We start from the raw sequence: 60,948 nt of genomic DNA on the forward strand, positions 1-60,948 counted from the left end.
GTTTTTGGGACACTATGTCAGAGGCAGGACTTGAACCTGCAGCCTCCTGATTACCAGGCAGGCTCTGTAACCAGTGAGCCACTGTGCATGCTGTTCTTAAAAGGCCGAATAGATAATGACAGAAGAGCCAGAGACTTGTTTCCATTGTGGTTCATAAACATTCGGGCGTCTAGAGATAAACAACAGCAAAAGAAACAATAGACAAATCTCCTGTTATTTTATTTTTTGTATTTTATTTTTGTATCAATGTTGTACTCAAAGGGAACAGCAGACTGCATTGTGGCAGGTAGCAAGTAGATCAGTGACTTAGCACACTGGCTGCATGATCTGGAGATAGTGGGTTCAAACCCCACTCAAATCTTTACTTGCCAAAATCTGCCATTGACCCCCATTCTGAATTTCTCAAATTTAAAAGCACTATATTTCTAAAACTATGAAACATTTCAAAGATTCCTTTTCAGGCAAACATGTCCACCGTAAGATGAACCTAAGTAGGCTTGAATGGGGTTTCTAGGTGTAAGTATGTAGGACTAGTAGCATGCCAAAGTTTGTGCTATTGCCATTGAGAATGCATTGGGCGTTAAAGTTAAATAACTCAGAAACTACAAAACATTTCAAAGTAAAAAGTTCCAGCATGTGTCTCCACAGTAAGCTGAATTATAAAAAGTGTGAATGGAGTTTCTAGGTGAAAGTGCTTTTTTGACGTGCCAATATCTGCCATTGAGCCCCATTGTAAAATTCTCAAATTTGAAAGCAATATATTTCTAAAACTATGAAACATTTCAAAGATTCCTTTTCAGGCAAACATGTCCACCGTAAGATGAACCTAAGTAGGCTTGAATGGGGTTTCTAGGTGTAAGTATGTAGGACTAGTAGCATGCCAAAGTTTGTGCTATTGCCATTGAGAATGCATTGGGCGTTAAAGTTAAATAACTCAGAAACTACAAAACATTTCAAAGTAAAAAGTTCCAGCATGTGTCTCCACAGTAAGCTGAATTATAAAAAGTGTGAATGGAGTTTCTAGGTGAAAGTGCTTTTTTGACGTGCCAATATCTGCCATTGAGCCCCATTGTAAAATTCTCAAATTTGAAAGCACTATATTTCTAAAACTATGAAACATTTCAAAGATTCCTTTTCAGGCAAACATGTCCACCGTAAGATGAACCTAAGTAGGCTTGAATGGGGTTTCTAGGTGTAAGTATGTAGGACTAGTAGCATGCCAAAGTTTGTGCTATTGCCATTGAGAATGCATTGGGCGTTAAAGTTAAATAACTCAGAAACTACAAAACATTTCAAAGTAAAAAGTTCCAGCATGTGTCTCCACAGTAAGCTGAATTATAAAAAGTGTGAATGGAGTTTCTAGGTGAAAGTGCTTTTTTGACGTGCCAATATCTGCCATTGAGCCCCATTGTAAAATTCTCAAATTTGAAAGCACTATATTTCTAAAACTATGAAACATTTCAAAGATTCCTTTTCAGGCAAACATGTCCACCGTAAGATGAACCTAAGTAGGCTTGAATGGGGTTTCTAGGTGTAAGTATGTAGGACTAGTAGCATGCCAAAGTTTGTGCTATTGCCATTGAGAATGCATTGGGCGTTAAAGTTAAATAACTCAGAAACTACAAAACATTTCAAAGTAAAAAGTTCCAGCATGTGTCTCCACAGTAAGCTGAATTATAAAACGTGTGAATGGAGTTTCTAGGTGAAAGTGATTTTGACGTGCCACTATCTGCCATTATAAATTTCTCACATTTAAAGCACTATATTTCTAAAACTATGAAACATTTCAAAGATTCCTTTTCAGGCAAACATATCCACCGTAAGATGAACCTAAATAGGTTTGAATGGGGATTCTAGGTGTAAGTATGTAGGACTAGTAGCATGCCAAAGTTATAATTTTTTTCGGACGGCATACTATAGCATGTCGTTTTTCATGATTTTGGACAATTTGAAAAAAAGATGAAAATCATGAAAAAACGACATACTATAGTTCATGGCTTCGGACGGCATACTATAGCATGTCGTTTTTCATGATTTTGGAGGATTTGAAAAAAAGATGAAAATCATGAAAAAACGACATACTATAGTCCATGGTTTGGGACGGCATAATATATTATGTCATATTTTCATGTTTTTGGGACACTATGTCAGAGGCAGGACTTGAACCTGCAGCCTCCTGATTACCAGGCAGGCTCTGTAACCAGTGAGCCACTGTGCATGCTGTTCTTAAAAGGCCGAATAGATAATGACAGAAGAGCCAGAGACTTGTTTCCATTGTGGTTCATAAACATTCGAGCGTCTAGAGATAAACAACAGCAAAAGAAACAATAGACAAATCTCCTGTTATTTTATTTTTTGTATTTTATTTTTGTATCAATGTTGTACTCAAAGGGAACAGCAGACTGCATTGTGGCAGGTAGCAAGTAGATCAGTGACTTAGCACACTGGCTGCATGATCTGGAGATAGTGGGTTCAAACCCCACTCAAATCTTTACTTGCCAAAATCTGCCATTGACCCCCATTCTGAATTTCTCAAATTTAAAAGCACTATATTTCTAAAACTATGAAACATTTCAAAGATTCCTTTTCAGGCAAACATGTCCACCGTAAGATGAACCTAAGTAGGCTTGAATGGGGTTTCTAGGTGTAAGTATGTAGGACTAGTAGCATGCCAAAGTTTGTGCTATTGCCATTGAGAATGCATTGGGCGTTAAAGTTAAATAACTCAGAAACTACAAAACATTTCAAAGTAAAAAGTTCCAGCATGTGTCTCCACAGTAAGCTGAATTATAAAAAGTGTGAATGGAGTTTCTAGGTGAAAGTGCTTTTTTGACGTGCCAATATCTGCCATTGAGCCCCATTGTAAAATTCTCAAATTTGAAAGCACTATATTTCTAAAACTATGAAACATTTCAAAGATTCCTTTTCAGGCAAACATGTCCACCGTAAGATGAACCTAAGTAGGCTTGAATGGGGTTTCTAGGTGTAAGTATGTAGGACTAGTAGCATGCCAAAGTTTGTGCTATTGCCATTGAGAATGCATTGGGCGTTAAAGTTAAATAACTCAGAAACTACAAAACATTTCAAAGTAAAAAGTTCCAGCATGTGTCTCCACAGTAAGCTGAATTATAAAAAGTGTGAATGGAGTTTCTAGGTGAAAGTGCTTTTTTGACGTGCCAATATCTGCCATTGAGCCCCATTGTAAAATTCTCAAATTTGAAAGCACTATATTTCTAAAACTATGAAACATTTCAAAGATTCCTTTTCAGGCAAACATGTCCACCGTAAGATGAACCTAAGTAGGCTTGAATGGGGTTTCTAGGTGTAAGTATGTAGGACTAGTAGCATGCCAAAGTTTGTGCTATTGCCATTGAGAATGCATTGGGCGTTAAAGTTAAATAACTCAGAAACTACAAAACATTTCAAAGTAAAAAGTTCCAGCATGTGTCTCCACAGTAAGCTGAATTATAAAAAGTGTGAATGGAGTTTCTAGGTGAAAGTGCTTTTTTGACGTGCCAATATCTGCCATTGAGCCCCATTGTAAAATTCTCAAATTTGAAAGCACTATATTTCTAAAACTATGAAACATTTCAAAGATTCCTTTTCAGGCAAACATGTCCACCGTAAGATGAACCTAAGTAGGCTTGAATGGGGTTTCTAGGTGTAAGTATGTAGGACTAGTAGCATGCCAAAGTTTGTGCTATTGCCATTGAGAATGCATTGGGCGTTAAAGTTAAATAACTCAGAAACTACAAAACATTTCAAAGTAAAAAGTTCCAGCATGTGTCTCCACAGTAAGCTGAATTATAAAAAGTGTGAATGGAGTTTCTAGGTGAAAGTGCTTTTTTGACGTGCCAATATCTGCCATTGAGCCCCATTGTAAAATTCTCAAATTTGAAAGCACTATATTTCTAAAACTATGAAACATTTCAAAGATTCCTTTTCAGGCAAACATGTCCACCGTAAGATGAACCTAAGTAGGCTTGAATGGGGTTTCTAGGTGTAAGTATGTAGGACTAGTAGCATGCCAAAGTTTGTGCTATTGCCATTGAGAATGCATTGGGCGTTAAAGTTAAATAACTCAGAAACTACAAAACATTTCAAAGTAAAAAGTTCCAGCATGTGTCTCCACAGTAAGCTGAATTATAAAAAGTGTGAATGGAGTTTCTAGGTGAAAGTGCTTTTTTGACGTGCCAATATCTGCCATTGAGCCCCATTGTAAAATTCTCAAATTTGAAAGCACTATATTTCTAAAACTATGAAACATTTCAAAGATTCCTTTTCAGGCAAACATGTCCACCGTAAGATGAACCTAAGTAGGCTTGAATGGGGTTTCTAGGTGTAAGTATGTAGGACTAGTAGCATGCCAAAGTTTGTGCTATTGCCATTGAGAATGCATTGGGCGTTAAAGTTAAATAACTCAGAAACTACAAAACATTTCAAAGTAAAAAGTTCCAGCATGTGTCTCCACAGTAAGCTGAATTATAAAAAGTGTGAATGGAGTTTCTAGGTGAAAGTGCTTTTTTGACGTGCCAATATCTGCCATTGAGCCCCATTGTAAAATTCTCAAATTTGAAAGCACTATATTTCTAAAACTATGAAACATTTCAAAGATTCCTTTTCAGGCAAACATGTCCACCGTAAGATGAACCTAAGTAGGCTTGAATGGGGTTTCTAGGTGTAAGTATGTAGGACTAGTAGCATGCCAAAGTTTGTGCTATTGCCATTGAGAATGCATTGGGCGTTAAAGTTAAATAACTCAGAAACTACAAAACATTTCAAAGTAAAAAGTTCCAGCATGTGTCTCCACAGTAAGCTGAATTATAAAAAGTGTGAATGGAGTTTCTAGGTGAAAGTGCTTTTTTGACGTGCCAATATCTGCCATTGAGCCCCATTGTAAAATTCTCAAATTTGAAAGCACTATATTTCTAAAACTATGAAACATTTCAAAGATTCCTTTTCAGGCAAACATGTCCACCGTAAGATGAACCTAAGTAGGCTTGAATGGGGTTTCTAGGTGTAAGTATGTAGGACTAGTAGCATGCCAAAGTTTGTGCTATTGCCATTGAGAATGCATTGGGCGTTAAAGTTAAATAACTCAGAAACTACAAAACATTTCAAAGTAAAAAGTTCCAGCATGTGTCTCCACAGTAAGCTGAATTATAAAAAGTGTGAATGGAGTTTCTAGGTGAAAGTGCTTTTTTGACGTGCCAATATCTGCCATTGAGCCCCATTGTAAAATTCTCAAATTTGAAAGCACTATATTTCTAAAACTATGAAACATTTCAAAGATTCCTTTTCAGGCAAACATGTCCACCGTAAGATGAACCTAAGTAGGCTTGAATGGGGTTTCTAGGTGTAAGTATGTAGGACTAGTAGCATGCCAAAGTTTGTGCTATTGCCATTGAGAATGCATTGGGCGTTAAAGTTAAATAACTCAGAAACTACAAAACATTTCAAAGTAAAAAGTTCCAGCATGTGTCTCCACAGTAAGCTGAATTATAAAAAGTGTGAATGGAGTTTCTAGGTGAAAGTGCTTTTTTGACGTGCCAATATCTGCCATTGAGCCCCATTGTAAAATTCTCAAATTTGAAAGCACTATATTTCTAAAACTATGAAACATTTCAAAGATTCCTTTTCAGGCAAACATGTCCACCGTAAGATGAACCTAAGTAGGCTTGAATGGGGTTTCTAGGTGTAAGTATGTAGGACTAGTAGCATGCCAAAGTTTGTGCTATTGCCATTGAGAATGCATTGGGCGTTAAAGTTAAATAACTCAGAAACTACAAAACATTTCAAAGTAAAAAGTTCCAGCATGTGTCTCCACAGTAAGCTGAATTATAAAACGTGTGAATGGAGTTTCTAGGTGAAAGTGATTTTGACGTGCCACTATCTGCCATTATAAATTTCTCACATTTAAAGCACTATATTTCTAAAACTATGAAACATTTCAAAGATTCCTTTTCAGGCAAACATATCCACCGTAAGATGAACCTAAATAGGTTTGAATGGGGATTCTAGGTGTAAGTATGTAGGACTAGTAGCATGCCAAAGTTATAATTTTTTTCGGACGGCATACTATAGCATGTCGTTTTTCATGATTTTGGACAATTTGAAAAAAAGATGAAAATCATGAAAAAACGACATACTATAGTTCATGGCTTCGGACGGCATACTATAGCATGTCGTTTTTCATGATTTTGGAGGATTTGAAAAAAAGATGAAAATCATGAAAAAACGACATACTATAGTCCATGGTTTGGGACGGCATAATATATTATGTCATATTTTCATGTTTTTGGGACACTATGTCAGAGGCAGGACTTGAACCTGCAGCCTCCTGATTACCAGGCAGGCTCTGTAACCAGTGAGCCACTGTGCATGCTGTTCTTAAAAGGCCGAATAGATAATGACAGAAGAGCCAGAGACTTGTTTCCATTGTGGTTCATAAACATTCGAGCGTCTAGAGATAAACAACAGCAAAAGAAACAATAGACAAATCTCCTGTTATTTTATTTTTTGTATTTTATTTTTGTATCAATGTTGTACTCAAAGGGAACAGCAGACTGCATTGTGGCAGGTAGCAAGTAGATCAGTGACTTAGCACACTGGCTGCATGATCTGGAGATAGTGGGTTCAAACCCCACTCAAATCTTTACTTGCCAAAATCTGCCATTGACCCCCATTCTGAATTTCTCAAATTTAAAAGCACTATATTTCTAAAACTATGAAACATTTCAAAGATTCCTTTTCAGGCAAACATGTCCACCGTAAGATGAACCTAAGTAGGCTTGAATGGGGTTTCTAGGTGTAAGTATGTAGGACTAGTAGCATGCCAAAGTTTGTGCTATTGCCATTGAGAATGCATTGGGCGTTAAAGTTAAATAACTCAGAAACTACAAAACATTTCAAAGTAAAAAGTTCCAGCATGTGTCTCCACAGTAAGCTGAATTATAAAAAGTGTGAATGGAGTTTCTAGGTGAAAGTGCTTTTTTGACGTGCCAATATCTGCCATTGAGCCCCATTGTAAAATTCTCAAATTTGAAAGCAATATATTTCTAAAACTATGAAACATTTCAAAGATTCCTTTTCAGGCAAACATGTCCACCGTAAGATGAACCTAAGTAGGCTTGAATGGGGTTTCTAGGTGTAAGTATGTAGGACTAGTAGCATGCCAAAGTTTGTGCTATTGCCATTGAGAATGCATTGGGCGTTAAAGTTAAATAACTCAGAAACTACAAAACATTTCAAAGTAAAAAGTTCCAGCATGTGTCTCCACAGTAAGCTGAATTATAAAAAGTGTGAATGGAGTTTCTAGGTGAAAGTGCTTTTTTGACGTGCCAATATCTGCCATTGAGCCCCATTGTAAAATTCTCAAATTTGAAAGCACTATATTTCTAAAACTATGAAACATTTCAAAGATTCCTTTTCAGGCAAACATGTCCACCGTAAGATGAACCTAAGTAGGCTTGAATGGGGTTTCTAGGTGTAAGTATGTAGGACTAGTAGCATGCCAAAGTTTGTGCTATTGCCATTGAGAATGCATTGGGCGTTAAAGTTAAATAACTCAGAAACTACAAAACATTTCAAAGTAAAAAGTTCCAGCATGTGTCTCCACAGTAAGCTGAATTATAAAAAGTGTGAATGGAGTTTCTAGGTGAAAGTGCTTTTTTGACGTGCCAATATCTGCCATTGAGCCCCATTGTAAAATTCTCAAATTTGAAAGCACTATATTTCTAAAACTATGAAACATTTCAAAGATTCCTTTTCAGGCAAACATGTCCACCGTAAGATGAACCTAAGTAGGCTTGAATGGGGTTTCTAGGTGTAAGTATGTAGGACTAGTAGCATGCCAAAGTTTGTGCTATTGCCATTGAGAATGCATTGGGCGTTAAAGTTAAATAACTCAGAAACTACAAAACATTTCAAAGTAAAAAGTTCCAGCATGTGTCTCCACAGTAAGCTGAATTATAAAAAGTGTGAATGGAGTTTCTAGGTGAAAGTGCTTTTTTGACGTGCCAATATCTGCCATTGAGCCCCATTGTAAAATTCTCAAATTTGAAAGCACTATATTTCTAAAACTATGAAACATTTCAAAGATTCCTTTTCAGGCAAACATGTCCACCGTAAGATGAACCTAAGTAGGCTTGAATGGGGTTTCTAGGTGTAAGTATGTAGGACTAGTAGCATGCCAAAGTTTGTGCTATTGCCATTGAGAATGCATTGGGCGTTAAAGTTAAATAACTCAGAAACTACAAAACATTTCAAAGTAAAAAGTTCCAGCATGTGTCTCCACAGTAAGCTGAATTATAAAAAGTGTGAATGGAGTTTCTAGGTGAAAGTGCTTTTTTGACGTGCCAATATCTGCCATTGAGCCCCATTGTAAAATTCTCAAATTTGAAAGCACTATATTTCTAAAACTATGAAACATTTCAAAGATTCCTTTTCAGGCAAACATGTCCACCGTAAGATGAACCTAAGTAGGCTTGAATGGGGTTTCTAGGTGTAAGTATGTAGGACTAGTAGCATGCCAAAGTTTGTGCTATTGCCATTGAGAATGCATTGGGCGTTAAAGTTAAATAACTCAGAAACTACAAAACATTTCAAAGTAAAAAGTTCCAGCATGTGTCTCCACAGTAAGCTGAATTATAAAAAGTGTGAATGGAGTTTCTAGGTGAAAGTGCTTTTTTGACGTGCCAATATCTGCCATTGAGCCCCATTGTAAAATTCTCAAATTTGAAAGCAATATATTTCTAAAACTATGAAACATTTCAAAGATTCCTTTTCAGGCAAACATGTCCACCGTAAGATGAACCTAAGTAGGCTTGAATGGGGTTTCTAGGTGTAAGTATGTAGGACTAGTAGCATGCCAAAGTTTGTGCTATTGCCATTGAGAATGCATTGGGCGTTAAAGTTAAATAACTCAGAAACTACAAAACATTTCAAAGTAAAAAGTTCCAGCATGTGTCTCCACAGTAAGCTGAATTATAAAAAGTGTGAATGGAGTTTCTAGGTGAAAGTGCTTTTTTGACGTGCCAATATCTGCCATTGAGCCCCATTGTAAAATTCTCAAATTTGAAAGCACTATATTTCTAAAACTATGAAACATTTCAAAGATTCCTTTTCAGGCAAACATGTCCACCGTAAGATGAACCTAAGTAGGCTTGAATGGGGTTTCTAGGTGTAAGTATGTAGGACTAGTAGCATGCCAAAGTTTGTGCTATTGCCATTGAGAATGCATTGGGCGTTAAAGTTAAATAACTCAGAAACTACAAAACATTTCAAAGTAAAAAGTTCCAGCATGTGTCTCCACAGTAAGCTGAATTATAAAAAGTGTGAATGGAGTTTCTAGGTGAAAGTGCTTTTTTGACGTGCCAATATCTGCCATTGAGCCCCATTGTAAAATTCTCAAATTTGAAAGCACTATATTTCTAAAACTATGAAACATTTCAAAGATTCCTTTTCAGGCAAACATGTCCACCGTAAGATGAACCTAAGTAGGCTTGAATGGGGTTTCTAGGTGTAAGTATGTAGGACTAGTAGCATGCCAAAGTTTGTGCTATTGCCATTGAGAATGCATTGGGCGTTAAAGTTAAATAACTCAGAAACTACAAAACATTTCAAAGTAAAAAGTTCCAGCATGTGTCTCCACAGTAAGCTGAATTATAAAAAGTGTGAATGGAGTTTCTAGGTGAAAGTGACTTTTTGACGTGCCATAGAGCTGCCATTGAGCCCCATTATAAATGTATCAGGCAAACATGTCCACCGTAAGATGAACCTAAATAGGTTGGAATGGGGTTTCTAGGTGAAAAAGTGTGACGGAAAAGCGTGACGAAAAAGCGTGACGAAAAAGTATCCCCCCGAGACCATGGGATATAGTCCATGGTCTCGGAGTGATTTTCGTCTTTTTTTCAAATCCTCAAAAATGATGAAAAACGGCATGCTATAGTATGCCGTCCGAGACCATGGGCTATAGTCCATTGTCTCGAGTGATTTTCGTCTTTTTTTCAAATCCTCAAAAATGATGAAAAACGGCGTGCTATAGTATGCCGTCTGAGATGGGCTATAGCCCATGGTCAAAAATTATGAAAAACAAGGATTTGAGAAAAAGACGAAAATCACTCCGAGACCATGGGCTATAGTCCATGGTCTCGAGTGATTTTCGTCTTTTTTTCAAATCCTCAAAAATGATGAAAAATGGCGTGCTATAGTATGCCGTCTGAGATGGGCTATACGTGACGTGACGCGATGTGACGTGACGTGACGTGACGCGACGCGACACATTATAAATGTATCAAATTTGAAAGCACTATATTTCTAAAACTATGAAACATTTCAAAGATTCCTTTTCAGGCAAACATGTCCACCGTAAGATGAACCTAAATAGGTTTGAATGGGGTTTCTAGGTGTAAGTATGTAGGACTAGTAAAGCATGCCAATGTTTGTGCTATTGCCATTGAGAACATTTCAAAGATTCATTTTCAGGCAAACATTTGAAAATCTATATATTTCTAATAATCATGAATAACTTATAGATTTAACATTTGAAAATCATATTAAAATATTGGTAGGGTAGGGTATACTACTGGCCAATCTGGACTGGAGTGGCACACACACAAAGTCCAATCTGGGTGGGCATTTCCCGGCCCCCAATGCCCCCTGTAGAGTCGCCACTGAGCTCATGTGACAGGAAATGATAAGGATAAGCACAGGATAAGCATGGCAGCCATCATTCCAAGAGGAAGGTCCTTCACCCCTGTGAAGTGGCCACTTGATTGCCTTCCCCCTAAACCAGTTTGCTTCAACGTTTTTCAGGCAAAGGACCCTGTAGCGTTTTTCAGGCAAAGGACCCTGTAGCTGAGAGAGACCCCCACTACATAGTTGTATATAACTGCTTCAGATTAAACGGTTTCATATATTTGATAAATAGCTTCATAGACTTGATGGCAGCACTACCAGCACTGCAGTGTTGTGTACATTAATGTTGTATTATTTCTTTGTTTACACATTAACTTTTCTATTAATATGTTGGATCCATGTTAATGTGCATTTTCCTTTCAGAAACGTAACATAAACCATTCAGTATATCTCTTCGCCAGAAATTGCTGTTCTACAAGCTCACAACGGGTGATGCATTGTGAGCTTGTAGAACTGCTATCTTATAGGCGAATGTTCCCCCCAGAATAGGGAGCTACAGGGTTCAAGTGGTTCAAGTTCTTATCACACAAAGATTTTGGTCCGTCCCCCCGTAAGTACCTCTGAGATTCCCCTGGGGGTCCGGGACTCCCCCTATTGAAAACCTCATACCTAATAATAAAGACAACCTCTCCCGGGACATTTCATCTCACAACGTTTCGTCCGAAATAGACCAGATCAGATGCAAAACCTTTCCGTCATCCTCATTGTTTCTCATTGATATTTATGAACAAATCCAGAGACATAGGCCAAGAAGAATAAGGCTGCAGATTTATTGCCACTACATGGAAAATTCTCCAATCGGTGGAAAATCAGCAGTGACTGGAAAACATAAAGAGCAATAATGGTTGATACAAATACCAGCAGAGTGCATTACAGTACACAGTAATAACCAGGGATCTTCAATGTTTTTCAGGTCAAGGAGCCCTTAGCTGAGAGAGATGAAGCAGGGACCCCCCCCCCCCCCTCATCACACACACACACACTATATATATACTATAAAATTAGGTTGCAGATTAAACTTTTTCAAATCATTAGCTTAATTCATAGACTTGTTTGACAGCAGTGTCATCAGTGTTGTATAAATTAATATTTTGTTTACACCCTATATGTCCTCTAGTATATTGGATTCATATTAATGTGTATTTTAAGCACTTCATACTTAGTAAACTTGACCGTTGGCTCTGTGCTATTGGTTCGTCTCCTTTCTAGCGGTGCAAGCCACTCCACTCCATCCATCCGTTGTCAATGTGTATGTCTGTTGACTGTTAGTATGGTAGCAGCATGGTTACTGTGGTTACCGTGATGTGACATCATGTGGGTCTATACATTGTCATCAAACATCATCATCATGATAAAAGGTCACTTCATACGAGTGGGATTCTTTCCAAACCGTTATGCCAAAACTATCCTATGTACAAGCCCTCAACGCCTCGCAGTGCGAGGCGTTGTGAGCTTAGTTGTAGATCAGCTATTTTCGAATCGGTTGATAATAATAATTAATAATCTATAACACAAAGATTTGGCAGCCCCCCTTTAGTAACTCTGAGTACCCCCTAAGGGTCCCGGACGCTCTGTTGAAGACCCCTGGCCTGCAGTAAATGAAAGGGACCTATACTCTTACACCAGATCAGCTCATATTGTTCTTAGATCTAGTGGAAACAAACACTTTGAACGTGGTTGGAACAAACATGTCAATTCTGTAAATGCTTTATAAAGCCCTAACCACACCAGAGGGTCACCATGCAACTACTTGCATACTTGCAACCATTATTCCTAATGGCAGTTGCATTGGTGTGGTTTGTTTTGTTGCAAGGAGTTGCAACTGGTGTGGTTTGGGCCTCATAATCAGATTTTTGGTGGGTTTGACTTACTTTTTCTGATCAAAACACACACATTTTCTCATGATAAACAGTCTCATCTTCATCTTTAATATGAAGGTTCAAAGTATTCCACATCTATATGTACACATATTTACACACAAGTGGCACATAGAAAATATTGGCACAAAACTGGCATGCAAAGGACTCATTGCCATTGAAGGCTGGACATGCACAAGCACATATTTCACAGGTTTGTATATAATGCTGGGTTAGAAATTCTTAGAATCAGCGAAGGCAACATGTGATGTTATTTTGGCTGTCAGATCATTAAAAATAAGTTTTTGTATTGAAAGCAAATATTGCCTGATGCAAAAGATAAGCTACGGCTCTAGCCCTTGACCGGTTCTAAAACAAAACTAACATTGACTGCACAGACTACACAAGGTAAAATGATTTACCTCTGTGAATCATGATGATTAACATGTTTCTTCCTGTCCACTGGCTTATGGTCTGCATGTGTGTGTGTGTGTGTGTGTGTGTGTGTGTGTGTGTGTGTTAGAGAGATACAGACAGCAGTGGTGGAAAGTAACCAAGTACATTTACTCAATTACTGTATTTATACCTTTTTGAGGTACTTCTACTTTACTGGAGTATTTCCATTTTTCTAATCTAATCTAACATCTTTAACATATTTCTACATTGATTGATACAATTATTTAAGTAAAAAAAATGAATACTTTTACCACCACTGACAGAGAGAAAAAGACAATGAGAGAGAGAGCGAGAGAGAGAGACAGAGAGACAGACAGAGAGAGAGACAGAGAGAGACAGACAGAGGACAGAGAGAGAGACAGAGAGAGAGACGGACAAAGAGAGAGAGACAGACAGACAGAGAGAGAGAGAGAGACGGACAAAGAGAGAGAGACAGAGGGGAAGTGACCAGCCTCCACTGTGTCTCGGGCCGTGAGCCTAAACAAATCATAAAGCCTTGAGAACAATAACACTGTAGTTGCAAACGCTGCACTTTCTCCCCCGGCCCCTCCTGACCGGAGGACCCGAGTCCTGGATGAGAAATGTGTCACCAGACAAATAGACACGTCAGAGAGCCCACCATGGCACGTGAATGGAAAACGTTGAATCGTTTTCTAACAGCGAGAAGAAGTGCTCCGTCTATGGAGCACGTGTCAGTAACATGTACAGTAAGTCTGAGGTCAGCTGACTTTCATGCGTTGTGTGTGTGCAGAGATTCTTCAGGGTAATTATGTTCTGCCCAATAAGGTTTCCGTTAAAGGGCGGTGTTTCCTTTCGCAGGGAACATCATCAGGTGTCTGCTCCATATCACAGCTGTCAGGCTGAAACCTTGTACTGTATGTCCAAAACCGTCCAAAAACCTTTCAGGATATTGTTGTTGTGTCGGGCAGAAACCTCCTCCGATCTTCACATTTTAACTTTTTGTTTCTTCCTAAATTAATGCTCTACTACTTGATACAGCGTCACACAAAAGCATAGAAAGTAGCAGATCCACAAGCTCGAAATGTGGCACGAAGCGACATGTTTTGATCTTGTAGATCTGCTGCTTGTGAATTTGAATCCTGACAAGTGACAGTTTTGGACGCATGCACTTAAACTATGTGAGCAAGGCCTTTGCATGTTTTCACCCCATTCCACAGCACATTTAGCAGACAGCAGGCATTGTTGGAGTGGCCTCTATTTGCATCGCTGGAAAATAATTAAAACTAAAATAGCACTACTTTCTTTTTTTCCCCAGAACATTTTCCTTTTTTTCGAGGAAATCTATTTTTCCCCTAAACAAAATGTTCCACCACCTCATATGAAAAAGCTGAACATTTTGTTTTGATTGTTGCCAAGCATTCTTGTCCGGGTTCATAGAGGTACTTTCCACACTAGTTTGGAAAGGAAGAGAAATCCATTTATGTTGGCCTGCGTTCCAAATGGAACATGTGTGTGCATTAAAGGGGTAGTTCACTCAAAATTACTTTGGGTGAACTACTGTATCAATTACACACCCCATGAATCCTTGAATTCATGGAGATTTATTTGTTTGTGCCTCATTCCTGAGCCAATCATTTGATGACCAGGTCATCGGTCAGTATAGACTCATTGGATGACCGGGTCATCGGTCAGTATAGACTCATTGGATGACCGGTAATCGGTCAGTATAGACTTGCCGGTCATCGAAGTATTGGCTCAGAAATGTGACAAATCTCCTTGGAATTAATGGATTCATGGGGTGTGAAATTGATAGATAGAAATATTTTGGGGTGAACTACTCCTTTAAACGACTTAAGCAGGGTCTTTTGACTGGCCTGAAATCCAAGGCTAGTTATCCACAACATAAAAAAAAATGTTATTGTTAATAACAATGTCACCTTTTAAAGTGGCCTATGTTATGTTTTTAGAAAAAACTGAACCAAAACGAGCTATATATTTCTTAATCAATTCACCCAAAAATATTATATTGACATACAAATAAATTGGCCTAAATCACATTGTCCTTTAATTTTCACTCTTGAGATAGGCCACTATACTACTGAGACGGGGACAGCATGATCCTTTTCAATACAGATATAGGTGATTTTACCAGAGGTTGCTGCAGTGTCATGAAGAGCTGATTTAGGGAAAAAATATCCATAATTTTAAGAAGGTGACGATGTGATGAATTACACTTGCATGAGGCTCTTAAATGGGTGTCATGTTCCAGCGTCAACCAGTAATGTGTCAGGAATGAGAAACACTCCCAAGTTATTTCATGTTGCAGTTATTTCTTCGACGTTGCTTACTATGAGTTATCTATCCAGCTACGGGGAGTAATCTTAGGTTTTCATAATCCCTTCCAGTGCTGCTACTCATCAGATACATGCTGAAATAAAAACAGGTTTTAACATTCCACACATCTTCACGTTTCTAGCATAATAACGACAGTTTATGTATAAAAATAAATACTATATATATTTACACATGTGTTCAATAAACACAAACATGGAATAATAAGGACTCACAAAATGTAACATCAACATTATAAAACTTGAAAGTCAGACAGAAAAAAAAACATTCTGGCTAGGGCAATGTTCTTCAAATCTTTCCTTATCGCCTAAAAATGTATGAAGCCCTTAAACTGACAAGTTCTAACCAGCCAAGACAAATTTCTAGGCTTACAGCTCCCCCCACCCCATCCCACCCGTGACATGGCCTAGAGGCAGCATTGCCATGTCTGCTTATTCTAAGCAAATTTGGGCTCATTTTTCAGTAAAGTCACTTTGTGACTTTGGTGGTAGTTGTGTGTTGCGATTTTTTGGGCTTGTCTCTAATGTGTTGTTGCTTATGGTATTTGGGCTTGTTTCCTAAATGTTGTTTAAATAGGTTCGAAAAACCATGTCATGGCGAAGACCCCCAAATTAATATGCATACAAGCCCCTCACAATATGGGCTTGTAAAATAATGTCAGTCACGATGGGACACATTGTGAGCTTGTAGATAGGCCATTTTCAAATAGCAGTGTGTGTGTGTGTGTGTGTGTGTGTGTGTGTGTGTGTGTGTGTGTGTGTGTGTGTGTGTGTGTGTGTGTGTGTGTGTGTGTGTGTGTGCGCGCTCATGTCACTTCTCCTCTTTCGTAGACCTGGTTGCTTGTTTCTCTCTCTGCAAGATCTGGCAACACTGCCTAGACAGAGGAACCCCAGTGGAGAGCTGTAACATTATACAGTAATGTTTATGATGTTTTATCCTTCAAAAGATCCACAGTGATAATGGCAGCGTTTTCCAAAGTCAAGTAAGTGCTCATTCTCCCGATAATCTACTTAAAAAGTTTTTGAGGGGCTGTCAGTCCATCGCTTGAAATCCCTTTTAAAACATTTTTTTTAAAAGGAAGACAAAACCGTCCAAACTGGTACTGTAGTCAAGTCCTGAAAACCTGGAGAACAGGAGGTGTATAGGAGCCAGCCGGTCCTGCCCGAGAGAGAGAGGGTGACTCCGGCAACATCAGACTTCCAAAGTTTGTCGTTGGTTAAGCGTTAAGTTGAGATGACCGCTGTGAGAGTGAGCAGACTGAATGTCAGTGCGTGGCTTTTGGAAAGCCCCGCGGCGCCACTGAGTGGCGAGGTGGTGGCGAAGATGGCCTCTGTTTGGTTCCAAGGCAGCGGGAGGTTACAGATATTCCCCTCGCAGCAGGCTGTACACACCTGGAGCAAAACACAGGAACAATCAATCAATCAAAATGTTAAGTGCATGTGTCCACTTGTCATTATGTTATGGCACTGCAATGTGACCGAGATCCTGTCCAGTAGTCTAAATCGTTGCTGTCAGCCAGACACCTCTTATCTCCATATGCTTTTTGTGTTTTTTACGTAAATTAACACCCTACTACTGGATCATACTACAGCGTCACACAAAAGTAGTAGATTTATCCCCAACAATATGTTTACAAGCACCAGTTTTGAGTAAAGCATTTGCCAATCAGGATTCATTTGGAATGTTCTTCCCATGACCTTGGACTGAGGGAGCAGGCCTTTAAAATCTAGGTTTAAAATAAACATGTCATAGTTTTACTAGCTGGACTGGACAAACATATATACTTTTCTTTCATTGTCTCCACCAGGCCTAAGGCATGGAGAGAGAGTATGTTTTGCACTCTGTCCGTGTGTGTGGGTGTCCATGTGTCCGTCTGTGAACAGCTAATCTCCGGCACCGTTGTCGATGCCAAATTTTGCACACACACTCCCTGGATGCCAACGATGAACCTCTGTCCCACTATTTCCAGGCCTGTTATAGCGCCACCAGGAGGTCGACTTTTGAAAAACACATTTTTTTATATTGCTCCAGATTCTGTCCAAAATTCCTGCAAATCATTACACAACATCTCTATAGTCATGTGTTCAAGACGGATCTGTTCGATATTTCATATTCCATCTTAATTGGCCAACATTGGCTTTTTGCCGATTGCAGGATTGGCCCGTTTTGAACAACAAGCCTCAAATCATGAACGCAGCATGCAATTTACGTGAAATCTTTCACAGACTTTCCTACTAGGCTGAGGAATATATCCCACCCTTTTCACATTGGCCTGTGAAAAGGGTGGATTTTTGCAAAACATGCCTCAAATCATCCAATTGCCATCCAAGGCATAAGAAGAAATGCCTTTTCAAATTGGCCTATTATATCTAGTTATTAGTTAGACTGTAGTGTGTTGTCTTTGTTGCCGATTATTTTATTACATTTTGAGCCATATCTTTCGCGGCGCCTAACCCCTTATGCCTAAACTTATTAAGCATTTTTTGCCATCTACGCACATCAACGCATTGTGTAAGTTTAGGCATAAGGGATAAGGCTGTTTGCGCACATGCGTGCATATAATTATGTTATCATTTTTATGTGCAGATTCTTCAGCATATAATAATGTTCTGCCCAAGGTTTCTGTGTAGCTTTTCCTTTCCATCACAAAAATGCTTGCTATGGGAACAACATCATGTCTCTGCTACTTTTATTACTTTTGTAACATTTTTGGACATACAGTAGGAGGTTTCCACCCGACATATGATTTGATTTTTTTATGATTTCTTTTTAATGATTTTTTTCACCCATAGGCCTATGCAGATTTAACCACTTTCACTTTAAAAGATAGCCGATCTAAACAAGCTCACAAAGCATTGCGCTGCAGCGCGTTGTGACCTTGTAGATCCGCTATCTTCCCTACTTCTACACATTTACTTGACAACAAAGTAGGGCATTAAATAACAAGACCTTCACACACCCATGAGGGGCACTCTTATCATCGTACATCATCATACTGTACTGTACATCAACTCATTCAATCACAATTTGGGACTAAAATAAATTATGATATATGAACATTTTTCTTCCCGGTGTATCGCCAACTTGTTACTGAGAGTTGTGAATTGAAAGCCTAGTACAGTATTTATACACAACATATCAATGTTTGTGTTAGGGAATTTGTCGTATGTCTATTTGCTCAGACACTATGACGTAAAATTATCCATTCATTGTAATTTAATGTTTGTGTAGGACGAAGTTTGTGGACGGACACTAAAAGCTGGATATAGGAGGCCGTCAAAAAAAAAAGAAAAAAAAGAAAGTTGAATGACAATGACAATAATTATGTATTATATGCATGGTAAATAAAGCGGACACCGCTGATTCCTTGTTGCCATTTGACAATAATCGTTTTGCATCAGGTCTTTAGTTCCCACTTCCCAGGCTCTAAAGCCCATCTTGAGCTCTTGGACTGACGTTCTGATCTGCAGCCTGTAATTTCCTTCCTCCGTCCGTCCATAGTGAAGACTAGACACACATGTTTCAGCGAGGATTACAGTGACAGTGTCCAAGAAGAAACCCCCAGTTAATACCCCGTCTTCATCTTATCTGCTCTGAGCGCTTTGAAGGATCTGAAGGATTAACTAAACTGCCTGTTTAAGTGGTGCTGAAAGAGACTGGTGGGCACATCTTTACCCCGCATTAGTGTACTGTACTGTACTGTAGTGTTCCCGTATCTGTGTGGAGTAGGCGACCGGAAGCAGTTTGGAGTCTATTAATTCCAATGGAGGAGTGAAAGTGAACACAACTTCGGAACGATTCTTTAGCCCCATGGTCAATGAACAAAATCGTCACAAGTCACATAATCTTCCCAATATTTTCATACTGAAATGGCTTTTTTCAGAGAGACAAATCAGGAGAAAATCTATTATATTATCGACCTTTCTCTTTTTCAGCAAGCAACACACTCTCGCGGGATCTAGCACCAGTAAACATGCTACGTTTGCGAGATCTGCCTCTAGACAGCGCCCACTTAGGATTTAGTGTACCATTTCACCTCTAGTGGCTCCAATTGTGGCTGTATATTTGCTGATCCCGATGCCCCACCCCCGACACAAATTAGATAGATAGGTGCTTTATTCTTTATTAATTTTGATCATTCTGTCATACTTGATAATAGATGGGTTCAGAGATTGCTGACAATTGAGGGAAGACGTCGCGTAATTATCTTCTGAATAGGGCAATACCTGCTCAGTATTCCAGTGCTGGTAGGCAGCAGGCTCAGGATGGGTACCGCAACTGCACAATAGATAGCAATGGAAAAACAAACTCTCTTGTTTGCCTTTCTCTCTTTAATCATGGAAACAATGGTAACTATTATTATTATACTTATTATTATCGCGTCTCTGTCGGGTAGAAATGTATGTCTAAAACTGTTTAAAAAATGTCAGGATTCAAATTCAAAAATAGAAAAGACAGCAGATCGACAAGCTCGAGCTTGTGCTACTTTGTGTCACTGTGTGACGGTGTAGTGTGACGGTGTAGGGCGTTCATTTACGAAAAAGACAAAAACGTTACTTAAAATACAGAGATGGGAGGTTTCTGCCCGACAGCAACAGTATTATAATAATTATTAGTAATGCTATAATAATAACTATCATGAATCTCTATTGTTGAATGTTAGCTGTAACTTGGTACCAAGTTCTTCTCTGTTCTACATAAGCTGTGGTAATGAAGAAGTCTTTTCCCCCTCCAGCATATTGTGGAACAGGATCTCCTAAAAAAACATAAGCTTTCTGCTGAGGGAAACTCACACCACCACAACCAAACAGGTTGACCTCCCGCCAGACCACTAACACCAAAGACGCCGACCTCCTGTGTGCAGTGTGCACTGACCTTTGGGTAATGCTATATTGTCAGATGGTACATCTACACTCAAATTCAGTAACTTTGCCTTTTTGAGTGGTGCAACCACTCCTATAGACAGCTATGTGTGTCCCTGGGTCGGTCTGTCTGTCTGTCCAAGCACGGAAATAGCGTTTGTTTACCACCAAGTGTCACTGTTGCACAGCCTAACACACAGACAGGCCAGGGAGGAGGGCTTGCACAGTACAGCACTTCAGACACCTCACTTCAGACACCCCGCACTCTCTCTCTCTCTCTGAGTGTGGATCTGCTACTTTTGTATGCAACGCTGTAGTGTAGTATGATCAAGTATGGCGTTAAATTACAAAAAATAAATACAAAAAGTTAAGATATGGGATAAGAGGTTTCTGCCCAGATAATATGTAAATTGAACTCTGGCGAGCATTGATTGGTCTACTCTGCTCACCTGGTTTCCTTCATGGTCCATGTGAGTGCACCCTGTGTAGAGACAGTCCTCCAGTGCGACGCAACGTTTTGTCACCGACACGCTGTCCCCCTCCATGTCCATCTTGTGGCGCGTGTAGCAATACCTGGCATCTGGAAAGGAAAACACAAAATGTTCTCTAGAGCAGTGGTTCTCAACCAGTGGGTCCGGGGACCACCAGTGGTCCCTGAGGGGGTTCCAGGTGGGCCCCAGCTAAATGATGGGAGAGTTGGTAACCAAATGGACCCTTATTAGATCTTTAAGTCTTGAGTGTGTAAAATGAATTTGATGCTCTCAGGAGTTAAGTTATTGTTAAACATCTGCATTACTTCATTTACAAGAAGTCTACTATACACAATCAGAGAATGTTTGCATGTTGTCTCTAATGGTACGTACCACATCAATAGTCAATACAGCATGGAATTGTGGACAAAATCGTATTCAACCATTCAAACAAAATATTCGTAGTTTTGGGTGGCTCAAATGCCCAATAAAGAATGGGCCTATAAAGGCCATGTACTGTATTTTTCTGTCCCTTTTTTTTCTCCTATTTGTCAGTTTATTATATTTGCTTATTATTTGAGTACAAAAAGGAAGGGCAATTCAACTTGAACCTTTTTGAATATTAGCTATTTATTGTATGTATTAGGCCTACTGTTGTTATCATTTCATGGATCTTGTTCCCTGATTATGGCTTCTTATGCGTCTGTGAGCTACCTGTTTATGGTAGTGTGTGTATTTCCTTTTGTGTGTGTGTGTATTTCCTTGTGTGTGTATTTCCTTTTGTGTTGGACACACACACACACACACACACACACACACACACACACACACACACACACACACACACACACACACACACACACACACACACACACACACACACACACACACACACACACACACACACACACACACACACACACACACACACACACACACACACACACACACACAATATAAATTCACCTCTAACACAATCCTTATGAGATTGAAACTTGACACAAAGAATGTTAATTTGATGCTAAGCTCCTAGTAAGCAGGGCCTTTTCATCTCAAATCGGGCATGAGCTGAGCTTTTTTGCTACATAATATCATCTACACAATTCTATATCCGATGAATATGACTTTTGTCATGTACCGTTGAAACCTGAGGGAAATGTACCGTTGAAACCTTAGGGAAATGCCGCTCATTGCATTGCAAACGTTACAGGGCAAACATTCCAAATTTTTTTGGTCAAGCCCCCGTATCTCTGACAATCTAAGAGTGTGTTTTTCAAAACAAAGAATGTGCTTTTCTTTATGAGCCAAGGCCAAGGAATACTCCGTCATTAAAGAGGAACTGTAAATCTCGCCCGACAGCAGTGGTCACGACAGGCTGACTTTGGGCTGGCGCGTTTTTATCAGGACAGCTATTTATGAGCTAAACATGTCCACAGCTGGTGAAATATGTACAGGTACAGAGACCTCCACAGAATAAACAGTGTGTGCATGAATTTACAGCGGCTCATGAAGGCAAAGAATGCCATATCTAAATACAAGAAGACAAGTACTTGAGAGGCGAGGAAGAACAGAAAACACTATTGGATCCCAATTGGATGGAGTTGGCTCTGTACTCCCCCCCCCCCCCCCCCCAACAGCAAATCTCTTCACCAAAAATAGCAGATCTACAAGCTTGTGGATCTGCTATTTTTGGCTAATGTTTCCCCCCCAGAATATGGATGGTGGGTCGTTTAACTTCATAAGAGTTGAACGACCCCACATTAATCACTTGAACTCTAGCATCCCTGTTATTATGGGTGTGGGTAAAACATTTTTTAATGAACACTTTTTTTTTCATTTTGTCCAATTTGTATGGTGGTAGAGTATGTTAATACAATATAACTTATACAGTAGGCTATAACTTTACTATTTATTTTACATCTTTTAAATTATTTTCTTATTGCCTGTCGTGTTTCTTTTATATCTATTCCTCTGTACCTTGTATATGGACCCGAGTCCGCTAATAAAGATTGAATTGAATAATACAATCTGTATGTTATACAATATAACTTATTGGTGTATTTTGTCTCCCTGCTCTTCTATTGAGACATTTAGAATAGATCATGTCAAAGGTCATGTCTCACCTAGACACAGGATCCGATATGAATTTTGACCTGATGGTCAAGATAAAATGTATCCCCTGAGCAAGCAGGCAGGCTCTATTAGCTCAAAGGTAAAACAAAATAAACCAAAATAAAAGTTCAAATCCGGGTTAGAAGAGGAAAGTTGCATAGTGCAGCTTTAAGATGGATGTTATTTAGCCAACGCTAGTCTTCATTACCTCGCGGGCAGTACAGGTCGGGCGCCCAGCGGTTGCACTCGTAGTTGTCGGGCGCGTCTTCACAGGTGAAGCACTTGAACCCGCCAGGGAACGGAGTGGCTGCGGAAAGAAACAACATTTTTAAACGTATTAATCAGCATATCAAAAATAAATTCAGCAAATTAAAATTCCTTAGAAGCCAGGAAAACTGGGAGCGCATTCATTCACAAGAGGAAGGGGTTTGGGTTTCGTAGCATTGGGCCTCATGGGCATCTCGCCAGCAAACCTTTTAAAATGATCCGGATGAAAAGTACAGTAAATCCAAAACAACAACCCTCTTTCACAAAGTACACTGGAATGTATGTACTGTAGCCTACAAGGGATTATTTTAATGCCATTCCGTCTTTTGATTTGCTGAAATGTTACGGCTTTATATCCTGTACGAGAAATTATGGTGGTGATGGTGATAACTATGCCCTGGTCCACAGATTTATGATTGACTGATTTAATACTTAGTCATAAATGTAAACAGCACGTGGTACAGTCAGATATAAATGATAAAAGGATAATGGATTGTTTCCATTGTGGTCCTACAGTGTGAATTCAATTCATCAACATAGCATTACAAAAAAAGAAAAAACATAATACATGGCATCAATACAAACACTATATGTACAAAGGAGAAAAGGGAAAAACGGTGTCAGTGAATGAAACCTCCTTCTGATGCAGGGAAAGATTAGACTAGATTTATTTATCGATTCTGACATTTTCAATCTATGAGAGTCTAAGGTCTCATTACCCATGGTTCTTAGGATTTACCTCTCGGACCTACGTAGAGATGCTCTCAACATGTACAAATGCAAAATCTAAGGTGCTTACCCGGCTGCCCCACTTCTCAGGTCGGCATGCGCCCTGCGTTTAAAACCTGTAGGTTCGTAGTTTTCAATTAAAAAAATGTTTTGATCCACTCTGTCTCGGAAATTCAGAATCTGTCATCCATCTTGGATCTCTCATCGATTGTAACTGCGCAACAGTCAGGGTTGAGCAGCCAGTTGCACTCATTTGGGGAGACGAGGAGAGATCAAAGATGGATGACAGATTCCGAGACAGAGTGGATCAAAACACTTTTTTTATTGAAAACTACGGACCTACGGGTTTTAAACGCAGGGCGCAAGCCGACCTGAGAAGTGGGACAGCCGGGTAAGCACCTTAGATTTTGCATTTGTACATGTTGAGAGCAATTATAGGTCCGGGAGGAAAGTCCTAAGAACCATGGTTAATGAGACCTTACAGTACGTTTTAACAGCGGGCGACAGACAGACGAATTTTCCGGAAGTGCATTATTTGTCTATGGGACCCGACGACTAACGGCGATAGCAGGCGAATAGGCGATGGTCGAAAAGTGGGCGGAGCACCACGCCCAAAAAGATACAAATAATTCATATTTTCGGGCGTTTGGCCCACTGTTAAAGCGTACTGTTAGACTCTCTATCATTTCTGAATTTCTGACATTTTACTGTTAAATACTGTACTACGGGTTATCTACGAGAGTCTAAATCTTAAACTAGGAATTTACATTTACCTCCCCTCGTGGTCTACTGATTGATGTTTTTCAGGCCAGTTTTGAAAGAAACCAGAGTTTCACATCCTTTAAAGCAGTGATTCTCAAACCATTTTGGCTCAGGTCGACCCTGTAAATAACATTTTCATCCCCCCCTGAATTATTTTGTTACTTTACAGCACCTTACATAAATTTATGTCATATTACGCTGTGTAAATATGTAAATCTTTCCTCCTTAAGATACAGTATGTCATGAGGTGAACTTGAGAAATTAGGGAGGACAGATTGTAAATAACTTTATTTAACTTTGTCTAACCACAGTATCTGGGTGGAACATTCACCAAAAAATAGCAGATCTACAGGTTTTGGTGAAGAGATTGGATTTAGATTAAAAAAAATAATGCATAGTAAGAATGCAAGGATGCAAGTATTGAGGGTCTGCACCAAACTGAAGTGAAGTGTCAAAGATTATCAAATAGTTCTGTGGCACCCCTGGACTTGCGTCACAGCACACACTTTGATAAACCCTGCTTTTGCATGGTGTCTAGATGGTGGGGCATTCCACATTTTGGTGGCAGAGTAGCCGAATGATAATTTCCCCATGTCTGTTCTATATATTAATTCGGGCGGCAGTACCAGATTGCAGAGTGCTGCTGCCTTCATTACACACTGGCCTCATCTCCTCTACTACTATGCAAAGGGCCCCAAGAGATGGAAATTGTCCATGGATGGTGACCATCTGCCAGGATCAAACGTTTGACGCTGTTAGTCTTTCCAATTTCGCACCATTACATTAATCTGATTGGCCCCTCTCTCTTCCACAGCACACACCCTCCTGCCCCCCTGTGACAGCTGTGGGTCTGCGGGTCACACAAACTTTCTTTCAGGCCCACAAAAGCCTGCCAATCAGGTTTGATCCTGCCTTGGCCAGACGGTGACCTCGTCCCTTTACCTCCCAGGAACTTCTGGCTCGTGGCTTCGCGTGTTGCCAGATCTTGCGAGAGAAATAAGCAACCGGGTCTAGGAAAACAAGCCCAAAAGAGTCTTGTTCCAAAGTCTCGAAATAAAATATGGAATATTTGGAAGAGTTTTGAAACATTCAAACTGCACAAATCTGGCACAAGGGCCCATTCATTTGGGGGTCCACATGAAAATATTTCAGAACCACTGGTTTAAATAATAATTAAAACAATTTGAAACAAAGCCCCAAAAAAACGAAACCCACAAATATTTACAAGCAACTTCACAGAAAAAAAGCCCAAAGTCGCTTATACTAATAACATGGCAACCCCCCCCCCACACACTCCTCCTCCAGACAACAAATAAGTGAAAGTTACACAAACACTAGACTCTGTACACACAAACATGGACAGTAACAAAGTACATTTACTTGAGTACTGTAAATTATTTGAGTATCTGTAATCTTACTTGATAATTTGTTTTTTGGGAATACTTTCACTCCACTACATTTCAAAAGGAAGTATTAACCTATGTTATGCTTATACTAACCTACTTAAACTCTATTTGAATAATAGCTAAAACAGCTCACAATGTGTCACATTGCATTACGCTTGTAGATCTTTTTCCTGTTTTTTCTTTTACATTTCTGGAAAATGAAAGGACAGATATGTACAGTACACATGACGAAGGCCACAGATCAAAATGTTGACAAATGTTCATACATATTTTTGGGAGCAATAAGAGTCTTAATTTAAGACGTGCGCGTACCTTCTCTACAATATACACAAACAGACCACACACATTCACGCGCAGAAAGGCACGCACACATGCACGCCAACACACACGCGCGCCCACACACCCACAAATCCCCACTGGCAAGACCAGAAGGGTGGCCTCTGGACTGCTATGGATATCTCCCAGAGAACCCCTGAAAGCCAAACCTGATACCAAGAATTCCACCCTTTGTTTCATGAAAGATCTTAAGTGAGTTTCTTACTGGACTATGTGGGGTCTGCCCGCTCGGTTCTGAAGGCCAAGGTTGCTGACCTCAAACATGCCTTCATTCCAGGAGAGAGTTGTGTTGCTTCAGTCACTTACCACGCATGTCACAAACTGTCACACTTGGAAAAGCGTGTATCTTACACAAAGATCAGCTTATCAGACAGTAGAAAAACATGTTTTTAGACAGATACAGGCTTTGTTTTTTGTTATACGGTACAAAATGCATTGGTATTAGTGGAACCAATGTGATGTCTTACTGTACCACTCGTCCCGTTTACATTTCTGACTAATACAATATTCAATCAATCAATCATAACACATACCTGGGGTCCGGGGACCCCCAGGTTTCCTTGAGCGGGTTACCAGCTAAATGATTGAAGTCCAAATGGACCCTTAACCGTTTCCGTCCATCCGACGTGGCCACACGTCCTAGGGAATCCAATCGAGGGATACATTGGACGTGTGTACACGTCCTAGCGCATCCTCAATGATATCAGGCGAGGGGAGAATATTCTGAATTTCTTTCCTTTTTTAAATTTTTCAGTCGGACTCTCGGCCACCGTACTTCGCGCTCTACGGTCATATTAGCTTCCCGTTGACTTAGCTGTTAGCGCGGCAGAAAGAATGCCTCGTCTCTCCTAATCCAGGGCGCTCTCCGTGGTTTTGATCTGATGGATATACTAAGTGCTTCATTTCTGACTTCAACATGCCTCTCGTTCAAAATATGAACGCTTTGGAGCTTCTAGCGATATAATAGAATCGAGACCACGGTAAGCTAGATTTAAGCCTTTCTACATATTTGTACTTTTGTACTACTTTTGTTATGTTCTTCCGTAAATTAACGCCCTACTTGATCACACTACAGCGTCACACAAAAGTACCAAAAGTAGCAGATCTCCAAGCTCTTGTAGATCTGCCACTTTTGCCATTTTTGAATTTGAATCCTCAAAAGTAACAGTTTTGGACATACAGTATGAGTTTTCCACCCGACAGAGACCATACAATGTAGGGGTTATGTGGTTATCACCCTGGATTGTACTGCTCTGGCCAATTGAACCACGGTATTTATTATTGCGGGAGCAAACAAGCAAGAAAGAATACAGGCCCCCGTTTGCCACAAACCCGTTCTGTGGGGCTGACAGTCACGACACCGTTCTGATTCCAAGCCACTGAAAAGGCAGAGAGAGAGAGAGAGCGCGAGAGAGCGAGAGCGAGAGGATTTAGTGGAAATCTGCTTGAGAAGGAACATGATCTAATTGACACTGGGGTCCAATTAGAGACCGGGGGTCCATGTCGGAACATTCCATCCGAGTCACGGGGGGACAGTCAGGGGTACAACAATAAATTATCTCTCAGCTATGGGGTCTGACGGTCATCACATTACCACTGCACCGCCTAGCCCAGTGGTTCTCAAATCTACAAGATCACTTGTAGTCACTTCGCGCCACGAGCTTAAACATGTGCTGCAAAAATGATCCGATATGTACAGCGCTCTCCGGCACCGTCGTCTCTCCGGTCACTGGAGGCCAGAGCAGAACCTCTGCCCCAAATGTTTGACATGGGCCTGTTATAGCACCACATTACTTTTATTACTTTTACATTTATTTTACATTACTCCAATTGATTTTGTGCAAACATAGTTATTTGTGCACTACAAAAACTTTTTTTTAAACCATGTCCTTCCTACTTATCATTGGGGACATAAGAGAGGCCTGGTGCTGTGGGCGGGGCTGAGGGGGCGGGACGGGACGGCGGGATGGGGGGGGGGGGGTCACAAGGCAAAGGAACACGGGGTGAGGTTAACCCCGTAATGGTTGGCTATGCATGGATCCACATGAACACATACCACAGAACTTCAAAGACCTGGCCCGGGATGGGTGTGTGTGTGTGTGTGTGTGTGTGTGTGTGTGTGTGTGTGTGTGTGTCACACACACACTCATGTGATGGAGAGATAGCCTACGTCTGTGTGTGTTTGTGTGTCTCTGTGCTTTACGGACATGCGTGTGTAAGAGAGAGGGAGAGACAAGAGAGAGTTATTGTCTGTGTCTGTCTGTGTGTGCGTGCGTGTAAGTGCGTGCCTGCTTGAGTGTGTTTGCACTGCTGGAGGGGAGGGGACATAATACTACAGACAGTTGCTCCACCAGCTGTGTGTGCGTGTGTGTGTGTGTGTGTGTGTGTGTGTGTGTGTGTGTGTGTGTGTGTGTGTGTGTCTCTAACCCCGCACTAAAGCCACTCCAGCCCCTCCAGTCTATTTAACAGACCACAGAGGAGCCCCATTATATCTCCAGCAGGCCACGGCTATTAATGCTGTGTAGTGTAAGCAGTGTAATCATATCATAAGCAAAGCCAGAGTGTGAGAGGAATGACGGATAGATGACACGGTGGATGGAGTGACCCCTCTCTCCCTCCCCGTGGGGCCATTAGCTGTAGCGCTGCAATAACAGAGGCCGTCTAATGAAAGCTTTTACAAGAGGATGAGGGTTCTTGCGGTCGGTCGTCTAGCCTCGCTTTACGGCTTCACCGGGGACCAGACACCAGATACAAAGAGAGAGAGAATGACGCCGAGTCGTGGGTTTAACAACTGCAGCTGACATGGTTGCCCTGACCATCTCGCTCTCTATATCGCTGCTGCTGTCGGGCAGAAACCTCTTATCTCCATATTCTAACTTGTTGTGTATTTTTGTAAAAATAACGCCCTACTTGATCATACTACATTGTCAAACAAAAACATCAAAAGTAGCAAATCTACAGGCTCGAAATGCAAAGTGACTACTAGTACTCACCGATACCGAGTACAGATACAAGTACTTTATTTGTGTTGAGTAACCACTTATTTTACCCCCTTTTTCTCATATATAGTCAGTTGTCATTTATGCTTGTAGATCGGCTGTTTTTGGCAATTTGCTGCAGTGTTGGGCTAGACTTGCTCCCGTTGCATTTGTTCAGCCTAGTGTCAATTGGATGATTTGGTACTCGGGCCAGAGTATCGGGGCCGGTTCCGAGTACCAGTACTTGAGGGTGGTATCGGCCCGAGTAACCGATACCAGTATCGGTACAACTCTACTTTTTTTTTTTTATCCTGAAAAGTAACCGTTTAGGAGATATGAGGTTTCCACCCGACAGATACGACTGTGAACCAGCATAGGCGGCGGGTGAGCCTGATGTTTTTGGAAGGGTAAAACTTCCAACTAGTATACAGCGCCAGGATGAACGGACTGACCATAGGCTAATTGAATCAGACCACTTAACTGTATGAATGATTATCTGTGCAAATCAGCTGGAGAATGTGCACGGGAAGCTCTGACTCTCTGCCCGTCCGCCTGTCTGCCTGTCCTTCCCTCATTAATCTTCAGTCTGTCTTTTTGTGTGGATTGGGAGGGTTAATGGAATTACTACTACAACCACGGAACAAATCTAAACATCTAACATCTAAACTAAGCCTTCTTTTTTTAAGATATTTTGGGGGGTTTTCTGCCTTTATTGATAGTACACAGTAGAGAGAGAGACAGGAAACATGGAGAGAGACAGGGAGTGACCCACAGGAAAGGTCATCGGGCTTGGGACTTCAACCCGCGACTCACTATCAGGCTGCATTAGAGCCTACTGTATATATACTGTGGTATGTGCCTTAATCACTATAGGCCAGCAGCACCCCAGGTTGGAATTTTAACCTGCAACTAGAAGTACATCTTCCAAAAAAAGGCTTTGAAATGTCTCTTCCGTTCAAGTCTGCTGTGGTTCACCCTGGGCACTGATCACAGGTGGCACCGGCTGCTGCTTCCTGCCTGGCCGGCAGCCCAACGACACCCTGCCTAAACCTGTGCTTCTGAACTTCACATCAACTCCCATCAAGCACTTATGTTTGTCTGATAAGCACTTGTGTTTTGTTGGATCGATCGCGCCTAAGCATTTATTCGGCACACTGCCAAATAAACAGCTAATTACAGCCCCACGGGCGTCGTTCAGGTTGCTGGCAAACATGCCACCTTTAAAGGAAAGCCAGATTGTTTGGTTTTATTGCGTCTTATTGTGTGTATAATTTAATCCATGTTCAATTTGTGTATATAACCATGTCTTGGTATACACATTTATGACAAAGTTATCTTTCCATCTCACCAGTCACCACAATCCATACATTTATTTTTTTGTACATACAATTTCTTTAGGGCGATGTGGCCCCAAATATGCTCCCCGTACCGTCCGTTACAGCTCAACAGTAGACATTTTGGCACTCACGCAGCCAGGGGACTCGGCTTTGAGTCCCGGGCTGGACATGACATTTACACATTGCAGATTTTAAGACCCTTTTAAAAAATAGCAAGCTCTACAAGCTCACAATGTGTCACATTGTATATCTTTGCCTAAAATGACATGCCCAAAATAGGTTTGAAAGCATAAATGCTTACTCAGGCCAGGGTGGGACAATCTCAACTCTGCTCTATATGTAAAATATCTTGAGACAATGTGTTGTGATTTAGAACTATAATAATAATCATAACTATAATAAAAATGTTATTGAATTTAACATTTATTTAATGTAAAGTGGTTAAATCGCCTCCTTTGCTGGAGGGTTTATTCAGTATGCTTTTTTTTTGCCCTTGAAGTGAAGAACACCCACTGACCATGGAGATACATGTAACGGTGTATGAACAACAGACACGCACACACACACGTGATGGATGAGGTGGGATTCAATTTGCACATGCAGCCCCATAGACACACAATGGCTGCTTTATAGTCCGCTCACATCTATGACGGCACTGAAGCTCATTTCCCAAAGTGATCCCCAGCCTTAAGGAAGTGCCTCGTCGTTCCTCATAATTACCCTTCACTTAATTCTCTCCAAGAACACCTCCCTCCCTCTTGGGGAACCCTTTGTTTACATTTACCCATGTACAACACTGTACTTCCTAGAATGCATTTCTTCAGTACAAATCTGCATCTTATCCAGAGCGACTTATGCGAGATCGGCATAAGGCAAGCAGAGTAGCATGCCATGAACCCTAGTAAATAAACAACTAGGTAAACAGTCACATTAACCTATCAAGAGCTGCTGAGGCCAATTCTACAAATGCCTTCTAAATCAGTAGTTCTCACAAAATATATATACTGTATAGGGTTAAGACCTGAGGCCGATTGTAAATCAGTTCTCGTCACACTTTCAAGATTTTTCAAAAATATTGAAAAATAGCAGATGTACAAGCTTAGCCTGGGAACCAGACATATCTGCCACTGCAAAAAAAGCTATATTAGTCTGGCCATGCCAGGCTAGTACAAGTTTGCATATCTGCTTCTATAGCTTGTATATCTGCTATTTATGAATAGTCAACGCAAGGAAATATCTAAAATGACACCGATGCTTTCTCGTTAAGTGGTTCAGGAAGACACTGGCAGGACCCATTCCAGTGCCAGCCATGAGGGTACTGCTGTTGGTTCTATAATCCACTTTCTTCAGGAGAGACCACTGTCCCTGTGCTACTGTGTCTGGTACTCACTGGAGGGGTGGATGTAGATGATGTCCTGCTCCGTGAAGTCCCTGGACTGGGCGGTCTTCATCCAGTCAGATATGAAGGTCAGCAGTAGGACCCAGGCCACTGCAGGCCAGGGCTCCATTGCTGGCTGCTGCGGCCTCACACATGCAGCTTCCACACACACTACAGGATACCTGTTATAGGGGGGAGAGGGGGGGGGGGGGGGGGGGGAAGAGAGAGAGAGAGAGAGAGAGAGAGAGAGAGAGCATGGTGTGAGACATCTGTCATAACTGAAATATTTGTATTAGCGCCTTGGATTTAACCACTTAACCACTTTAACCAAAGCAATAGTTCACTCCCAAAAACGACGTATTTTCTATCAATTACACACCCCATGAAGCCTTGAATTCATGGAGATTGTTTTGTATTTGTGGCATTCCTAAGCCAAAAATGTGATGACAGAGTCATCGGTCAGTAGGAGACTCCGTAGGATACTCAGGAATGCACCAAAAACTAAAACAATCTCCATGAATTCATGGCTTCATGGGGTGTGTAATTGATAGAAAATAAGTCATTATCTTTTTGTTTATCCTTTAAACCTTCTTGTCACAGCTGTTGAATGAAATCCTACTGGCTGACCTACCAGTGAGGAGCCCCCACCGGGAGGACGTAGAGCCTCCGTCCTACTGGCTGACCTAACAGTGAGGAGCCCCCACCGGGAGGACGTAGAGCCTCCGTCCTACTCCTCCCGCCCAAAACTCCATGGTGTACAGCGTAGGAGTACAGCGACAAATATCACCCTCGCAGCCCTGGCGTCCCTCCCCTGAACAAGGGGCTAATTGTGTTCATATAGATGCTCGACAAAGCCGGGTGAGATGCGGTGGATTCGAACCCCGGACATTCAGCAAAAATATCAGAGCCATAAGCCCACAACACGTCACATTAGTGTGAGGCGTTGTGAGCTTGTAGATCGGCTATGTTTGGCGAAGAGATTTTATGTATAGGGAAAACAGGAGGGGGCCAAACATAGATCCCCCACAGGAGCCCCGGCCACTGAAATATATAGGGTAGAGTTTCAGTGGTTTAAGTCCAAATGGGCTGGATTATAAAAGGCCATGTTCTGGACGGCCAGCAGACAAGGACTCAGCATTGTTGTTGGTCATTAATTATCTCAAGCATTGTTGGTCATTAATTATCCCAGTGTCAAGCGTTTCCCAATTAGATCAATGTCATCGCCTCGGAGTACATAATGCATCACTGTCCCTTCCCCCCCACCCACTCTGCTCCAGCTCCGTCTTTGTGCAATCATACAGAGTAACATACCAATATCTAGACAACGACGTCAAAACATTATTTATTTATTTTATTTCATTTGGGGGGGAGGGGTCACACATGACCGTAAAGTGCCAATAAGAAATTAAATGAAAAGATAGATAGCCGCCAAAAACAGAACAACAGTATCTATACAACTGTCCTGCACTATGCAGGAAAAACAAACACTGCACTAATACTATACAGAAAAACAAGTTACAGACCATTACTGCATCAAAACCAATCACCAAACTATACTACAAAATATGGTTGGCCAAATTGTCAAATTTTACCTAAGAAATTAAGAGGCAAACATTTTGGAAAATAGCAGATCTACATGCTCACAATGCCTCGCAACTGTAAGGCTCAACGAGTACTGCCTGCCCTCAACTCCTGTCAGGGTGAGGGGTCCCCAGTTCAAATATGATTATTTTGGGAGGTCCTCCTCAGTTAAAATTTGGAAATGGGGGGGGGGGGGGGGGGGGGGGGGTTTCAAATATAAATATTATGCAGGGTCGCTGCCTGAAAAGGTTGAGAACCACTGTTCTAAACAACAAGGTCTCCGAAGCGAACAGTGAACCACACAGAGGAAGCAGAACAGGATGGCACTGAATAAAAAGACGCCCAACAAGTGATAACAAAATAATTACATGAATTCCAAGATGTGAAGTGGAGCATTACGGCGGCTCAGATAGGATGCCGTGGGTTTGCATTCACAAAAACTCAAACAACATGCTTTCCCAAAATGTGCTCTCCGTTATAGCTCATAATATTGTCCAATCTGAATTGTATGCAAGTATGTGAATACAATATAACTTATACAATTGGGGTGGTTGTATTTGGACTCCCTGCTCTTTTATCGAGACATTTAGATAGTGTCAAAGGTTGTGTCTCACCTACACAAAAGGATCCGACACGAATTTTGGCCCGATGGTCTAGATTCAACTTTAGCTGAGAAGAAGTCAGCACTTGCACAGGAAACCGCCGGGTTCAAATCCGAGATAGAAGAGGAAAGTTACTGTACAAACAGTAGTGGTAGTGCCACTTTAAGCTATAACAGTAAAAATGTACGTGCGCTCAGCCTCACACCCGGGTTCGAGTCCCAGGTAGGATATAAAGATATGGCTAGCAGTTGGAACTACAGTTTGTCCTCTCCAAAAAGAAATAAAAGACGAGCATTTGGCATTTGCACAAATTGCCCTAAATTTTCCATGGCCATCCAACTCCAAAACCGTCACATTTTTTCCAGTGAAATCTCTCCACTGAGGGACAAACAGGCACAGTAAATCACCACAAATATTTAGTTAAAGTGAATATTTGACAGCCTGACAGAATGTGTCTGGTAGGCAGCCAACAGAGCAATGAATGTGTCATGATCACAGCCAAGGTAACAGTCTGACCGAGATTTAGAGACATACTCACTAGACCAAAAATATCAAAACGTATCAAATGCCAGGCCCAGGCTGATGAAACACAAACAGGATGCACACACAAGAATGGCACTCGCACGGATTTAAAATAAAGTTCCCCTGCTAAAGCAGTTAAGACCTGAGGCCGATTCTACGGTTCTCAAACCTTTTCATGTCAAGGACCCCCAAAATTATATGTATTTGGCCAAAATATTTTGGTCCAGCAACCCCCAGAAGCAACAATTTTAGTTAAAAATGTTCTTTCAAAAACATATACAGTATATTAAAAGATTTGCAAACATAGCAGCTACATACTCAAAGCTCGCAGCGTGGCACAAAGTGACATACTGTGATGAGCTTGTACTGTATATCTGCTATTTTTGTAATAGTCAAAGTATAGTCACTAAGTGCCACGCTGTGAGCTTGTATATCTGCTATTTTTTTAATAGCCAAAGTAGAGAATGAGACAGATGCTTTCCCAGTGCTAATGGCTTAAGATACCCATTGTGAATATATATATATATAAACGTCTGTCACAGCATGTGCAAATCAAAGCAGAGTACACAAGCTTTGCCTCCTCGACAAAACAAGCAAAATAATTTGTCAACGAAAACAAAGAGCAAAACAAGCGCTTTAAGATATTCTCACCATTCCCGAGGGGAAATCTTGATGATCCATCTAAACATTTAAAGACTTCTGAGTCAAAGAGTCTCCACTGTCCCATATTGGACGGACAGTGTCCTCAGCAGCAAATGGTAGAATGGTGAGACAGTGTGCATTCAGGACAGCTAGCTAGCCTCCCCTGGCACGACCATGGGAAGAGACAGGGGCCTCTGTCCCACAGGCCAAAAAAGTGCAGCCTGGAATAGGCCTCTGACTGAGACCAGCCTCGTCCATCACCCCGCGGGTAAAGTAAGGCCAGGCTCTGGTTAACACATTAAAACCGGAGGCCGATTCTACAAATGCCTTCTGAATCAGTAGTGGTCCGATTTAGAAGTTGCCTTCTAAATCAAACATTTCGTGCGGCAAGGACCCCCAAAATGATATGTATTTGGCCGCAGGCCTCCCCATCTGAAAATGTTTTCTGCCAGGGACGTCCACGGAAGAGAAGATGTGTGTTAATTCTTTTAGAAAATTTAAAATAAATAAAACAAATAGCAGATGTAGGCCTGGCTATAAACTGGCAGCATGGTGCTGTGAGATTGTATTTTTGCTATTTTTGAGAACCACTGTTCAAAACCACTGTTTTTTCCAAGAGTTTACTGAAAAACATATGTTACTGTATACAGTAGATTCAAAAAAATCAAACACATTACACAGATGCTTTCCTGGTTTGAATGGGTTAATTGTGCTCGCCACAAACCCCGGTGAGAACATTGGCCCATTCCGTCAACGAGCCTCTGACAGGGATACACAGTCAGGCGCGTCTGGCAGCAAGGACAAGGACAAGCTTTGACACTATTTTGGAAAAATGGGATCCGCTCGTCCATTTGTCACATGCACTTGACTCGGGCCCTTTGTGAGCATCGCAACCAGCACAGCAAGACGCAGCGAGGAACCCTGGTGAAATCTCAATCGTTCCTTGTGCTACCGTTGGGAGGTAAACAACACAGTGCACCACTGCACAAAGAACCTATCTAAACATTCCTTTGAGGTTCACACTCAGTTCAGTTTCTCCTGGCAAAAACCTGATACCCACACTTATAAGTCGAACGGATACTTATTGGCATTAACGTGGGATTTGCAAAGCCGAAGCTCACACAGGGTAATTTTAGGATTAGGTCTCAAGAGAGTGCTGCTGCTGACCCAAGATGAGGAGTGAGAATTTACTAAAGAACAAAGAAAGAGCTCCATATCGTTGTTGTGGAGCAGAAACCTCTTCTCTCCGTACGGTTTGTGTCTTTTCGTGAATTACCGCCCTACTTGATCATACTACAGCGTCACACAAAAGCATCATAAGTAGCATGTCCATAAACTCAAAACTCTGCTACTTTTGAATATGAATCCTGAAAAGTAACAGTTTTGGATGTGGGGTTTCCACCCGACAGAGATGAAATCCTTGTGTTAAAAAACGCTGTAAGACTGGCCCTTTAGTTAGCAAGCGATTGTTATATTTGAGGTTTTAAACTGCCAACTGTTTTCAACGACTGCAGTGGGAATGTGTTATTGTAATCAAGCAAACAGAATAAAACAGTACAAATCTGTTGTTCACTTGTTCATTTTTTTCCCACCGACATCGACACTTGCGGGCAGATTCTTTGGTGGATTAACATTGTTTACAAACAAAGGCATGAGGGCATTACAGGCCAACACTTCTGAAAGGTACATTTTTATCTCCAGGTGTGGGAAGGGTGACACACTGCTTGGTTTTCAGTGGACCAAAACAAAAACATCCCTAATGTTCCGTTACATTCATACTGGATTTCTTTCTGCTTATGATCACAATACTTCTCATACGCTACAGATTCAAAGTAGCCTACTGAAGTAGTAGTAGTAGTAGTAGTAGTTTGATTGATTTATTGAATACTTTATAATATAAACAGTTTACAAATAGTACAGTGGTACGATTATAGAATGGTGCTAAAAAGGATAAGATAAAAAAGCACTATAGGGGCTTGTTTCTACTGTGGTCCTGTGTATTCAATTAATTGATATACAACCAGTAAGACTCCCTGAGGGCGAGGTTGCGTGCATACATCCGCCTGGGTGACGGCAGACTGCTGGGCGAGCACTGGCGCTTTGGTATGGGGGGTCAGATCAACATATGGAATGAATTCTGTACTGGCCATATTATATAAATAAACTGGCAGCGGGAGCACAGGGTTTGATGAGGTCTGGCCATATATGGAGCGTGACTTGAGTGTACAGGGTTTGATAAGGTCAGATCAACATATGGAATGTCAGAACAGGTCAGCTCCATTTATGGAGATCTAAGGGTGGCAGATGGGGCAGTGCCCAGGTAGGGCCGGGCCTTAATTTTCGAGCCTGTTGAGAACTGGCCTGTTGAGTGCAGCCGGCTGCTGGGCACGGCTGCACTAATAACTTTGGGGCAGGCCTGTCTAATCTGTGACCTACGGTCGCAATAATAAACAATACATCATCAACACTAGAACATGTGTATGTGTAATGTTAACAGCTGTGTTGGGGGGGGGGGGGGGGGGGGGGTGTTGTTCTGGTGACTTTACAAGGACCAGTCAAATTGCAGGTGCTCTTTTATGGCAGATTTGGTGTTGTGCCTGTGTGTGTCTTTTATGTTATTGAAGTAGATTGAGAGGTACATGGGTGTCTCTGTATTGCGTATCTTGAAGACCTAGCATAATGAGCAGGGGTTAGGTGAGTAGTGGTAAGAGAAGTAGTGGTAGTCGTCGTAGTTTGGCACCGATGCATGTTTGTCTTGTCAAACAGTAAGACAGAAATTTTGATTGGTTGATTGGAGGATGAATGTAATTGCAAAAGCAAAACATTGCCGTGCTTATGATCCCTTGTTTTAATCGGTTTTAGCAGCACAGCCCTCCTGTGCCAGAACGTAATATTATGTTTTTATTCAAAGAATATATATTTTTAATTAATTCATTTTTTTGTATTTTGTTTATTTTTTTTCTTTCTGTCCAACAGGTGGCACTGAATGTGTCAATGCCTTTTTGCATCAGATTGATTCAAAAACATGGTCGATAAAAGCCAATTAACACATGGTCAGCAAAGTTAACACCTACATCTAATTAAAATGCAAACCCACTGGCCATGACATCAGCAGCAACAACAACAACATATGAACAGTCTGAGGAGTCATGGACATGGTCTCTTGTAACATACTGTTGACCTTCTGCACAATGCACCGTGGAACTGTGTTACTGTGCTGGACTGCATTGAGTTTCCTCTGGCAGATCCTTATCATAATCACAGGCAAAGGTCTCTACAATGTATTCCTTCAGGGTTGAAGAGCATGGGGCTGCCAGGTCTGCTTATTATAAGAGACTTTGGCCTTGCTTGTAATTTGTAAATAAGTTGCAGCGAGATTTTGGGCAAGTTTCTAAAATGTAGTTGCCTCATGTTGTTTAAACCAGTGGTTCTTAAATATTTTCATTGCAAGGACCCCCAGATAAATATGACACCAGCCCCCCCCAATCGAACCTGAAAATATTTTGTGGCAGGGACCTCTGTACCAGATTTGGGTTGTTAAAATATGGGGGGACCGTTTCCCGTTTCCTGTCACCATAGGGTAGAAAGCCCACAGGCTAGAAAGTGAAAGCTTGCAGTAAAGAGGAAAAATGTATGACATACATTTGGTCTCTGTTGGGAGTCGCATTGGATTTATGTGTATTAATTAGCCTTGACTTATTACCTCCTTTTATGTCTGGAAACCCTGAGATGTGGCTGTGATTATATTGGGGTCTCAGTTGAAGATAATTAGCTTGATAGGGCATTCATATATGAAGTCAAATTCACTACCCTGCATTTCCAAGTGCTATCAGACTAAATTAATGTCACCTCTTGGGACCCAACCAATGAGTTAGTAGCCTGTGGCAACCCCTCATTTAGACTGGAGGTCCATTCTAAAAATGCCTTCGAAATAAGTTTTCTTATTATGTTTTTTTAAACCACGTACATTTCCCTGGCTCTGTTTTAGGACCACATCTCCCTATATGCAGCATGACTAAAAGTGGATTTTAAAAGTATTATAGTATTCACTTGGATGCAATAAGCTGTTATCATGGTTGTAGAATCTACGCACAGTGTGGGGGTTTTGAAAATGAAGCCAATCTGATCGCCATCTCTGGTGCTCACAAACAGGAACCCTTCTTCCACATCGGTGGTTGGAAGAATTTTAGAAGATAAAAAAGAGGCCACAGACTCGCTGGAGAACTCCAGGAGGTGGATGTGTGCTTTCTGAGAGCCAGTCTAACCTCTGCCATCCTCCTTTCAAGCGAGGAGAATAGAGAGAAAAGAGCAGATTCTATAAGCGGAGAGGGACTAGAGGACATCCCAACAGACACTCTATTGACAGACACACGGGGCTTCGGTTTCAATGGTACAGGTGTACCAACAAGAGCCCGGCGTCATGTCAGGGGCACATCATGTCATGTGTGCCCCGTCAACAACATGATGGGTAACTCAACCTTTTTTAATTTCAAGGACCCCCCCTGAGCAGCCCGCAGTTAGATCTGAGCAGCCCGCAGTTAGATCTGACCCCCCCTGAGCAGCCCGCAGTTAGATCTGCAAGTAGTAGGCCACAGAACCTGAATGGTTGCCTCCATTATCGGGGTGTGAATCAGTGTATTTCCATGTCTGCTTATTATAAGCGACGTAAAGCTTGTTTTGCTGTGAAGTCTTTGCAAATTGTGTGTTGTCATGATAAAGTCACAATATAAATGCAGTAACTAAATTAATATTAGAAAGATTAGGAATTCAGTTTCAGCTTCACCTGGATGGTTATGATTAGCACTCAGAGGGGAATAGTTAGTGGTTAAATTGCTCAGGGACACAGACTGGGACTGCATGGGAGGTGAACCGGTGACCATTTTAGCAGTATAGTAACCTTGACAATATTTTTCTCTTTTGCTTTTAAGAGCCTGACCGGCTTTGCAGGGCAATCGTCCAAACTATGCACATCTGAGTGAAGAAATAGTGGCACTTGAATCATGCAAAACATTCTGAACAGTTGCCAAGGTTTCTGCCAAGAAGAGTCAGACATTATGATATAAAGCTGCACTGCTTGGTGGCACCTCCCTCCAGCTAATTGAATCTGTGGTTTTCTGGTGGTTGTACCTTCGCCTTTTCTGAATAACAGGCTGGAAACGGGGATTGATGGATGGATTGTTGGCACATCAGTCGAGAAGCATGTAGGCCAAATGAATCTGTGAAACCCAGACAGACACAGAACCATGTGACTGTCTCATTTTGTCTTCATCTATCCCGTTAACGCCCTCAGGGCTCTGCAGGTGGGAGGGACAAGTGGAGTGAACGGCCGCCATACAGCTTAACTTGATTGCAAAGGTAAATATATACATACAGTATACATACAAACTCGTGTGTGTGTGTGTGTGTGTGTGTGTGTGTGTGTGTGTGTGTGTGTGTGTGTGTGTGTGGTGTTACAGACAGACATTGCTAGATCATGCATGTGCAGTCAGTGACTGGTGTATATACAGTACCGTGTACACGTATGCTTGTGGGTGTGTGCAGAAGAGATAACATGTTTGTGATTATACAAGTGTACTGTATGTGTGGCTGTGAGTACTGCATATGTGTGTGCGTGTGCGACTGTGCGTGTGTGAGAGAGAGAGAAAACACTGTCACTCAGAAAACTTGCATCTACTTGTGTTTAGTGTGCTGTATTTTACACTGCTGTATCTATTGTTCCCTTCTTGCCCTCAATGTTCTGTAACTGTATCTAAAGCTGCTGTGCTGCCTTTGGCGATAGAAATTCCCTTACAGGATCAATAGACCACTGAAGTTCTGACAAGCGAACAATACGTCACATCATGTGGCGAGCTTGTAGATCTGCTGAAAAGCGGTTAAGTGAGTCTGTGGGTTTAAAAAATAACTATATTTTAGTCACTGGGCACATGCAGGTTCTTGTATCCATTTCCTGAAAACTAACTGTTTTGTTACAAAGGGCATTACAGGCCAAGTTAAGAAGGTTTCCAGTAGGCAGACAGCAACAACAATGTGCATGGTAACTGGTAAGGATGTAGTAAAGTGCTTCCAGTGACACACGGCCCCAGGTGACGCAGTAACAACACTACAGTAGGTGCAGGTAGATATTGGAGGAGGTGGGGCTGAAATGAGAGCCATTCATCATGCAGTGTGTGGGGCGCCACACAACTGGCCCCAGCTGAGCTCTCTGTATTGATCTGGACAACCAACAGCTCTCATTACTACTGTTGGTTCTCTGTCCTATAGTCAGAAAATGAGAAAAGCCAAAACAGCCGCTCATTCTGTAAGAACATTTGGAATAGATGCTTTCCAGCCAGCAACAGTGGAACACATCCGTCCACGTCAGTGTTGCCAAATGCTTATTGTAAACGACTTTGGGCTTATTTTTCTGTAAAGTTGGTACAATCAACTTAACAGAAAAACAAGCCCAAAGTCACTTAGTACTGCTTATTTGGGCTTGTGTCCCAATGTTGTTTAAACCGGTGCTTCTCAAACATTTAATTTCAAGGACGACACCCAAATGTATATTTATTTGTCCACGGACCCCCACATCTGGTGTCGTTCTGTATAACCTAACCTTCACACGCAATTAATGTCTCATTTCCCTCATCATGTCCTTTGCCATTTCGTTGCCGTCGCCTGTCGGGTATGTCCATATTCCAACTTTTTATGTTTTGTTTTTGTCAATGAATGGCCTACTTCGCGGTACAGTGTCACACAAAGGCAGCAAAAATAGACGATCTACATAAACACACATGTCGCAGTGGGACGTGTTCGTGTTGTGATAAAAGGTTATTTCCAGGAAAACAGTTTGACATACAAGGTTTCTACCCACGAGCAGTGATTTGTAAAATAAAGTGGAAGAGAAGGTGCATTGTGGAGCTATGCAAAATGCGTTATTAAATGACCACTATGAAAGCTGCGAATACAGAGGTGTACGTGTGTAGCATGGTATAACGTGTTTGCATTCAGTTTACTGCTCACAAAGTGACACGTTCATTATTCATTTTGACAAGAGGCCTTTCTGGAGCTGGTAGAGAGTAGAGACTAGGATGACACGGTTTAGAGAACAGATAACAGGCTGCCCTCTTATTATTCTGTAAGACTCAACCACTTGAAGGGGATGTTGAGAACATTCACGAAAAGCAAATCTAGCAGATCTACAAGCTTGTAGATATTTTTGTCAAAGCAATTTGGTGTAGGCAGAAAAAAGCAGTTCAAGTAACAGTTGTAACTCATGTCTGTACTAAGAATAGAGGAGGGTTTAAGTGTTTAAATGCGTTAGAACTCCGTCACAGATTAGATTTGGAATAAAAAACAACGCCCGAGACAGACACGATCATTCCAGGCCTATAAGGGCCCGCAGTGCATGGGTCAAAGCACCAGGAGGCCTGCTCTGAACCGCTGCCAGCTGGCCCGGGGGAAAGCGATCTGCAGGCCGGGCAACACGATATTCTGGTCTGTGCAACAACCTGTGAATAGTGGTTCCTCCCATTCTGAAGGGGGAGAGAGAAATGCAAATCGACCGTCTTGTGACTCAACGAGAACTGGTCTGACCAGATCCACAAAGCGAGCGGACGGAGGGAGGGAGGAAGGGAGAGAGAGAGAGAGGAGAGAAGAAGCTATTCTCTCTGCAGGCCTTTTCCAGTTGTGTGCACTGTGTGCACAGCAAGAGCCTCTTTCCAGGATTTTTGCTCCCGTGCAGCGCAACAGCAAACAGCTAATCCGAAGAGACGGATCACTGTTTAAACACAAGGCACTAATTGTAATAATAATACCTTCCTACTGTTAAGATTATTAAGCCAAACAGCCCAGTTTACTTACACAAAATGTAAAAATTCAAAAGGAATCTACTTAAATGCATACAGTAGACGGACCCTATTGTCGTCCGATAAATCCAATTAGCACGTCCAAGGAAAATTCCACCGACACAGACCCGTAAGCTGATTACATTGGGTCTGACAACCGTAACGGAAAAAAGAAAAATCCCAACCTTTTCATTGAGTCGAAGTGGCGTAACGGTATTGGGACAATGCGTGTGACTGTACCAGGCGATCCACTCGGACTGTGTGGCGTGCGTGCTAACCACGGCCTCTTGACCTATGTGCTGGTACCACACAAAGCCGGGGAGTCAGGATGGATCTGTATCAGGGGTCCGGCTAATTGAAAACCTGCATGCTTACGCTCCCCTAATCCCAGTCGTTCTTTCTTTTTGAAGTGCCCCGAGTCAGCTGTGTAATTTTTTTAATCCTCATCCTGAGCCACTTGGCACATAGGAGCATCCAAAGGATTAGCTATGTAGATCCTACTATAGAGGGGCTCGGGCTGGTGGTGGATGCCAACAATTCTAAAGTCGGGGAAAAATGGGTGTTTGATGTTAAAATAAAACACAAAAACAGTACTGTAATGTAGGGCAGCGCTGGACAATGTATTGATATGTTGATATTGAGATGCAAGACTTGATGAATGAATTTGTCTATCGTACTGTAATATGGTGAAATGGCATTAGTGTTATCTTTTCCTGGTTTTAATCAAAATCACCATTTTATACTTAATAAGTATAATATCAATAAGTGTTGACAATTACATGTCAAAACTATTGTGATATTTGATTCTGTCCATATCCCAGACCTATTGGAATGTTTCCTCTGCTAAGCAAGCAGCCCTGCAGGGGTTTTTTCAACTCTCTGGGGTTTACTATCAAACAAAGGGTTGCCTAATATTGTCAGGACGACAGACAATATATCCCTGTACTGAAAGAGACGCCGTGTCAGCACGCAATTAATCAACTGGAGCTGGAGATGTCGAAGTATGTGAGAGATGTTGCTTTCTCTGTTACACATCTTATGTGTCTATGATTAATGTAAACCACAAAGGAAATAGCTTTGTCCACAAAGCACTTAAACACAATTACATTTAGATTTACTTTGGCGACAATTATCCAGTTAAACCGGGAATCCTCCATGTGGGTGAGCACACCAATCACATTAGACTCCTCCTCGCCTCTTCTCATGACATCATTAAAACACATTTCCAGAGAATTCAACTTAAATCCAATCAACGTAATTGTGGGGCAATTTAGTGAATTTCTGGGTAATTGAACCTTTTGACAAAATTCTGTGTTTATTGAAAAGTTTGCATATTTTCATCTGCATTCCTTCTGGCCACACAATGGGTGTGAGATTGATACAGTAGTATGGTTTTAGTTTGTATGGCTGTGAGATTAATACAACATGGTTTTAGTTTTGTATGCAGTCATTACACATGACGGGGAAATAAAAATATGACAATTATTGTTGACGAGTATTTTGCTTCTATGCGTAAAGATTGATACCTCATTCATAAAACGTTGATGCCCTTATTTGCAGTGGACAATCGTGAATGAAAAGGCGTCCACCTTTATGAATGAGACATCGACTACATTATGGTTCTCAAACTTTTAATTTCAAGGACCCCGCCCATAACTTTGAGAGTGTACAAATGGAACCGAATGGACCCTTTCCCCCTTTTTGAAACTAGCTCCTTGCCACTAGCCCTACACACTTCCACTTGGATTGAGCATAGATATATAAATCATAGAGACGGCACTGGATGGGAGGGGAATCCCAGTGCCGTCTCTATTATTTATAAATCTATGCTCAAACCGAGTGAAAGTGTGTAGGGCGAGTGGCGAGGAGCTAGTTTCAAAAAGGGCCTTACGGACCGTGATGGTCTCAGAGATACAGTTCTGTAAGTGTCCATTTCTGAAACCTCTCAAGGAACCGTGAGGATGCCAGGACCCCATTTTGAGAACCAGCGCAGAACTACAGTATATGAATAGTTCTGATGAAAAACACTTAAATTCTATCATAGAACAGTGACAACTACACAATCTGACTGTCAGCAACATCAGTCTCCTTATGTTCACATACTGTACCAGTGTCACATTTTACAGATATCTAGTGTTTCATAGCATTAGCAACGTTAAGGATGTTCCAGACTCCCTGTCAGTCATCTTTTCCATCCAGACAGTTTTACACCCCCCAATGATGTAAAAGCACTCCTGTTTTAACACATGATGCGTTGGGAGGGAGGGTACAGGCAAGGTCCTCAACATAACATACCAGCTCTCACACATTGTTTGGCAGCGAGGGGGCCTAAACCCCTTGCACGAGAAAACAGAGGGTGTACACCAAATCCCCTTGAAGGGAGGCTGCTGCTGGGACGTGTGAATTTCCTGATGCGGGCCCTGCGAGAAGGGGGGCACACACACACACACACACACACACACACACTATGAGGAGATCAGCACCAGGATCATGCACCCCCTGTGACAGGACAGCTGTGGGGAATTCAGAGCGGCTGCAGGGGTGGATCCGATCCCCTTGAACTTGAGGGCAAACCATCAACCTCTGCACGTTCCAGAAAGGCTACGGAGTACGGAGTCTAATTGTGTTCGTTTTGCCACTATGGCTATAGATTTTAGTCTTAGTCTTAGAAATATAAGCTAAAGGAAAACCTCTCAGATCATAGTTGAAACCCAGGACAAAGGCCATGACTGGGTGACTACCCACTGCAACCTTAGCAACATAACAGATGTACAAGCTCACAATCATTCAGAGCCCACCGATGTCAGAATCCTAGACGACCGATTTGGTATGATTTTGTCAAAAAGTGCACCATCTTCTGAGAAATTTGGAAAACGTACCGGTAGATTTGCTTAAAGTTTCTATTTGAGAACATTTAATAAAAAACACTTTTCGAAAATAGACAATCTACAAGCTCCACATGCATGGCAATAGCTTGTGAAACTGCTATTTTTCAATTAGTTTGTCTATCGAACATTTTGACCAGGAACGACATTCCCAAAGTCTAGGGAAGGACATTTTAAAGTGGTTAAAAATCGGCTTAGTCAAATAATTACCAATATATTGGTCAGACTCTACTCACAATGAGTCGCGATGAATTGTGAGCTTGTAGATCGGCTATTTTAGGTGAAGAGGGGGAAGAAAGTATAGCATAGACCCCAATCAACACAATATTTGTTACCAAGTATAGAGGGGGGTTTAAGGGATTAATAGAGGCACATGACTACTTGGTGCTACCAACTATGATTCCTGTAGGTAATTATTTCATAATTGCAAAGAAAATAATATCACACGTCTTTGTTTATACTCAAGGTGTTTACACGCATGAATGAGGTGTTTACCTGCATGAATGAAGTATCACCTATATGAATCGTTTTTTAAATGTTTCACAGGCACATGGCTGGGTTGACTTTAAGGGTTTAATTATGTTTTCTATACACACTAGAGTTGGCTTACTGTTAAGTGTAAGCTTCCTGTTGTATGAGGGAGCAGTTTTGATAGCTTGTGTCTCGGGGCTTGTTTTTTTTCCTGGTTCCTCTATTATGAAGATTGACATTGATTGATGGTATTTACTGTTTTCCGGTTATGCAGTGCTGTCTCTAATATCCCAACCAAAACCTAAAAAGTATATGAGCATGTGCCTTCGTTCAGCCCCGCAGGGCCTGGTGCCAAAACCTTATCCGGTGAGCAGCAGCCGTCTCCCAATAAAAATCAGTGGTTCTCAAACTGTGGGGTGGGGACCCACTGGTGGGCCTCAAGGAATGTTGCAAGAGGGCCCCGAAATCATTGGCAAAATGGTACGATTTGAATGCGTTTCCGTTGATCCAAGCCGGAACACAATCAATAGATTTTCTTTAATATATATATATCCTCGCTTTTAAAACCAAATGTTACTGGACATGCAACCTGTTCACAGTCACGCATTAGATATACCAGTCCATTTACTATGCTAATATGGAACAAACTTCCTGACTCTCTGTTTCGATTGGATAAGAGACACTTAGGGTGCTAGTTGAGGACAGACACTCTATATTTATTTGCATCTGTGACGTTGTGCTGTGGTTCAAATGTTTCTTACTCTTTTTTATTCTATGTATTATATGCTGTGATCAGGGCGTCCTTGAAAAAGATAGCTTGCTCTCAACAGGCTTCCCTGAATAAATAAAGGAAAAAGACAAGAAAGAAAGATTTGATCGTTAAAACAAATATGTTCTGAAAACAGCCCACCCATCTGACAACATAATGCGTTTTAAGTGGTTAGATTTTCAAGTGGACCCTGCCTAATCCAGAAATGGCTGGGAAGCACTGCCATAAATGGATGTACCGCCAACTGAACTGGCATAATGTTTGTGCATAAGATAAGTCGTTCACTGGACTGTCCATCTTCATTAAGACTTTATATTAAAAAGCTCCAGTTGAGCGCCTAGAGTACCTTTTAAATTGGTTTGCTTGGCAGAAACAGGATGGTAAGTTTTCTAATTAAAGTATTATTATCCATTATTATTTGATGGAAATCTTATTTCAATGCCAAAACTGTGACATTTCGGGAAATGGGTCCAATGCAGTTATTATCCACATTACACACAACTTTCACTTCAAAAATAGCAATAGCAAATTCTACAAGCTCACAATGCATCAAGCTTGTAGAACTGCTATTTTTGCTATTTTTATGTAAGTAGTAGGGCATTCATTTGCGAAAAATATAAAAAGTTGAAATATGGAGATACAAGGTTTCTGCCTGACAGCAACGATAATAGTCTCTGCAAAGCACTGCAGTCACAGAAGAGAAGATCTTTCTTCGCCGTCAGTAGTATGACACAAAGCTTAACCCCCTCAGAACTCATTTCCCTGTGAAATGTGAGCGGTTTAGGAGCACGTTCCTTGTCCTTTTCTTTCCCAACGCTAAAGTCCAGCATACAGGGGGGGGTAAAAAAGCACAATTAGACACGGTGCATAAAGCTTAAAGCGTTTTTTGGCCCATAATAAACTTCAAAGTCAACATAAATTTTGGAAGAGAACGACCATGTAACCTGAGGAAGATGAGGCGCATTAGATTCACCGTTTACCAAACACTGGGTCGTGGACCCATTCATATGTGGCGGGCAAGTTTTGAATGGGTCACAAGTAAATATCCCATTTTTTATTTGTTTCCTATTAAAAAACATATACGTATATTATTTAAATATAATGTATATCTTTTTTCAAAATACCTTACTATATTTAAATGAAAATCTAAGAAATTCCATTTATATAATAATAATAATACAAATTATAAGAAAATATAAAGAGGTAGTGAAAATAATAGCAGCTCACAGTCCCGGGCAGACATTCTCTTTTGGGTCTTTCTTGAGCTAAAATGTTTAGGACCCCACCCACTGCTTTAGATTCACCATTCAGGAGATTTTACAGCTTGAAGTCTTCAAATTAAAACTAATTATTTCGAAAATTGTTTATCCTTTCCTAATGCATTTTTACATGCACCAGGAAATACAATATTAAACATTATCTGGTATATCACTGTCATAAATCTAGCCTTAGGACTTATATACACGTGTCGTGAGACAGAACAGAGCCAGTGTTGCCAGCTAGGTTTTGTGAGAGAAACAAGCGACCAGGTCTACGAAAAAAAACAAGCCCAAAAGAAGCGACTACTATGGTATGATGGGTCCCCAGAAAGATTACTTATAGCATCAAAATCAGTTGAACCAGTTACCGGTAAAACCCTATACTGCATATTATGATCGAATATCGAAAAAGATACAAATATAGGAAAAATATTAGGAATAATAGAACATTTTAAATACACTTATCTTGTATGAGGGGGTCCCCGACAGGCCGACACAAATCGGGTGGGGGGGGGGGAATAAATATAAAGTGTTGGGGAAAAATGTGTTGGGGAAAAATTAAAAATGTTTGACAACCACTGGTTTACTGACACAACATTAGAGAGCAAGCCTAAATAAGCAACTACACTTAACTCTTAGCCTGCCGCCATTAATTAATCCCTCGATTGCGTATTGCCATGGTTTAATCACGCGTGACACTTACTTTGAAGAGCCAAATATCCGTATCGCATTTTACTATGAAACCATTCCGTGTGTGTTGACGAAGCTGGTGCTCGTTCTCTCGGTCGGTGGTGGAAAAAGTGGACCGCGAGTATCACAGCGCCTGCTACAGGCCGTTGAAAACGCTTGTCTGGGACAAAGCGTCCTCTGCAATGTCGCTTCTGTGAGATAAAGCCGTCTGAAAACAGAGCCGGCAATGTTAGTGGATGCGCGCGCATTTTCAAAATGGCCGCGCCCATTGTGTCAGAAGCATAACAAAGCTAACGGACGGTAGATTTCGATACGATCGTATTAAAACATGCATTAATGAATACATCGCTGTTAAAACGGCTTTTCCGTTTGTGGCAGGCTACAAGATTCTACGTGTTAATATTCCTATGTTCCTGGCGGGTAAACGATTAAGAAACAAACCCAACAAACCATAGCCACCAATATTTGCAAGCAACTTTACAGTAGTAGAGGGAAAAAATCCCAAAGTCACTTTTAATAAGCAGACATGGCAACAGTGAAGATTGAAAGGAAACAGGTAGGTAGACAGGCAGACATTAATGATCCCACTGGGGACATTCATTCAGTTGTCATGAAGTAGGAAAGGAAACACAGGACAGATACAGAGATGAGTAGAGAGATAACCCCAAGCTTCAAGAGTAAACCGGTACTGTATAGTAACATAATGGAAGCAGACAAGATACAACATACCAAGACGAAATTGAATCATTTAAGCCCGATAGCCCAAAATCAGGAATGAGGAACTGTGGCTGAGAGGAAGGCAGGAACCGGTAGAGAAGCAGATCCTGAGACGAAAGTGGGGTTGGATAGGACACACACTGAGGAAACAAACAACCAGCACCACACGCCAGGCCCTGGCGTGGAATCCCCATGCAGGGGAAACGGAAGAGAGGGCGACCCAAAAACACCTGTATAGGCGGGACACTGAGGTGGAGCTGAAGAGACAGGGAATCAGCTGGCGGGAGGCAGAAAGGATAGCCCAAAACCGTGTTGGATGGAGAAGAGTCGTAGATGGCCTATGCTCCACTGGGAGCGACGGGCCTAAGTAAGTAAGTAAACCCATACATACAAAAAGACTAAATAGAGTCAGACCATCTACAAGTTCACATTGCTTTCTTTGCATATTTTACACCCCGCCTTTAATGAGCCCAAAATAGGGATATCAGGTTGGTCTGGTCTGGCTGTGTGCGCTTGGACCGGTCACCGGTCAGTGTTTGCATGATGTACTTGTAGTGAGCTCTTAAACAGGTGTAATATTTTAGTATTATTGTAGCAGTATGAATGGACATTCTAATGGATTATGGTCCATATTGTACAGTCAATCTGCTGTGGATTAGTGAGGAATATATACACAGCAAACATTTACAGTAGCCACTTACAGTATATAGCCCAACGTCTCAAATCACTGCTGTTGGGTGGAAACCTTGTCCAAACCAGTTCCTTTTATTATTATTATTATTATTCATTTTATTTTTATATTAAATATCCAATCTACAAGCTCACAGTGAGTTTATATATCTGCTATTTTCACTACTTTTGTGGGACACACTTGTATGATGAAGTAGGCGAGTAGGACATTAATGTATGAGATAGAAAACATACAAATTAAAAACATGGGGGATATGAGGTTTCCGCCCGACAGCAACTGACAAATGAATCTCAAATATGATTTATTTCTTGGCTATTCTTGCCATCGCGTGCCGAGACATGTTAGGAGGAAGACGACGTATAGCAATGTAGGTTTTGCTTCCATCACTTCTCCCCAATACTGGTATACAGTACTATTACTACTACTCCTGCTCAATGAATTATTCACACAGACGAGCTATCCAATCAGAGGCACGGAGGAAAAGTGCCGAACTTCAAAGGGGAGATCATCAAACGAGATGATGTCTCCAGAGGCGCGTTGAGAGAAAGCCTTGCGCTGAGCATGCATGCCCTCGTACACTCAAAGGGCTAAGCAGGGTGAGGACCTCATGCCGCACGCATGCTAAAATAGAATAGGTCGCTGCTGCAGTCAAATAAATCTTCAGGGTCGTAGCTTGAAAATATTCGCAAGAAACATAATTCAACAAAAGGAGCATGAAAGGGATATGCAGTGCAGTATATCGTTTTGACTTTGCGATCCTATTTGATCATCATTGCGAGTCAGCACTAACTATAGAAACTGGCCAAAACTGTCTGTGTGTGTGTGTGTGTGTGTGTGTGTGTGTGTGTGTGTGTGTGTGTGTGTGTGTGTGTGTGTGTGTGTGTGTGTTAATAAACAGTTAGTTTGAAAGAATATACAAATTTAGTCCATGAGTAAAAGAAACAGTTTCAAAATGAAACACTTTTCCTTCATTCTCTGCAGAATATGTTTATTTTGCTTTGATCTGCTTCCATGATAGTAGGTCAACAAGATCTCAAGCTGTGCATACAGAACATTCATAAAGAAGGCCCATGAATATGAGGTCCGTCAGCATAGTATCAACATATTTCACGGTGTGCTGTATAAGTAACTTTGTACTGTGGATTGGCTATTTTAAAATGTTCAATACATTTTTAAATCAAAGTTTCTTTCAAATTTTTCAGTTTTGCCCATTTTGACAAAATATCACTCAAAACAACAGTAACTGGTGGGTCTAGGACAATGGTCATCGTGGGGTCCAGCCCTCAGTTCCTTGAGGGGGGTTCCAAATGGATCCTTACAGTCCATCCGCACTGCCAGCGATGCGAGCGGGCGAACGAGGAAATCTCATCATTAAAGTACGTGTTTTTCAATGAGACTGTCCTGACGCACCGCGAGTGACAAGGCGCCATGGCAGTGACGTCGTCCACCCCTCCTATATTCGCTCACAGTGTCTCTATTTGAGCAAAGCTTTCGCGTCCATGTCCGGCCCCCAAAACACTTTCATTGGTTGAGATCTACACTCTATGTATTGGTTATTTGATTGGTTCAGGCTACATCGCAACGCAATGGCTGACAATCCATATCAGGACAGTTTTTCCTCGCGATATCGCCGTCGGAACGCTCGCTGCTTGGCCTTGCCTTTGCAGATGAGGTGTTATAGGTCTGTAACCCTGATTATGTACAAATGGAACTCTTTGAGTGAGAGTGTACAAATGGAACCAAATGGACTCGAATTACTGATCCATTTGGTTCCATTTATACACTCTCAAAATCTGTCGGGCTCCTGTATCGATCAAAATACCATTCATTAATAGACACTGTCCGATCAATGAACAGACGGTGGATGCTAATGAAGCATTTAACCCTGATACTGCACAACAAGAAAGCAACAGACGGTTCTCACCAGGACACCAAGCCTCTCTGTGGCGCAACAGAGCAGCAGAACGCGTGCTGCTGCATTGTAGAACAAACTGAAAACATTTGCTCTCTAATATCCAGTCGGGAAAAGAGAAGCATAGCAAGATCAACATTTGATGAAGAGAAAAACAAATAGTCATAATTCATTGCAAGATGCCCCCCCCCCCTCGTTTTACAACCTCACACAGTAAAATTATGAGCACACACCCTATAGTGTCCCTATTCTGGGTGCCAACAGTCAGCGAAGTAGCAGATCTTCATGCTCACACTGTCGCAACGCGACACATTGTGATCTTGTAGATATTTTCGCCAAGGAGATTTTGTGGAGGAAAAGGAGTGAACCTACTGTAGTACAAACTTGTGGTACAACTAAGTATGTTTAAGTGGTTAAGCGTCAGTGTTCATTTTCCTTATACACTCTCGGATGGACACCTATAGAGAAGCACAGACCTAGAATCATTAATGGCCTATTTTTTGCTGTGCGTATTCAGATTCTATATAAAACACGCATTCCTCAAAAGCCTGTTTGCAAGGCCGCAATTACATATATGCATGAACACCCTCCTCTCCCACCTTAGCAATGCATAAGACATATCAGTCTTACACAGTCCCAGCTGTGCCTTTTTGCCATATGGATGGATAGTTGGCGCAGTGACCGTGCATAAAGATCCTGCTGAAGCCATCCATGCGTTTAAGCTTGCACAAACTTTCCTGAATAATGCACAGTGAGCATTAAGAAGTATGTCAGCCCCCAAGCTCCACTCGGTCCTATATATCCATTCATCATAGCATGGTTGTGAACATGCCTTTGAACATGGCCACTGACTTACACATCATTTTCTCAACCGAAAACACAGAAAGCCACATCTATGTCGCCTCCATTAGATTCCGATATGAATGATCTGACATACAGCCCGAGGGTTAAAACAACTAAGGCTATGGATACAGCATCCATCTCAGCCTGTGGCCCTCATGCTTCTTGACAGAGTCGCCTCTGTGACAGAACACCCTGCACGCCATCTGAGGTAATGGACTGAAAATATCCTACTGGAATTATTATAACGCCATTAAGACTCTTTTTTTCTTATACGTCTACAATAAGCACGACTGTGGGCATGTCTCACATTTAGCTGGCTTCTGATGAAAGATCTCCTCAAACTAAACTAAAATGTTGTTGTGTGATATTTTAGTTATTAAAACTGCACTGTACCGTATATCATTTAGTATCACCATATTCACAATAATAAAATCCTCAGTGTTAACTTTGAGTGTGTACAAATGTAACCAAATAGACCCTTAGCAAATGGACAAAATAGTACCACAGACGAAAAACAGTCCAAGTCCAAATTTCAGTCTGACCCCTCCACGAAAAGGCCTCGTTGTCCTGACCCCTTATCTATCATTTATCTATCAAGGATAAATAGTGTGGACTGTTTTTCGTCTGTGGCATTCATTTAATGTAACACTGAGGATTTTACAGTGTATTGTACAATAAATACGAATCTGAAAATGTGTTTCGTTCCATACCCCTAAGGACTGGAATGTCACCATATCTATAGTCAGAGGGTCAGAAACTGGTTTGAACCGGTTCAAGACACTCGCCCACCATGGGTGACCCTCGCACCGCCGTGACCCACTTGAAGTTGAAACAGCCTGGCGATGACATGGGCGCGACAGTGATTTGTGGGTGCAGTCTGGAGGCACCTGTGGGGGCTTCCTGACTGAGGCTCCGTATAAAAATGAAGGGTATTTCCCTTTTAATGTTTTTAACAGTCTGAGTACAGATAAGTCTGAGAAGGAAACATGGAACCCACCATTGTTTCCACAGAGTTGAACATTTAGAAAGAAGGCCTTTTTTTTCCTTTACTGTTTTGATGTGGAAGACAGACACGTTGAGGATTGAAGATTAATCACGCCAAATGTCTTCTTCCTGGGGAGACCTGGGAAAGAAAGAGGTGAGTTTTGTTTTGGCTGTTGTACAAAAAGCACTTTATCTTGTGCTGACCCTGCTGATTAGCAAGCAGACATGCTCTGGTCTGCCCCGGGTTTATGTAAGGAAACCAGGGGCCTACAGCTACTACAATTGACTCTGTGACATCGAGTGTGTGTGTGTGTGTGTGTGTGTGTGTGTGTGTGTGTGTGTGTGTGTGTGTGTGTGTGTGTGTGTGTGTGTGTGTGTGTGTGTGTGTGTGCTGTCTGCACACGCTTGCTCATAAAGTAGCTGGCGCTCTTCAGAAGCGTGTGTGTGCCCTTGTGTATCTATGTGTGTCAGGAAGAGATAGGGATGAAAAAACAGACTGCATACATAATCACTATTCTCCTCTCTCTCTTTTCTTTTTCAGTAGGCTACACATGCAGGGTCACTATCACTACAGATAACTCGGGCCAAGTATAGCAGTGGCAGCCAGAACCTTTATGCTGCTTAGTTAAAAACCAGCACACACACACACACAGCAAGCATTCCACTAAAGACGGTCCGTCACAGAGCTGGGGGTACTTACACCCTAAGAGGTCTCATTTGTCAAGCGGTTAGCGTGCAAAATTCCCAGAGTGACGACAGACGTACATATTTTACACCGGACATCTGTCAAAAACATTGAAGCAGAGAGGCATCTAAAGAACCCCAGCCCTGTGCTTACACATAGGACATTTCTGAGGGGAGTCTAGTTTTTCAGCCACCCATATATACCAGCATTATGAATCATCTTCCATGTCTGCCGGTATGGTAGATAATGGCCCGTATGCCCTCATCTGCATGTCTCCCTATATCCCAGTGCCATTATTGTCTCGTGTGACACACCTGGACCTGTCTGTCTGTCTGTCCCACTATAGGGACCAAGACCATGCAGGCAAACCCTCGCCAGTGTTGCCAGATTTTGCGAGAGAAACAAGCAACCAGGTCTATGTAAACAAGCTCCCAAAAAAACGACTATTATAGGCCATATACATCGGCTATTTGAAGAAATAGTGGGGCAGGGGGGGTCTGTGGACAAATACATATTCATTTGGGGGTCCTTGACATGAAAATGTTTGAGAACCACTGATTTAAACAACATTCGGAAGCAAGCGCAAATACGCAACACTACACTTTACAAACAAGCCCCAATGATTTCCAAGCAAGCTTTACAAAAAAACAAACTAAGTCGCGTATAATAAGCAGACATGGCAACACTAGACCCTGTGCAGGTGGAACACATCCTTATCTGTGACAGTGTGCCGTGGGGCGGGGCCTCCACGCAACAACACCGCACTGGTGTGTCACTCAGGGTCAGTTGCAGCGTAGTAGCGGTGGGCGGTGGCCACAGATGTGGGAGCAGGTTTCCCATCAGACGGATACATAATGGAAGGTGTCTACAAGCTAATGAGGGGGAATAGAGTTTTCTTCACACAGGTGACAGGTCATTCCTCAGTTCTGTCAGAGCCGTTAGACCTCGTCTATCACTCCACAGGGGAGGGGGGGTGGGGGGCTGGTGTTAATCACCTATCCATCACAGGGACAGAGGGTACAAAGGAACAAGGTTAATGCAGCTTTAGGATTCATGTAACATGTAGCATGGGGGTAGTGCTGTGTATTAAAATGTCACAAAGCAAATTGCTTGCAGGAAAGGACACCACGTGACCACGGTGAATTATTAAAACGAAGTATTCTATGGATGCAACGATATATGGAAAGACTATTAATATCAGCCGATGTATGTAAAATCAGTGTCAGTTTGATTGTGTTTTTACAGTCAATCTGATTGTGAATAGGTGACATGGATGGTGGTGCGCTACTTTTGTCGTTTGTTTTACCAATTCCAGTGCTGAAGTGTGACTGTATATCTCCACTGAACCGCTGAACCAATCTCGTAACAATCAAAATCGGCTGATGCAGGGAAATCAAAACAAACATCAAACATCTCCTTACTGTAATACAGAAAAATCATATTGGCACATGCCTAAAATCGAACGCCATTTATTGTACAGTACGTACATCCCAAGGAAAGCCTAAAACGCTTGGACATAACTTGAGATTGACTCATACTGCTTTATCCACCATCGAACGACACAAACGATGGCATTCCATTTTTTTTGTAGCACCTTAAAAAGCTGAATATATTTGTAGCTGAATAAATTAACAAGCACCGGCAGGCATTCTGCAGCTCTAGCAGAGCAGACCGTTTGGGATCACAGAGTGATAGCAACCCATTCTCAATCACTCACACACACACACCGCAGCAGCAGAAATGAGGCCCAGGGGCCCGCTGTCTGCTGATGCCACGTGCGGGCCCGGGCACCACCGACCTAAACGGCAGAGCCTGTCCACAGATACCACGCATGGTAGAAGTCTATTCTTCCGTCATAATCTCCACATACTCATTTTTCATCAGCCCATTGTTATGCAGATTGGTGTGTGAGGGACAACAAAAAGGCCAGCTCAACATCTGATTATCAATATTAGGCAGACTACAGATGGGCTTCACAGCAAATTAGAGGCGTTTATTCTTCTATTCAGATCACAAGCGAGGTTCAGAAGTGAGGTCAGCTGCTGTGGGGGGTTTTCAAGTCATGGCACGGCAAGCAGTGTAGCCAGATTTAGCAAGAGAAATAAGCAAACAGGTCTATGAACACAAGGCCAAAAGAAACCTACCGGTATATGCATTGCATATTTGTAAATAGACTATCTATCAACAATATTGTAGATCTGCTATTTTCAAATAAATCTTGAACAAAAGTTTAAACACAAATCTAGCTGGTATGGGGGTTACTTTCAGATCAGGCCATGGAGATATACATATTCATTTGGGGGCCCTTGATTCGATTGATTGGATTAAGCAGCATTACGAAACAAGCCCAAAATAAGCAACTACACTTTAGAAATAAGACCCATAAAACAGAACCTGCAACTACCAATATTTACAAGAAACTTTACAGAAAAACAATCTGACATGGCAACATCGGCATCAAGGACTTATAATGGGTCTTCAGATTATTGTATTGTGTGTACCTATTTCAATTTTTGTTCCCAATTTGACAATAATTCATGAACTAGGTACTAATGCAGTGATTCTCAACCTTTTTAATTTCAAGGACGGTCGGACCCCCATTTTCTCTGGGACCCAAATCTACACTGAAAGGTCCTCTCTGTGTTTATTTAGTGTACATTGTACAACTATGGAACCAGAATTAGCTTGAGAAACAGTGCAGGGCAAATATATCGATACATTCCTTTTAACCACTTTCAAAAAAATATATCAAAAATTATGAAAATAGCATATCTACAATCTTCCATTTCATTGGCTATACTTTCGCTATTCGTCTCACACAGCAAACGTATATAGGGGCTTAATTGGTTCCGCTAAAGCATTCAAGCAACTGAAGCAAGGTAGCTCATGTTATCGTTTTGTGTGTAACTTGCTTACTGTAAATCCCTCTCTGGATTAAGAGAGGCTGCTAAATGCCTACATTGTAACTGTGGCTGACAGCATGTGGTCATCCCCAGCACAACTCTAGTGAGTGCATATTATTTATGAAAGCCAAGGGTATGGAGGAGGCACAGCTTCAGCCCAATAGGAGATGCAGTGCACCATTCTGCCCGTACACTCATCAAACAGAGAAGGACATCATTTCTGCCCTAGCCTGGCTTCCAGCCTGATTCACTACATTCCATGGATTCGTTTTGTCACTTGACAAAACAAATCCATGGAACGTATAGTGAATCAGATACTGAGCCTCGTAACATGAAATGTATTGATTGATGTATAATAATAATAATATCAAACCACTCCCAAACTGATGCATTAAACGCTACATAGCAACAGTGTGCCCTGGCTTAGAACAAAGCCCCCCCTGCCCGGGGGGCGGGGGTGCTGGACCCTCCCCTCCCTGGCAGCCCACCTGGAAAATCATCAGGAAAATCAAATGTGTTCATTTTATGTTTATGTAAAGATATCACTGTATATGAGTACATTTAGGTCACTTTCTTCACTCTGTGAAGCCATCGAAAAATCTTGGTCTGCTAATAATAATAATAATAATTATTATTATTATAATTATTATAATAAAGCCTCTAGATTTAATAAACTGGACTGGTGGTGGCACTGTCTTTTTCCCCCTTCCACTCTACACCAAAAACAGCTGATCGACAAGCTCACAACAACATGATGTGAGGAGGAGATGTTCCCCCCAGAATAGGGATGCTGCTGCTGGGGTTCAAGTGGTTAAATACAAATCAAATGGAGATGGTTGGTTGTAAGCTGAGGAAGGAGCGCTGCACCTGCTGGCTCTGCTCACAGCAGAGCACAGGGAACAATGCAGTGGTTCCAGCAGGGATCAGGACCCTGTAACACTGTCCAAATGTGTGAAATTCAACCTGCATGTATGGCATGTTCCTAACAGCTAACAGGACTGTGACAGGGCACTTCCAGATGTAGCCTCTAGCACTAGTCCACTTGAATGCCATGACATTTTCTTACAGTAGCCTAGACTGGGGGAAAAAAGTGTAAGAAATAGCCTAGGTTAGTAAAGGTAGTAATGAATTGATTACTAAATTAATTTATGATTTTGCACAGAGGCAATAAAGCTCCTTTGTTTGTTTGAGTGCTATTATTTATTAATGGCACAAGAAAAGATGTGTTATTATTTGCGTGTAGTAGCCTAGTCCAAATTAAATGGACGTTTGTCAAACCAAGGCTATAGTAATAGCAGTGCAATGTTTTAAGCATTTGCTTTTCTGAGGATAAGAATAATGCGTTACGGGTTATTTTCTTCGTTTATTAGCAGGATAGTGGCCTAGTATTATTATTATTAATGGAGCTGGGGGTAAGGTCAAAGTGGGTCAGGATAGGAGGCAGGAGCACCATTTTCGAGGAAACAGAAAAGGTGCGCACCGCCAATTGTAAGCTATCACATTGCACTTTTCAGGAGTTTTTTCCTATTGTTTATACCGCAAAAAAGAACGAAACAGGGATATTTCCTAGTTGTTCGCATAGATCTGGCTGCTGCGTTTCCCCTGTTTACCAGCAAGACAGACAGACACTGGCACACTGCCCCTGTTCTGTCGCCTTATTGATCTGATCTCCCTGTATATTGTTGCAGTGTGGCTGAATAAAACGCACTTACTTGAAAAGAAGTCCCTTGCTGCAGCTGTCAAACTTCAGCGGGTCCCTCCTGTCCGTAAGCCTTTTACAATGTAGTGTCCAAGAGGGTCAAACAAACAGCCAGCGCTGTTCTTTCTGTTCTCTGTTTGTTGTTGGCTTTGAGGATTATATTGTCCCCGTCGTCGCCGTATTGGTCCGATCACTGTTTGAACGTCTTGGAAATGGAATACATTGAGTTGACGGCTGTGGTGCTGGAGCCTAGGATGCATTACACTCTGCTCCTATCAGAGGTCGAGGTGGGCGTGTTCTGTTCTGAGAGGACTCGCACCGTCCTGCACCTTACTATTATGTATTCTTTATTATTATGACTTAGTAGTAGTAGTAGTAGTAGTAGTAGTAGTAGTAGTAGTAGTAGTAGTAGTGTAATAATGCAGACTTATTATTATTATTATTATTATTATTATTATTATTATTATTATTATTATTATTATTATTATTATTATTATTATAGTAGCCTACAGAGGAGCAGAGACCTTCAAATCTCTGCCATTGCTTGTTATGGCTATAGATGATTTTTGAAGTAAACACTGTAAAATCCTGAGAATGTATTTAATTCTGAGAGTGTACAAATGTGTGAACCTGTTTAGCCTACAGTCTACACACACACTCATCTGATCCTCTGTGCTGCTGTGCACTTAAAGGGGAATACCACTCATTTTCAACATTTTACTATGTCATTACTATACCTTAGAGTTGTTGTGTGGAAATAACAAAACAGTCCCCCCCATGCTGTGTTGCCTAGAACTGGAGGTCTGAAAAAAAATCAGTAACATTATGAAGTACATCTTTGTGATGTCACTGAGATGATTAATGACGTAGTAAAATGTTGAAAATGAGTGGTATTCCTCTTTAAGCACAGAGGATCAGAGACCTTGGCCGTAAAACTGCTGGCATGCTTTGTGATCTAAAATGTTTTACCCACCACTACCACCACAAAATAACACTGTGTAATCCTTAAGTGTGAAAGTCCAGTACATATTAGTGTCTCCCAGGGAGGGCGAATTTAAGCCCAACCCAAGTTTCATGTCCCCATCGTCTACCAAAGCTTTTTTCAGGCAGTAGCCTACTACATGTCAACCGGTAGACTTGTCATAAGGCCTACTGTATAGCGGCTATAGCCTACCTTACACTACATTTAACATTTATCAATGTGAGAGACTGCACCTCCAACCAATCTGCATAAAAATATTTTAATTTTAAATTAATTAATGATTTAATTAATTAGATTGCAGCTTTAATTTAACTGAGAGAGAGTAGCC

The 60,948-nt window shown here is 41.4% G+C and overlaps 1 protein-coding gene across 2 annotated transcripts; it reads right to left on the reverse strand.

The window, feature by feature from the left end:
* Positions 1 to 15,719: 15,719 nt before the first annotated feature.
* Positions 15,720 to 59,866, reverse strand: lypd6 (LY6/PLAUR domain containing 6). 2 transcript variants are annotated; one of them, XM_079517903.1, is made up of 5 exons: positions 59,652 to 59,866; positions 31,973 to 32,142; positions 22,976 to 23,074; positions 20,635 to 20,765; positions 15,720 to 16,714 (listed from the first exon to the last, which is right to left on the reverse strand). In XM_079517903.1, the coding sequence occupies exons 2-5, from the start codon at positions 32,088 to 32,090 to the stop codon at positions 16,547 to 16,549; spliced, it is 516 nt and encodes a 171-aa protein (XP_079374029.1). In that variant the 5' UTR covers positions 32,091 to 32,142; positions 59,652 to 59,866; the 3' UTR covers positions 15,720 to 16,546. The 2 variants fall into 2 exon arrangements, with proteins under 2 accessions (XP_079374029.1, XP_079374030.1); XM_079517904.1 differs by lacking the exon at positions 59,652 to 59,866 and adding an exon at positions 54,365 to 54,493.
* Between the last annotated feature and the right edge of the window lie 1,082 nt (positions 59,867 to 60,948).

This window comes from Electrona antarctica (assembly GCF_951216825.1).
Source record: "Electrona antarctica genome assembly, chromosome: 13".
NCBI lineage: Eukaryota > Metazoa > Chordata > Actinopteri > Myctophiformes > Myctophidae > Electrona > Electrona antarctica.

Excerpts from the sequence above, each read along its gene's own strand:
- lypd6 (XM_079517903.1), bottom strand. The coding sequence starts at position 32,090 with ATGGAGCCCTGGCCTGCAGTGGCCTGGGTCCTACTGCTGACCTTCATA. Across the intron at positions 23,075-31,972 it reads CATCTACATCCACCCCTCCA|CCACTCCGTTCCCTGGCGGG; the intron begins GTGAGTACCAGA and ends TTCTTTCCGCAG. Across the intron at positions 16,715-20,634 it reads TGGACCATGAAGGAAACCAG|GTGTGTACAGCCTGCTGCGA; the intron begins GTGAGCAGAGTA and ends GTTTTGCTCCAG.